The 72,089-nt window shown below is 37.5% G+C and overlaps 2 protein-coding genes across 3 annotated transcripts; one reads left to right on the top strand and one right to left on the bottom strand.

The window, feature by feature from the left end:
• The first annotated feature begins 17,082 nt into the window (after positions 1–17,082).
• LOC103697090 (serine/threonine-protein phosphatase 6 regulatory subunit 3-like) lies at positions 17,083–43,518 on the top strand. Its single transcript, XM_026801122.2, has 19 exons — positions 17,083–17,567; positions 19,342–19,445; positions 24,176–24,262; positions 24,359–24,434; positions 25,701–25,775; positions 25,916–25,969; positions 30,836–30,895; positions 31,051–31,167; positions 32,731–32,825; positions 32,965–33,167; positions 35,027–35,124; positions 35,696–35,799; positions 35,879–36,044; positions 36,191–36,313; positions 36,849–36,931; positions 40,137–40,278; positions 41,791–41,820; positions 42,158–42,228; positions 42,309–43,518. Exons 1-19 carry the CDS (start codon positions 17,529–17,531, stop codon positions 42,991–42,993), a joined length of 2,412 nt encoding a protein of 803 aa, XP_026656923.2. The 5' UTR covers positions 17,083–17,528; the 3' UTR covers positions 42,994–43,518.
• Positions 43,519–44,784: 1,266 nt separating this feature from the next.
• Positions 44,785–50,938, bottom strand: LOC103697088. Of its 2 annotated transcripts, none has more exons than XM_008778869.4 (2): positions 50,792–50,938; positions 44,785–45,407 (listed from the first exon to the last, which is right to left on the bottom strand). In XM_008778869.4, the coding sequence occupies exon 2, from the start codon at positions 45,376–45,378 to the stop codon at positions 44,998–45,000; it is 381 nt and encodes a 126-aa protein (XP_008777091.1). In that variant the 5' UTR covers positions 45,379–45,407; positions 50,792–50,938; the 3' UTR covers positions 44,785–44,997. The 2 variants fall into 2 exon arrangements, with proteins under 2 accessions (XP_008777091.1, XP_008777092.1); XM_008778870.4 differs by having other exon boundaries at positions 44,785–45,403; positions 50,792–50,936.
• Between the last annotated feature and the right edge of the window lie 21,151 nt (positions 50,939–72,089).

Below are 72,089 nucleotides of genomic sequence, written 5' to 3'. Positions count from 1 at the left end.
AAATCAATGAACTAGAAGAGAATATCACTAGGATGGATCAATCACTCCTAATCCTCTTCTAAGTACACTAAATCTCTCTTCACTCAAGGGTTTTGTAAGATATCAGCTAATTGATCATCAGTGCAAACAAAATTGAAGTGTCACATCACCATTCAATACATGATCTCTTATGAAGTGATGTCTTATCTCAATATGTTTAGTTCTTGAATGCTGAATTGGATTTTTAGTTAGATTAATGGCACTTGTATTATCACAATTAATGGGAATTTTATCCTGTTTAATGCCATAATCTTCCAATTGCTGTTTGATCCACATGATTTGAGCACAACAACTCCCGGCTGCAACATATTCAGCTTCAGCAGTAGATAATGCAACCGAGTTTTGTTTCTTGCTAAACCATGAGATTAAGTTTTTTCCTAGGAATTTGACATGACCCGCTGGTGCTTTTTCTATCAAGTTTACATCCAGCAAAGTCTGAATCTGTGTATCCTATTAAGTTCAGACTAGATTCTTTAGAATACCATTAGACCTATATTTTTTGTTCCAATTAGGTATTTAAAGATTCTCTTGACTGCAATTAGATGAGATTCCTTAGGATTAGACTGATATCTAGCACACATGCCAAACACTAAACATGATATCAGGTCTACTTGCAGTAAGATACAATAAAGATCCTATCATACCTCTATATAACTTCTGATCTACAGATTTACCTGATTCATCTTGGTCTAATTTGCATGATGAGCTCATGGGGGTGCTGATTGACTTGTTTCCCTCCATATCAAACTTCTTAAGCATCTTCCTTGATGTATTTGGCTTGATTGATTGAAGATGCCTTCTTCAGATTGGTTTGATTTGAAGCCCGAGGAAATAGTTCAGCTCTCCCATCATGCTCATCTCAAAACTCACTCTGCATCAAGTCAGCAAATTCTTCGCAGAGACGATTGTTAGTAGCACCGAAAATAATATCATCAACGTTAAATCTGCACTAATAACATATCTTTGTTTCCTTCTTCAAAAATAGTGTTGTATCTACATTCTCCTAGAGAATTCATGATCTAGTAGAAAATTTGCTAAGTCTTTCATTACCATGCTCTAGGTGCTTGTTTCAACCCATAAAGTGCTTTGTTCAATTTATATACATGATTAGGGTATTGATGATTTTCAAAACCAGGAGGTTGTTCTACATATACCTCCTCATTAATATACCCATTTAAAAAATGCCACTTTTTACATCCATTTGAAATAATTTGAAGTCCTTAGAGCATGCAAATGCTAGTAAAAGTCTAATTGCCTCAAGTCTAGCTACAGGAGCAAAGGTTTCATCAAAATCTATACCTTCTTCTTGATTATAACCCTTTGCTACTAGTCTAGCCTTATTCCTTATTACAATTCCATTTTCATCAAGTTTATTTTTATAAATCCATTTGGTTCCTATGATTGAATATTCAGAAGGTCTTTCAACTAGATTCCATACCTTGTTTCTAGTAAATTGGTTTTAATTCTTCTGCATTGCATTTATCCAATTTACATCTTTTTTCAGCTTCTTCTATGTGTTTGGGCTCAAAATGTGAGACGAAAGCTAGATGATTGTTTAAGTTTCTAAGAGATGCTCTAGTCCTAACAGGTGAGATGGATTCATCTTAGAATTAATTCTTAGGATGCCCATGAGCAAACCTCCAAGCCTTAGTCAGCCCATGATCCATAATAGCCTCTTGGCTTGATGATGTCACCTCCAATTAATTTTTGATTATTCATCTTGTAATGTCATCTCATCTATCTTTCTTCAAGAATTTCAGCATCATCATCAAGATTAACTCTCCTACTAGAAGAGGTATCACTAGAATCATCAAAAAACAACATGTATGGCATTCTTCTATAACTAAGGTTCTTTTATTAAAGACTCTATAGGCTTTACTAGTTGGTAGAGTACCCCAAGAATATACCCTCATCAGATTTAGAGTCAAATTTTCCTAGATTATCTTTCCCATTATATGAACAAAACACCTACATCCAAAGACATGAAAATAATTTACCTTTGTTTTCTGTTTTTCCAAAGTTCAATAAGGTGTTTTCTTTATAATGGGTCTCAATAAACTCTATTTAATATATGACAAGAAGTATTGATGGCTTCTCCCCAAAAGTACTTAGGGAGGTTACTTTCACACAACATAGTTCTAGCCATTTCCTCTAGTGTTCTATTTTTCCTCTCCACAACTCCATTTTGTTGTGGTGTCTAGGTGCAGAAAAATTATGTGTTATCCCCTTTTTTACTACAAAACTCATCAAATAAATGATTTTCAAATTCCGGTACCATGGTCACTTCTAATAGCTATACTGAAGTATCTCTAGCATTTGTTACTTTCTTATGAAATTCTTAAAGACTGAAAATGCTGATCTTTATGAGCTAAGAACATGACCCAAGTGTATCTAGAAAAATCATTCTACAATTAACTAGACCAAATTTATTTCCACCTAGACTTGTGGTTCTAGTTGGTCCAAATAGATCCATGTGTAGTAATTCTAGAGGTCTAGAGGTAGAGGACACACTTTATGGATTTAAAGGGAGTTCCTTAAATTGTTTGTCATATTGACAAGCTTCACATATTTATTCTTTTCAAACTTTAGTTTTGGCCAAACCTATCACGGAATCTCTTTAACTAGTTTAGATATTGTGTCCATGCTTGCATGACCTAACTTACGGTGCCATAACCAACTAGCATCATTATCCTTTAGTTTCATTAACAACTAAACATGGGTTATGTTTGGCAAGATCCTCAAAGTCTACAACATACACATTCCCACGTCTTATTCCTTTAAACACTAAACTAATTGTCATTTGAGTTTGTTATTATGCATAGTGATGGTTTGAACATAACTTCATAACCTCTATCACACAATTGACTAATGCTTAGTAGATTATGCTTAAGACCATCAACATACTCGAACATTATCAATAAAAGTTGAAGGAGTAATTTGTACCCTTACCTATACCAATGATGTGACCTTGGTTATTGTCTCCAAAAGTCACAGCCACCTCCCTTCTTAGCTTCAAGGGTGAAGAATTATCCTTGTCACCCGTCATGTGTCTTGAGCAGCCACTGTCCAAGTACCAACAATTTTTGTCGACGTTTGGCTGCAAGACACTCCTACACAAGCAAATCATATAGTTTTAGGTACCCAAGTTTTCTTGGGTCCTTCATGGTTAGTAGTGTTGGTTCCTTTTGGAACCCAAATTCTTTTAATTTTCTTTTAGTTTTTCCTTTTCTATAATCACATACATTTGCTTTATGTCCTAAAGTTCCACAACAAAAACAGGTTATTTTCTTAGTTTTTACTTTTCCCTGCTTTAACAAAGAAGTTACTAAGAAGTTTTTGCTTATTTTTAGGTTTATACCCTAAACCCGCTCTATTGAATACAGCTCGTTGACTATTAAGTATCATATTTAATTTTTCAGAACTATATGTAAATTTTTCAACCAAAGGTTTGTATTTTTCAAGTTCTTTAGTTAGTGTTTGTTTTTCCGTTTTTAGAATGTTCAAGTCTTTTGTAAGATTCTCGTTTAAGATTTGTTTATTGTTTTTAAGTTCTGAAATTTCCTTAGTTAGTTTTTCATTATCTTTACTCAAGGTATTAGTTTTTGAATTAAGAGTTGGTTGCTTGTCTTAAGTTCTAAATTTTCTTTGGTGATAAAGTCCTTATCCTTAACTAATTTATCGTATTTATGTAGGTAAGATTGATTAGCTAGCTTTAGCTCTTTATTCTTAAGATTTATAGCCTATATTCAATCATTAATTCATTAAATGCATCATACAGTTCATCAAAGGTTAAAATCTAGATGCGTTTCGGATGTTACCTCATTTTCATTGGCCATAAAGCAGAAAATTGGCCTTTTCTTCTTGTTCCTCATCCGATGATGATGATGATGCGTCGGAGTCCGATAGGATTGAGACAAGGGCTTTCTTCTTCTTGTACTTGCTCTCCTTCTTCAGTAAAGACACTCAGCTCTGATGTGCCCCGGCTTCTTGCACTCATAACATCCAATCCCCTCATTTTTCCTTTCCTTACCTTTATCCTTGCGATAGGAATTTGAGGGGCCTCTCCTTTGATGAAAGGACTTCTTTTGGTTGATGAATTTTCTGAACTTGCGCACGAGAAGAGCCTCATCATCATCTCCCTCATGATCTTCTTCTTCACTGCTGCTACTGCAAGACAAGTCTTTGTTAGATGATGTAGATTTGAGAGCTATTACCTTTTTCTTATGGGAAGACTCTTCTTCGCTGTGTTGCTTCATTGTTAGCTCGTGCGTCATTAGGATCCAAGAAGCTCTTCAAGTGGAAGCTTGTTCAAGTCCTTGGCTTCTTGGATTGCCGTCACCTTGGCTTCCCATGACCTTGGTAGACAGCGAAGAATCTTCCTGACAAGCTCACTGTTAGTATAATTTTTGCCAAGGCTTTTTAGGCCATTGACAATATCAGTAAACCTAATGAACATGCAAGTGATTGTTTCATTAGAATCCATCTTAAATAACTCGTACTTATGAACTAATATATTTATTTTGGATTCTTTGACTTGATTCGTGCCCTCATGGGTCACTTCAAGTCTATCCCAAATCTCTTTGCAGAATTGCAAGTAGAGACTCTATTGAATTCATTCCTATCTAGTGCACAGTAGAGCACATTCATTGCTTTGGCATTGAGTTGTGCCTTCCTAAAGTCATTGTCATCCCAATCCTTTTCAAGTTTGGGTACAGTGACACCTTCTACATATATGGATGGAATGTATGGTCCATTTAGTATAATGGTCCACATCTCATAGTCTTGAGCTTGGATAAATATTCTCATCCTAGCCTTCCAATATGAGTAGTCGGATCCATTAAAGAATGGGGGTCTTTGGGTGGACTGACCCTCAATGTGGGAAGATCCAAATGGGGTTGTCATTTTGATCTTTTACTCTTAGGGTAGAAGAGTTTAGGCTCTGATACCACTTGTTGCCCAGATAGACAACCCAAGAGGGGGGGTGAATTGGGTTTTAAAATAATTTTGCAATTAAAACGTTTGTGGATGACTAATTAATACTTTTGCAAGATGATTAATTAGTTGCTATGTGCTGTGAGTGAAATGAGAGTAAGAGAGAGAGACACAAGCAATCACAAACACAATGTTTTTATAGTGGTTCGGAGCTAACCCTTGCTCCTACGTCCACTCCCCAAGTCTCACTTGGGAATTCACTATAACCCCTAGGATTACAGCCGGTTGTTTTCCAAGCTCACAACCTAACTTGTTGTTTTACGAGGTAACAACGAACTCGGTCGGTTTTCCCAGGCTCACCGACTAGAACCACCCCGATTGTTTTTTCGGGATCACAATCGAACTCTTACACGTTGGTTTTACCTTCGGCTCACCAACCAACCTCCACCCTTGATTCAATCCCCCGATTTGAATCAAGTGACAAGAAAACAGTTTATAAAGAATACAGAAATAGCTTCTTAAAAAGCAAATATAAACAATATAACTAAAGAGGAGTTAGAAGCCCTCAAACAGATTTTTGATTTGAGGAATGAGGCTTCTCGAACTCTCCAATCTCCTCGTGAGTGGGAAGAAGATTTGCTGTCAGATGAGTAGCCTTGAATGCGAGGAAGACGTTGGGAGTATAGACTTCAATGCACTTCTTCCTTCTTTCTCTTGTATTTTCTCTAGAGAGGCTTTGGTAGGTGAAAATCACTTTCGCTTTGAATGGAGTCTCTAGTTCTTGTCTTGCTACAGTCCTCTGTGGCTATTTAAGCCATCCCCCACGGAAACTAGCCGTTAGACTCACTTTTCTAGCCGTTCTGCACACTCTGCACTTCCTGACAAAGTTTCCGTTGGGGTCGGAGTCGACTCGCGCGATCTGGAGTCGACTCGGCTGTAACAGGAGTCGACTCATGCTTTTCTGGAGTCGGTTCGGCAACTGTTCCGAATTTGAATTAAAGTGAGCTTCTCGACTGGGAGTCGACTCGACTTAACCCGGAGTCGACTCGCCAAAAACTGGAGCTGACTTGGCATTCTTGGAGTCGGCTCATCCCATGGAATCCATAGAGCTATTCTTCAACTTGGCCCACTCGAGTCGACTCGGAATTTCTGGGAGTCGACTCGGCGCTCAGAGCCCGAACTTTCGATCTTCTGTCTTTTGGCTCGTCCAGTCTTGGAGTCGACTCGAACTGTTCCGGAGTCGACTCGGCTCTCAGTTTCCGAAATACAGCCTTCTGTCTTTTTGGTGTAGCGCTGCCTTGGAGTCGACTCGAGCTGTCTTGGAGTCGACTCGGCTCTCAGAGACAACAATTTGGTCTTCTGTCTTTTTGGGGTCGCGCTGTCTCGGAATCGACTCGCGCATTGCGGGAGTCGACTCGGATCCCAGTGTCCGAAAACTGCTCTCTGACTTTTGCCTTGTATAACACTGAGAGTCGACTCTTGTTTTCTTTGGAGTCGACCTGCCAGCCATCGGAGTCGACTCGCGTTCCTCAGGAGTCGACTCGGCTCTCAGGGTCGAAACTTGCTCTCTGACTTTTCTGTCTGTAACTCCCTGGAGTCGACTCATACTACTCCGGAGTCGACTCGGTAAGCAGCGGAGTCGACTCGCGCACTTCAGGAGTCGACTCGCTGACAGGTTTTGAATTGTGTCTTTCTGTTCATCTGTCTGTTCTCAGTCGGAGTCGACTCGTAATGTTCTGGAGTCGACTCGAGCCCGTGCCAGTGCTTCTGATACGCTTGGAGTCGACTCTAATATCCCGGAGTCGACTCGAGTCTCAGACTTTGGTTCAAACTGACTTCTTAACTTATCCAAAATATCTTGAACCAAATCTTGAAACACTTAGACAAGATTTTCACTGAAACACTCGATTGAATTCATTAGTAAACAAAAGATATACTCAAATACTTTGAGCTCATCAAAATCAAATAGGGTTATAATCAATCACTCCACAATAGTCATCTACTTAAATGATTTTTTGTTAAAAGCTATCATCATTGCTTGTCATATATATGGTTTCTATTAGATCTATTTTTGATGAAAACTCCATTTGATCTTCTGAAAAATAGAAAATGATCTATTGCATATCTTTCATATTTTTCAGTAGTATATGTTATGCTTGATATGGTCTTTTGAAAATAATGCCAAATCTGATAAAGATATTTCTATCTTTGGATATCATTCATCAAGCAATGCATATAGAACATTCAATGAAAAGATTCGAGTTGTAGAAATATCAATTCATTTTATTCTTTATGAGACTAATGTTTTTAAAAAAAAAAGAAGATTCGAGTTGTAGAAATATCAATTCATTTTATTCTTTATGAGACTAATGATTTATTATCAAGATACTAAAATTAAATTATATATGTATATGGTTAATCTTTTACATATAACAATCTGAAAACTTGTTAATAATTAGAACCAAATTGAGTTTTTCAGAAATGCACTTAGTGAAGAAAAATTGATGACTACTAAAAGACTAAATCAAGAAAAGATGAAATAGATCTTAATGAAACTCTTGCATGATTAGAAGTAAAGATCACCATTATCATTTGCTTGCTTTATGAGCTTTATATTTTGTCAAATGAATGTGTAGAATGCACTCCTATGTGGTTATTTCATTAAAAAAGGATCTATGTAAAATAACCACCTTATTTGAAAACACTCATTACAAATATGATAAAGCAATATATGATTTGGAACAAGCATCAAAAGCATGATATAAAAGCTTGAGTAACTTTTTGATAAAAAGTAATAAATCTATACATTAAAAAGAAGAATTTGTGTATCTTGCTTGCTCTAAGCATACATTGATGGCATCCTTTTTGGTTCTACTAATGAAGATTTATATGGAGATTTTACTAAGCTCATGCAAAGTGAGTTTGAAATATGTATAATGAATGAATTAACATTTTTTCTTGAACTCCAAATTAAGACAAACAAGAAAAGGGATCTTCATTGACCAAAGTTAGTCCACAAGAAAACTCTTATAGAAGATTGGCATGAAGAAGGTATGTCTATGACCCCATCTTGTAGAATTTGAAAAGGATGAGCAAAGTAGATCTATTGTTTTAAAGCTGTATTGAAGCATGATAGAATAAGTATTTTATCATACAGCTAGTAGACCAGATTGTATGCTCATTATGTGCCCTTGTGCAAGACTTCAATCTAACTTTAATGAATCATATTTTATTGATAACAAATAAATCATAATCTGAATTTTGATAGAAACAACTGTTTAAGATAAGTTGATTAAAACTTAGCTAGCGTGTCTTATTGATAATTATCTTAAGCAAATAGAATCTAAGCTAAATTGATTCTGAAAATAAGAAATTGATTTGACCTTGATGAATTTTCCTATTGCTTCACATGCTTGTCCTTGAACCATCTTGGTTAATAAAACTATCTCTTTAGTTCAAGTGACATGTGTTTGCTTATATTTAGGCAATCTCTTGAGTAAAGTGACTCAACATTCAATTGTTGTCATATCTTATGATTGAGTCACCTAGTTAAGAAATATGCTATATGAATGTTTTGTATCTTGAAGAAACTAATGACTTTCCTTCAAGAAAGAAAAGAATTTTGTTAATAACGCAGGATCCTTGAGCAAGAAAATGAGAGATTTCAACTTGAAGGATATCTCCACGTAAGATACAATAAACATTCACATGCAAACAAGAGAGAGGACCTTCTTCAGCCAAAAGTTCATACATAAGAAATCTAGTAGGTATTTGACTTGAAGAATGCAGAATGAATCGGTAATTTTAGATACCTCTCTCATAAATTAGCTAAGCAAAGTCAATAACTTAAATCTTATTGTAGCATGATTAAAATCTTTAAATATTAATTTCTAGATATCATGTCTATATATGCATTAATTGACTTATGCTTTTAGAAATTGTTTCATGGTTTGCTCAAACTAAAATATTTCTTTGCCTATATCATAACCATGAAATACACAAGTATATGCTTAAAATTTTGATTTAAAATAACTTGTGAGAAGTTATGAATCCCTAAGCACAATGAAAATGTTGTTTGCATGATATACATCTATATGATACATAAGATTATTTCTTTATTCTGCTCTTTCATATAAATTACTTGAGAATAACAAAAAGAGAGAGAGATAAAGAAAAAAAATGGATATTATTCAAGAGAAGTAAAATCTAAGTGAAGGCAAATACTCCAATCTTAAGGAAAAGCAAAACAAGCATAATATATTCGGCACATTTGTGAGACTTGTGTGAGCATTCTTTTGAAAGGGATAAAATTCGTAATTTATTACACTTAAACAGGGAGAGTTTGAAGTGAACATTTTAACCTTTCTATATTGCTCATCATAGGGATGGTGCCAATGGAGAGGCTAGTGGTAGTACCCGGCACTATTTGACCCAACTATTCGGTGTAGGGTATATTAGGGACGGCACAAGAGGGAGGCTAGTGGTAGTACCTCGTGCTCCTTCCAACTCCACCGGATAGGGAGCAAATAGAGTATAAAGCATAAGAAAGTAAAAATGAAAGATAAAGTAAATGAAAGTATATAAGAAGAATCAAGTCAAATTTTTAATCACTTGAAAACATACTTTAAGGATGAAATCAGTGCAAGATTATATTTAAATAGGAGGAGTTTATTTGAAAAGAATTGATTTTGATCATTAACATGCTTGTTCTTAATATTTTAATGCATGACTTAACACATAATATATTTTGCATGTGGCATGATGTTTTGAATTATGGGTTCTCAATATTTTGTAATGCTCCATACTTGGATAATTTGATTGAATGTTTGAAATACTATATGAAGTTATTTTATGGTATTATTGAAAAAAAATTTTAGATTTGTCGTTCACAATCATCTTTGAAATCTGAAAGTTGAATAAATTTGTAAAAAGGAGAAGAGAAGTATATCTCTATTTAGGCAAAATGAATTGATTTTGTTTTATCTTTCAACTTGCCTAACTTTGGTATATAATGTTCTAATTCATACCAAAACTCAACATAAATACAAATATTCTAAATATGCTCTTATATGTTTGAAATATGTGTTTTCAATCGTAATGATTTAAGATGAGCTACAATGTGGAAGATACATATCTCAAATTATGATTTTGAAAGCCTCTATTGAAAATCTTTATGAAATTTAGAATCTGATTTTGTATAAAAGCTTAAACTCAATATGATTTCTAAATAAAAACTACAGTTTAAGAAAAATAGAATAATTCTGATGCCTTGATTGTTTGCCCCGATACGCATCTGAAACATATCATTTCTTATCTTTAAAGTGTACTAATATTGGTCTAAATGATGTGTCTTTCGATGATCTTGATTGCAAACAAATATTTTTAAATATATTATTTTATTTTGATATTGAAAAGATTTATTGTGCTTCATGTATACATTGCTGAAAAACTATGATTAAGAAATTGAGTTCTATAAATATATGTACCTCAATGATCATCTATATGTTTTTCTCTCCTACATTCTTAAAGACTTCCATCAAAATATATATATAGAGTGAATGATCTTAAAGCTAGAAATATTTCAGCTCACTCAAATGATTCTTAAAAGAAAGAAAATGTAAATGCTTTTGAAAGAAATTGAGCTTCAAATGAATCATTTTCTGATTAATATTTCTATACATTTTCTCTAAGATTAAGAGAAAGCATAACTTGTTCTTGAAGGATTAGAAAGAGTAATTGCTACAAATTTTGAATAATTCTAGATCACTCTACATTCTCGATATCGTAGAATTTCAGTTCTATTCACGCTTGTCATCAAAATCTGAAATTCAACAAAGAAAAGAATGATTAAAGAAGAATGCATCTTTTGAGGGGGAGCTTTAGATATTCAATCTAAATGCAAAAGGTTACATCCATTTGATGAATATCTTGAATGTTTTATGGATTGATTTTGATAAACCTCCTTGTGTTGCCATTATTTGTCTTAATTCTATAAAGTTCGTCTTATCTCAAACATTAAGCTTTATAGAAATATGCTCTCATTAGTGTAAGCTGTGCTGAAACTTATAGAAAAATATATTTTCGAGATTGACAATTTTATTGAACATTATCTTTAAATTCTAAACTCTTAAATGGAACGATCAATTAAGGAGGAGAAAGAAAATTTCAGAAGAAAAGATCATATGGAACCTAATCGCATAAATCCATAACTAAAGGAGAGAGAAAGAATACTAAATGAAAAGTGATCCTAATACTCTCCAATATGTATCATCTGAAATTTAATCTGAAAATCTTTACAATACACCAAGAGGCTTGTTATTTGGTTAGTATATCTTATGCATCACTCATGAACCAAATTGCAATTCAAATAGTTGATCTTAAGAGCCTCTAATTTATTGAAAAAGGGGAAGAATAATGATTTTCTTGAGTATCTCTTAGAAAACCTATTTTTGGAATTCACTAATGAGTTCTTATTGGCTTGTTCTTTAGAACTTCAATTTCGTGCCAATCCATTATTATGTGTACCAAAATGTGATTCTTTTTAAAGGAATAAAGTCTTTAAAAGAGCTTTAAAAGAACCTTCAAAGCTTTGAATTTTATGTATGCTCTAAGATATATCATAAATTGCATGAATTCATGTTTTGGTATTTATGCCACAATATTTTTACATCATAAAAGAACTTTGCAATCATACTTAATATATTGCTCTTATACTCTAAAAATTAGTTAAATTACTCTCATGTTGCTAAAATACTTAATATATTGGGCAAAAGATCTTGAATGAACAAGCTTTCATACTTATTATTGAAGAGAGGTTAGATTTCTATTCGTGCTTTCTTTGAATATCATTCGTGTTGACTCTGATCTATGCTCATTAGTCTTATTCTAACATTATTACCTTGAGTTATATGATTCATATTCTTGCAATAATTTGATATGCATTAACTGAAAATTAGAGTACAATAAGGAAAAGACATAATTAAGTATTATTATCTTTGTGCTTTATGTTACACTATCTTGCAACCTTTTTGATGTTGTCAAAAAGGGGGAGAAATATCTGAGTATATGCTCATAATGCTTTATGTGTTGATTATGTTAAGTTGATTAAATCTAAAGCATTATCATGAAGTATATTTTAAAGATATATATTTTCTACTTCATGCAACTTAGCTATGCATTACTTCTAGAACACAATATATTTTATATCGCATATACTCCAAGTTTTGTCATCATCAAAAAGAGGGAGACTGATGACCCAAAGATTGATTTAAAGATTGATTTTGATGATCACAAAACCTTGAAGTATAAATACTAATGTGTGTGTTGCAAGAAGAAAGATAATTTGTATTGCAAGGAACATAGCAAGTTGGATAAATACAAGAAGGCCTCAAAAGCTCTCAAGAAGAGTTGGAAGAAAGCTACACTTCATTGGCCCAAGTTTCAAGTTCAAAGGATTCAAATTGGAGGAGCAAATTCAAAGAAAGATTCAAAAGAATAGACCCCGAGTCGACTCCTGGAAGTTCAGAGTCGACTCTGGCACTCTAGAGTTTCAAGGAACAGTGCTCGAGTCGACTCCGGGACTATGCGAGTCGACTCCGACTGAGAACAGACAAAAAGACAGAGAGTTGATTTTCAGCGCTACAGTGCTCGAGTCGACTCCAACTTCAGCGCTACAGTGCGGAGTCGACTTCCAGCTACAGTGCCGACAGACTACTATTCACAAGTGACTCATGTTTCAGCCGAGTCGACTCCTACTTCAGCTGAGTCGACTCCAGCACGCTGGGAGGCATAACGGTTAGTTTTTTCTTGATTCCAACGGCTCTATTTTTGTCTCTAACGGCTAGATTTTTGTTTCCACTTCCTCTAAAGCTATAAAATCAAGAGGAGAGCTAGGGAAGAAGGGATGGAAGTGGGAGAGAACATTTAGGGAAGAGATTTCAAAGAGATTACAAGGAAAATCTCCCAAAAGCACAAAAGGGCCATTCAAAGTAAAAGAGAGAGAAGAAGAGCATCCAAGTGAATCCCAAAGCTTTCTCTTCAACTGTGTGCTGCCTCAGTGATCTTCTACCTCGTGCTAAATCAGAAGAGGGTCAAGTAAAGAAGAAGCCGAGTTCCTTCATCTACAAATTTGTTTGAGGGCTTCTTCTCTTTACTCTACTTGTTTACATTGCTATATTTGCTTGTTTAAGAAGCGTGTATTTGTTTTAAATTCTTGTTCTAATATCTTGTAACTTGATTCAATCAAGGGATTGAATCAAGGGGTTAAGGTTTGTTGGTGAGCCAAAGGAAAAACCAACGTTGTAAGGTTGTGGTTGGTGAGCCTTTGGGAAAACCAACTGGGTTGATTGTGAATCCGGAAAACAATCGTTGTAAGGTTGTGGTTGGTGAGCCTTTGGAAAAACCAACTGGGTTGGATTGTGAGCCCGTGAAAACAATCGGTTGGTTCTAGTTGGTGAGCCTGTGAAAACCGACCGAGTTCGTTGTGATCTCGCAAAACAACAAGTTGGGTTGTGAGCTTGTAAAACAACCGACTGTAATCTGAGGGATTATAGTGAAATTCCCAAGAGGTCTTGGGGAGTGGATGTAGGTGCTGGGGTGCACCGAACCACTATACATCTTTGTGTTTGTGATGCCTTATCTCTTGTATTTCATGCCTTACATTCATGCTTGATTGTGTAACATCTCTAGCTTTGTTTTCTATAGAGTTACAAGTGATTGTTTAGAATTTGCTTAGCTTCCACTCCATTCTTACCATACACATAGATTAAAATTGATCATACAACTATAACTTAATTTTAGATCAATTGCACCCTAAAGCCATAGTATAATTGCTCTAGCTTAATTTTCCACTGCTTTACTTGTAATTGCCTAGAGCTTAAGTAAATAACATCTTATCATTCCGCTGCATTCTATTCAAAGTAAAAATTAGGGAACATAATTTTTAGAAAACCCAATTCACCCCCCCCCCCCCCCTCTTGGGTTGTCACCTTGGGCAACAGCCATGCTCTTTATACTCACCATCCCATTTATAACAAGATGGACTTTAGTAGGGAGCACCACTAAGGACTCAAATATATAATTCCTTGGATCTCCATAAGTATAGCAAGATGGTGGACTATGTGTGTCATGTGGCATGGTTCATGAGGACTCGCCTTTCTGGAGACCATGATGTGATTGTTGGCTAGCTTGTGGTCTCCTTCCAATGCTAGAATAGGCAAGTTGTAGTGTCTTAAAGGAGGAAGGGTAGCACATGTTATGGCACATACAAAGGTGGATCCCTTTCTTGCTATTTGATCTTATCGTAGCTTCTTCTTTACATGCAGTGCCTTGGCATAAGCATTATTCACATGCCACATGGTGTGATAAGTGATCTCATCATAGATCAAAACCCGTAAGCATTGAGATTATGGTCTACATATGTTCCTTCAACTTCATGCAAGCATGCCAAAGTAGAGAGTTTAAAAAATTTCATCATGTAATCAATGACCTTCCTTTCACCCTACCTAAGATTCATATTAGATCGATAAAGGGAGTTAGATTGATCTACCAGTAGAAAGTGGCACATAGTTGCTTCTCCATTTTTGCCCAAATGGTGATCTTTATATTTGTTACGCTTACTCGAGCACTAGATATTCTCCCACCATATATATATACATGCCCTCATAATTTGAAGGCCACAATCTCCACTTTCTTATTATCAAAGATGTCTATAGCTTCAAAAAATCTTTTGATGGTGGTGATATAGATGAGAAAGTTTGCATATTTCAGCCTCCTATAAAACTCAGATAGGTTGCTTTGATATGGAAGAGCCTTTCATGATCTTATGAGACTCTTTCATCAAGCAAAGGAAATTAAACTGAGCTTGATTTAAAGCATGATACTAGAAAGGATTGATAAAAGGTGCTAGAAAGAAGCATATGATGGTACATTATTCTCCTAATTCAAGATGGCGATTATGTCCAACCGCACGATCACGTTCCTCCTGTAGGTTTGCTATATATTCTTACAACTATTGGATCTTACATCTACTGGATCAATATCTGGTACTGAGATGTTGTGAGTATTTTAGTGAACCATAGCTTCAATATTAATGCAGAATACAACAAGCAAATCATGCTCACTCTAATATCAAAATAGTGCACATGGTGAACTTTCTCCTTAAGCAAGAAAATCTATCCAATAATGTAAAAGTAAGATAGGTGGAAGAAACAAAAAAAAAATCCAGGACTCGTTTGGTTTGCGGGAAGAAATTTTCTACTGCAATATTTTTCTGAAAAGCTGATGCCTGAAAAAATGGTTTTTGCATGTTGGGTTAACTGCAAAAAAGTAGCACATTTCAGGGTGGCTTATATTTGATTGAGCTTTTTTTTTTGAGAAAGTTATATAAAATATATATTATGCATTTAATAAAGAGAAATATCTTACCCCATTATATCTAAAAGCTTAAGGATACATTTGAAAAAAAATTATCCCAATTTTTTGTTGGTGGAAAAGTGGCTTTTTTATATCCTATATGGATTTTTTTTCTCCATAAAATATAAAAATTTTATTTTCATAGGAAAGCTACTTTTTCATCTCTCTTCTTTGAAAACTCCAATCAAACATGAGGCATTTATCTATTTTTTCATTGACCACATTTTTTCCCCTCCTCTTTCTGTGAACCAAACGTAAGGAATAATAGATGATAGGACTATAAATTTCAATCAATTCAAGATGCTTTTTACTAATGGCTAGGCACTTCTATTTGTAATTGATCCCTGAATCTTTTTATAAGTACGACCACATTTGTTTCGCCATTAAAAAAAAATAAGAATATTTCTATAATATGCATCATGACAAGATTTATGACTCATCTTGACATCGATTGACTAAATAAAATCTTTGACTTATCTTAACATTGCTTAATTGTATAAGATCTCTAAGATTATTTTCTTATATGTAGCAGCCTTTTAGAACTGGCTTTGGCTTGAATCTCTTTGTTCCTTTGGTTAGTGTTTGATATATATTAGTTTAAAATACATATCAGGCAAATCCATAACATATATTTTTGCTACTAGTTATTCCTTGGTGGTTTAATTCTCAATCTTTAGATTTTAAAATTTATTTTATGCTTCCTTTTTATAGGTTTTATTTAATTTTACTTTACAATTTAGACTATTACTTTGGTTAACAATTTAGATTATCACTTTGTTAGTTTAGGTTATTACTTTGCAGCTTTGTCTTGCGCCTTCGAGCTATCAAATTGGTGACCCATCTCGAATCGGTGCTACTTGTATCCATTGTCCACCCACATAGTGGTGCAACGACGGGTACCTAGTATGGGCGAAAGAGGAGTTGTTGATGTGCTTGATGAAAATGATGATGGAGTGGTGGAGATTGATAGATATAATTACCACCGTGGAGGGGGTGGCATGGTGAAAATGGGCTGCTTGAAAGGGGGGTGATGAGAAAAGAACCAAGGCACTTGAGGCTTGTTTAGGAAATTTAGCAGGACTGAGCCAGATTTTCTATAGGAATCAGGCCTATTAATCTGTCCAGTCTATTTTCTTCTAAAGGCTCGTCCTAGTTTTAGCCTAAATGCCATCTATAAATTTATTATACTACAAGATGAAGAAGAAATATCTTTATCCTCTCATATAATTTAGGTTTGAAAGGGATTAAGTTCATATGAGTGTAGCTTAAATCGATTGTATAATTTATGGTTCTATAGAAAATTCAGTCTGTTGAATTTTCCAAACAAGTTCGAGGGATTTTCATCCTAAAAGTCTATTCTATACGTCAACTAACGGATTACGTTATTCGGCGTAACGGCGTTTAACATTAGATTTTTCAAGCTTATATATATACAGCCTTTTCTGGATCACTTTGCAAATATCGACAAGACAAATTTCTGTTTTTTTATTGGATGTCTTCGAATAGACGACAAGAAGAGTTTCAAGCCGTAAATGGTGCATAATAAAAGTTGTGATTTGCAATAAAAGCCCTTAAATGTATTGACTCATAGCTATCCATTTCCAGCCAGCCCCGATAGAATCCATTAAACAAATAAAAATGAAACTAAAACCAACGTAAGCCAAGTATTTAAGCTCCCTACATACCACAAGTATAGTAATAATTCCCCCATTAAAAGTCCCTTTTTCCTCCCAAAACACTCCATCCCGCGATTGAAGGGTTTGCTCGCGCCCCCCCACCCCCCTTCTCCTCCCATTCCCGGTCTCTTCTCTTTTCCTTCCCCGTTTTTCCAAACCCTCTTGATAGAAGCCTTCGATCCCTTCCCCGCTCGTCTCAATCTTTCTTTTGCTTCCCCTTCTTCGCTTCTCGAGGGCGTTTTCTTGCCGCTGGTTGATCCGATCCTCAATTTGATCTCTGGGAGCGGGGAGATTGGAGGCACTGGAGGAGGAATTCTAGGATTTTGTTTAGGTTTCTTGGTTCATTCCTGGAGTTTTAGGGCATTCCTTGGGCAATCCGGAATCCGGTTTCCGGCGCTTGGAACCCTAGATCTGAGGTTTAGGGAATCGAGGAAGCAATTGGGATCTGTTTCATTTGGGCCTGTCAAGATGTTCTGGCGCATGACCGGATTGTCCACGGCCTCTCCCGTAAGTTTGAAAGCCCTTCATGCGTTTTCTTTTAATTTAGTTTCCTACCCCTGGGGATTGGATATGAGGGTGTAATTGGGGAATCCGCGGGAAAGTTTAGGGTTTTCCTGTATTTACGAACGCTCCGAGTTTAGAGAGTAAGTATTTGGATTGGGTTTATGTTATTCTGTGTGATTATTATTGATTTAGAGTTGCAGCCTGGATTTTTTTTTTTGTGTTTTGAAGGCAGCCATATTTCCTTTAGTGTCGAAAACATTAATAAATCTTTTTTTTTTTTGGGTGAATCAGCGGATCATACAATGAACTGAATTAGCTGTTTTAAATGTTATTGTGAAGCTTAGGAGGAGTCGCCTTTTCTTTCTTTCACTTTGAACAATTTGAATTCTAGAAAGCAGGGCAATTGAAAGAAGAAAAGCTGTCATGGATGGAGTCCTATAGTTCCCTATTTGAGGCAAGAGTTAATAGAATGACCAGGCAGTTTATTTAGAATGCTTGTATTTCTGCCTGTGAAAATATGCTGCCGCACATTGCTGCATGGGTGATTTGTCTTCTTATCTAGGTTCTTGCATAATGCTCTCTTGACAGCATGGTCTTTGTCTATTGCTGAATAGATGTAATACATTTGGCTTTGATATACTCTGGGAATCCATATCATTGCTTGCAATCTTTTATTCCTTCAATGTATGTATTTGTTGCCTTTTGTTCCCCATTGGGTTCCCATTGGAAGTCATGGTCATGATGGCAATAGTGATAAATGATCCAATGAACACAACATTGTCCACTCTTCTGTTGCGGTGAATGAATGGATTTCAATGTAACTAATTCAATGGTTGCTTGTGGTTTTTATTGGTGTGGTACCAGCACTATTCATCGTAGTCTTGATGTTATTCTACTTTCTTCTTCATTAAACAGTATTTATATTTTTCATCTCTTGGTTGTCCCATTGAAATGATTATATTGCATTTTTGTATTGCAGAAAATAGAAACTTAACTCTGTGTTAATTTTGGAAACAGCTGCACATAGACTTCAAACTGCCAACCTTTTGAAAGAATTAATGGTTCTGAGAGTAGAACTTATAGTTGCTTTCATTTTTGGGCGTCCTTCTTTGAGAATACCATCAAACTACTGTCTATATACGTTCAATCATATGCGAATGCATCATTTTTTAACGGTTCATATACAATTCTCACATGGACTTTGTATCTACAAGTATTAAAGCATGTGAGAACTGACTGAGTGACCCTCACCATATATTAAAGTTATCTTTCAAGCCTGAAGGTTGGGTTGGTTGGTTAAGTTTGTAATTTGGAATTATTCTTATGGATGTCAGCCACATCAAGATTTAGGCTTAACATCTTATTGTTTATGGCTGTCTGTTGTGTGGAGCCTTCTGTTCCATGATAAGGTCTCATTTTGTTGGGAAGTGTGATGAGTTTGTGTTGTTTTAACTTTCACTATTTCTTTGAGTTTGATATCCACAATTATAACCCATATGCTTTTCACATCTATATAGTTTGTTGTTTTATCATCTTTACCATGTATATTTATCAGGAGGTATGCCTTTTTTCAAGATCCTATGTTAAAACCTTTATGCTATCTTTCAAAGTATGTTCTTTCAGATCATCTATTAATGCAAGGATTTTTATCTATTCTGGTGTCATCATGAAATTTTTTTACTGTTTTTATTGTTGTAGGTGATATTATTTTCAACAATCTATTAGTAATGCAACTGTGCTGTTTTTTTTTTGATCCATTTTTGTTTTTATTACTCAGGTGGATACTATTTTAGACAAGGAAAGCTTTACTTTGGAAGAGCTTCTTGATGAGGATGAAATAATTCAAGAATGCAAAGCTCTGAATACCCGTCTTATTAATTTGTAATGAGCTTTTCCTTTCTGACTTTACCTTCTGATAGTTTGTTTCTTCATTTGCTTCCAGTTTTTAGGTGAGGCCTTATTAATATCTAGGTATATTAGATGTTTATCTTTGATATTCTGCTTGCTTCTTTTTCATTCTTTTTGCCATATGAACTGATAATGTATTTTTAACATTGAAAAGAGAACTTATCCATGTATCCTATGAAAGAATGATCAAGCAACAGATTTAGTAATGTTACATCTGCTCAATTATGAGCACCACCAAAATACTGGATACAATAGAAACTACTGGACTATAAGGGAGGACTGTTTTTGAATGTGATCCATTCAAGGTGAATGAATGTGTGTGAAAACACCAGCTCAAAGAAAGAAATAAACAATTCAAGAACTAAATGTTTGTCAAAGATCAAACTTTCCTTGACTCAAGAACTTGAGATGGAAGAATCCAACAAATTGTGAAGCATTTAGAATGCCTTATTTGATATGGAGATTGTGTATGCTCATCTTGAAACCCTTTGCTGGGACAACAATACTAAGTGTTTCTTTAAAAATGCAAAACAAAAGGCAAACTTCATCTATAGCATGGGAAGATCTATATGTACCAGACGTCTTTCAGAGGTAAAATTGAAAGCCAAAAACCAGCCGGTATATGTTTAAGCTTGATAAGAATACTTATACTCTCCTTGTAACTGTTCAACATCTTTTCTTTTCCTCCACATAGTTCATGGATGTCTACTTAAGATAATCTTTTAGTCTTATCTCCTATTCGTCAAGCAAGGGGCAATGGCACCCATCTCCGAGGTAGCATTAGTCATGAATCCTGAAATGTTGAGAATACTGGAAAAGGGTCCTATGGTATGCAAACATTATTACAGGAATGACAATATTGGAACTATAAAAAAGGTTCATGCGTGGCAGTTGAATTTACAAAGATGTCTGATATACCTAATTGGGATGTTTGGGAAATGTAAAGTACAATAAACTTGCTTCACAATTATTCTTAGCTTATATGTATGTATATATAATAGTCGTATAATATAAAAATATCGTATAGATATTGAGAATTAGTAAAATTTAAAAAGTTTAGTAAGCATGGCAGTATCATTTCTTTTGACAAGAACATCTTTTCTTTTTTTGCAGTTTTTTAAGTTTCTAGCCTTATATCACTGATTATTGTTCCATAGTTTTTAGAAAATATAGACATTTATGCATACACACATATTGGTTAGTTATGGCCCTTTAAGGGGAATTTGTTATATGTTATTTTCAGGTATGATGTTTGAAATTCTTTTTCATCTCCCTTGTAGAAGAGGCTGGGTTTCATCTCATCATCTTTCTTGATGATTTACTTGATCAAAGATCTACCCTCCTTTTCTTCTCTTTCAGTCTGATCTAAAATTGGATTTGTAATTGTAAGGTTTTAATCTTTGTGTCTATTTTACCTTAATTGGTACTGGAAGTGAAGATCATCGAGTTAAGAATTAGAAGTAGAATGCAACCAAATGCTTTGACAATATGATGATCAATTGGAATACCTTGTTTGCACTTTTGCTGACTCGAGAAATGGATTGATTCTCTATTGGTGTTGTTCAATGTATTTACGGCCTTTACAACGGTGAAGGGTGTGCCATGATGATAAACAATTAAAGTTGATAAAGTTGTATATTATTTATCCAAATTTATGAGGGTTGAAGTTCTGACATGCCTGAGCATTCTAAATTTTAAGTTATATCAGTTAAACTTCTGCTGCAACAACTTGTTGCTTGGGGTTTATTATAAATAATATAGATCATTGAGTAATCCTCCATTAAGAATTTGCAAGGGCATACCCTAATGTGACATGACTTTGATGTGAAATTGATGCTCAAGTTCCCCAACATGCTTAGTCATAACTTTAAAGATGCCATGTTAACCTCCAACTTGCTTAGTCACAACTTTAAGGATGCCATGTTAATCTCATCAGGTCTTAAATCCAACATGAAAATGTGAAGTTAGAATTGATGTGTCCTTGCAAAAATATCCATGCAGTGGGAGTGATTTTTTTTTTTTCATTCTAGAGTTATGTATAGCTAATAATAGTACTTTCATTATTTATCTAAATAATATTTTTTTTGAGTTTTCTTTTGTGAATGTGTCTAAATTTAGCAAAAAAATATTGGTAAATTTTCTTTTTCTTTCTTGTTAATTAAAAATCTATGTAGTTCTGAACAGAAATTAGACAATATGAATTATCTATCTTAAATTGGAAAACCAATTGCTTTTCCATTTGAGCAGTGCGAAGCAAATAACCAATTGGTTTTCCATTTGAGCTGTGTGGAGCTTACTAGGTTCCTCAAGGCTTCCTACTAATTGCTCTTATAAAAGATTTGAAGATGGAATCATGAAAAGAATATCTCCAAAGATCACCACTTATTCCTTTTTCATATTTGATCCTAGTTCTTATTAAAATCTTATAGAAAAATCTAAATCTAATACCCTGGCCAATATTAGATCACCCTACCTACTTTCTTAGCCAAAACTTGTTACCTCTGCCACCCCTTTTAGCTTTGGAGCCCCAACAAAACCATTGAGTCTAAGTTGGCTATACATTTCTGCAATACAACACTATATGACCAAGCAATACATATGACTTGATTTGCAAATCGCAGAATTTTATTTTATTTGAGATATGTTTCTTGGTCATAGCAGTGGAGAAGTTCACCTTAATGGTTGCCCAAATACCTGTATATTCCAAAGAGGAAGAAGGCTGTAAACTGTTTGCTTCTGGCATGTGAGGATTCTAGAAGGATATAAATTTATTTTGGGATGGCATGGATAATTAACCTGTGTTGAGTTATTCATGTAGATATTTGGTTCAGGAACAGGTAACTGAGTAGGAACAATCCTGTTCGGTGTGCTTTAGTATTTGTATGAAGCAATCAGTTTCTTGCTGAAATTTGCAAGTCAGATCTGAAATACCTCAATCTTTACAGTTAGAGCTTCATTCTTAAGGAAAATAGGATTTAGGAAGGGTTATCTAGGCTTTAGGAAGCCTGTGTTATACAAAAGATTCATGTTTAAAGGTGGAAGAAAAGGTGGATACTGGTCTATGCTGGTATTTGTTGCAGCAAAGAAAATATTAGTTTGAGGTTTAAATATAGAGGAATCATATACGTTACAGAGGTGATGTTTGTATTTGGTGATTTTAGGATTGATGATCCAAGAGGATGCATTGACTTGCACCATCAAGGTAGACCAAGAAATATTTTAGTTTCAAAATAATCGATGTATATTAATTAGAGAGGGTCGACCCTCTATTAAAAAAAACAGGGAGAGCCAGTTACCCACTTATAGCTTCCCAAGGAGCTCCTACATTTAAAAGAAAGTAAAATTTCTGCTTTGGTCATTTAACGTCACCAAATAACTAATGGGACCTCACCTCTGTCTCTATTCCTTTGTCTTCTCCCTTCTTGTTCATCTTCTCCTTGTCTTTCATATGATATGTCTTCACCTTTTTCTGATTTTCATCAATCTGACTTATGTTTTTTTAATTTGTTTTCACCATACCTTTTTTTTTAAAAGGAATGGTAAGGCAGTCTAGTCCTTTATACTAATTATCTTTTCCTAATTAAAATAATCTTTATAATTCAGCATGATCCATGGGTCAATCAACATTTTTGGTTGCTTAAATGAAGAAAAGAACATATAATCTGGAGAAAATATCGAAATTCAGATAATTTTCATTTTTAATGATGTTTAGACAACAACATTGAAAATCCAATATTTATCAAATATGTGAAATAGTTATACAATACATTATAAAATTTTGATGAACTAAGGATTGAAACTAGGTAGCTCTAGACTCTTGGTGGAAGGCTTAATGAGATCTTCCTACCTGACATCCCAAATGAACCTTTTTTTTAAAATATTTTACCATGACTGGCAGGCAGTATCTGAGATGATAAATACATTATTAAATGAGATTGACATAAGTTTGCAATTAGTAAACTATTGTTTGGTAGTTGAATTAACTGTTAATTTTTTTCCTATTTAATTTATCCTTTTAACACACTTTCAAATAGCTTGTGGAGCTTTTAGTATGCTAAATTCAAGAAAAAAATATGGAAAATGAAATTATTGAATGTTAGAAATGTTCTAGGAGATATAGTACACCCTAGGGCCCCCTTCTGAAATGGAAAAAAGATGGATAAAAGGAGAAGAATAAGAGAACAAAGGATGATAGGGACTTATGGTCAGGACACTTGAGACTTTGTATGTGTTGAAAGAATAAAATTCTTGCCATTTGCGGAAGTGGGAACTATATTTTTGTAAGCATCTGATTTAGGTCACTCTCTTTGGCAGATGCTACCAAAATTTGAGAAAATGGATAAAAATTTTAAGTGGGGCAGGCTTAAGAATTTTTAAGGTAGAGTTAATAAAATAGTCCTTGACTCTGTCACCAAGTTCAAATTTTTAATGAATTTTTATGTTAATTGGAAGATGAATAAGCAAAGCTATGCGAATGATATACATATATACATACATATATGTATATATATCTGCATATATATATATATATATGTGTGTGTGTGTATGTATATATTTATGTGTTTTTGTATGTATATAGAAACACACATATCTATTATGAATATTTCAAGAAATTTGTGACCATTAAATCGATATGTCCACTTTTCAATTGAATATAGTTTGCTGTACTTTTACTTATCCTTTGATCATTTTTGCATGTGTAGTTTGCGAGATAGGACTCAAGTGGAGCAATTGCTTCACTATATTGTAGAGGAAGCTCCTGAGGATGCTGAAAAGAAACAGGCTTTCAAGTAAATTACAATAAATTGGCACATGAATTTGCTGTAGTGTCACCTTTCTATGTGTTATTTATTTATTTTTGACTTTTGTTTCATGGTGTTGTATAGGTTTCCTTTTATTGCATGTGAGATATTTACTTGCGAGGTTGACATTATATTGAGAACCTTGGTAGAGGATGAGGAGGTAAGTTCATCTATCATATACTCTCCAGTTTCTGTGTGTGTATATATGCATATATATGCATATATTCATACACACACACACAGATACACACACACACACACACATAGATACACACACACACACACACACACACACATATGCATGCATACATACGTACATACATACGTACATATATATATATATATGTATAGATATATGTATATATGTATATGTATGTATAGATATATGTATAGATGTATATGTATAGATATATGTATATATGTATATGTATAGATATATGTATATATGTATATGTATAGATATATGTATATATGTATTTGTATAGATATATGTATATATACGTAGACACGTACGTATACGTAGACACGTATACGTACATATATACATACATATATATATATGTGTGTGTATATACACATATACTTATGTATATACACACATATATATACGTATGCACATATGCACATGCACATACATATGCACACACGCACATACATATGAACACATGCACATGCATATGCACACAGGCACATATATATGCATATGCATATATACATATGTATAAATGCATACACTAGAGTCTACAGTACCGAAACTGGCATTCATGCTGGTAGGCCGACAGTACGGTATGGTGCGGTACCATGCCGTCCCATCTTGGTAAAACTAGAGGGGGAGAGGGGGAAGGGGAGAGAGGAAAAGAGAGAGTGAGAGAGGGAGAGGGAGGGGGGAGAGAGAGAGTGATGTCGGGAGAGGGAAAGAGAGGCTGCTCGAAAGCTCTCCTCTCCTCTTTCGGTCGTCCGTAAGCCCCACAAGACGGAGCCCTGTTTCAAATGAAACAAAGGCTCAGAGAGGGAGGGGGAGAGAGAGGGAGATAGGGGCTCCACCCAGCGGCCCTTGCGGACAAGCAAAGGAGGAGAGGAGGGCTTCCGAGTCCCTTCTCTCTCCCTCTTCCGGCATCTTGTTCTCTTTCTCTTCCTCTCCCTCCCTCTCTCCCCCCTCTCTCTTTTCCTCTCTTTTTTGCTCCCTTTCCCTCTTCCTCGATTTCATTGCTAGAACTGTCCTGGTCCGTCGCCGGTACAGCTCGGTACATCCTGAACTGGGCGGTTCAAGGTGGTTTTGCCTTCCTTGATATGTACATATATTCCTCATACCTATATTTTTCTTTGTTAAAAAATCAGTCCTGCACAGTTTCAGTTTGTGTTAAGCATGGTTGGTTTTTCTTTTTAATTTACTTATGTTGCCTCTGTGTTTTTTGTTGTTTTGCAGCTGATGAATTTGTTGTTCTCTTTCCTGAAACCGGATCACCCGCATAGTACATTATTGGCTGGTTACTTCAGTAAGGTATTCTTCTATCTTATTTGTTGTATGTTATGGATTAAGTACATTAAGGAAGGAAATAAAATTTTGAAAATATAAGAGATCTTACACTGTTCTAAAGTTTCCTATAATCTCTATGCAAACTTTTCTTTCACACCTGCCAGGTTGTCATATGTCTGATGCTGCGGAAGACAGCTCCTCTTATCAGTTATGTTCAGGTGATTCATCCAAAAAAAGGACTTCTTCAATTTGTTTATTTAAATTGTTTTGTATTTGAATTCTCTTTATGAATAACTAAGGTTTTTTTTTGGTCACGAGACCTGTGAATAAAAATGTTTAACCAGATTTTATCACAGCCAAAACCTGAAAATAAATGAATGCAAGGAAACATTATAAAACTCACGAGAACAATGTCAAACTGCATTTATCATTTTTCTGTAATATGGGCCTCTGTCACCTTGCAGCTGAAACCATCTCCAATCGCCTAAAGCAAACTATCCATATGAAAACCAAACATGTGCGTGCACTTAGTTGTCTAGCACTATTATCAAAAAAAAAGTTGTGTAGCACTCAATCATGGAGTTGCTGTCTTTCTTCCTGTTATCTTTCTTGATTCAGTATGCTGGTGTATGTTGTAAAGAATCAGTTCGCCTTTGGCATAAAGGCCTCTGTGGGGCATGTCTTACTGTCAACATAAGTCTTTTTTTTTCTTTTTAATCAATCAGTACCTTCTTATGGGAACTTGCTTGGGATGTTTCCACTCGTGAATTGAGAACAAGATGGTGTATACAGATGAAAAGGTTCATACTGACAAATATGATTCTATGTGCTGTCTTATCCTGGTGATGATGTGTGAAAAATGGCTTCAATCAAGCAATTAAATAGGTGCGTTACTTTGTTTGCTGGCAAATTTATAAACATGGTGATCATACTGATGATGGTTGTGTGCAATCCAGTCGACTCACATAAAGTACGATGCTCATCTTGGGATTTTAATGGCCGCGTAATTGAGCAGAAATGGTGCTTATGAAGACTATCATTTGACAATCCACTTAGAATTTCAGTCATTAGTCAAAAATTATGTCCAGAGAAAACAGATAAGCTCAAGGATCTTGTTGTCCAGCACATTCTTTGATATGCAAAGCAGTATAGCATGGGCATGATTTGAATAATTTGAACTCTTCGATTTTCTTGCTTCAATCAATCTGTTGTTGCTTTTTGTTTACCTTCTTTAGCTAAGTCTCTCTGCTCATATTTGGGGATCTCTTGCTGAAAGGGACATTTAAAGATATCATTTTCTGCAGTAATGGTACTTTTTCATGGATCAGAATCTGGGAGACTCTGGTACTTGTTGAATGGTATGAAAAACTTGGCAAAGAGCTCAATTTTGAGTAAAAACATTGGTTAATGGGAAGTACTATTAGTTAGTATTATACAAAATCAAGAAACTGTCCCTTACCTCTTTTATATATGAGGCATAAGAACAAGAAAAGGAACTTTGCAATAATTTCGTTGGGATGCTGGAGGTAATTCATGAGAAGAGAGATCTCCTGAGAATCTTTAGTTCGAGACATGATCTATGTGCCAATAGATAAACTCATACTATTGTCAAGATGAACAGGAATTTGAGTGGTTGTGACAATATTCAGTATTTTTTTAGTTTATTCATAGAAACTCACATAAGTTTTTCTCATATTTGTTTCAGTTTTAGTAAATTTACAGCTAGCACAACTTGCTATATAAAGACCTCGAGACCCTCAACTATAGGATGATATGGCATCTCTTGTACCAGGAATTAGGGTGTGCAAAGTATCTTGATCATATATATTAGAGGTTTGCTAGTTAAGCACCCATGAAATGCCTTAAACTCATGGAAAGTTGCATGCCTTTAAATTTCCTCGCACTTATTTCCATGAAAGAAAAAAAAGATGCTCCTTTAGCAACTACTTCCTCATGACTTATAGTTGTATCCAATGGATTCTTATTGTATAGGAGTGATACAAGGCTAGAAGTCTGGATGATTGTTCATAAAGCTTAAGATTATGTGGATCAGGGGCAACTCGTATCTGTTATGAAGAGAATTGAGTCTTAGGTTGAGGCGGATATGGTTAAATCCTGCATTGCTTTTATTTTTTCGACTTCATACTCATTATGGTATTTATAAAGGATTTTTTTAGTGAGCATCTCTTCTAACTTTTCTTTTTTACCTAAATTAGGAGGTTATTAGTGTAGAAGAGGTTCTGTCAAAGAGCTTTCAAAGATTTCCTTTCATGGTTTCTTGAATGGCCAAGGTGTGGAAAACCCTACTGCCATTTGTGCTAGTGCTGTTTCATGATGTTCATTTGAACAATTGAAGGAACTGTGAATCTGACTGGGTTGTTATGAGTGGGTGAATGGGGTTAAGAGAAACATGTTTTTTTCTGTCCTTTTGGAATCAATATTGGTAAATGTTTTGATGGAGTACTTGATTTTCTGTTGTGATGTAGGAGCTTCTGTGAAAGTATTATGGGCATCTCCTGGTTTTTTGATGATGTAGGAAGTTAGATTAAGGACTTACTGATTGAAAAATCAAATAGTAGATTCATTGGCAAGGTGCAATAGAAACTTCTATCTATATATGGAGGTACCTTTCATTACTCAATTTTTTTTTCCAACTATATAATATTCAATGTTCTTTTGGTCCTTGTTTGTGTATAGATTTGACATTGTTCCCATCAACAGAAAACTAAGGGGAAGACTAGAGGGAAATGCTGGATATAGCCTAGTTATATGAAACCAGCTCTAGGTTTAAGTGAGGCTGGTCTTATAATACACTTGGTAATATTTCTCACTTTGGGCACGAGTTGTTTTGACTTGAGGGGAGGATAGATAGAGCTCTTTGGAAACATGTAGCCGAGCTAAGTTGTACAAGGAAAGGAGAACCTAGAGGGTGGACATGTTTCTTTGGTTTTGAAGTTTGCTTTTGACTATTGGATCTCTTCCAAATTATGGTGAAAGGTGGCTATGGCTGTCTGGGATAAGACTTACCAGTTTTGGAGAGTCTTTATACCATGAACCTTTCCTCATGGAGGTACCCTTTTTTTTCGGTGCATATGGAGGTACCTTCTTAAAGTTACGCTGTTAAAGTTGTTCTCATCTCACTAGTCAGTTGCTTTGGTTGGTAAGTACCTTGATTTCAGAGGGCTGGACTGACCATGCGGAATCTGGGATATACATATAGGACATTTGCTCGATTGTTTTATTTGGAGTCATCCATATTAAATTGAGCTTGGTTAGCAATTTCTTGGTGCAAATTTATATGGAGTTCTTTCCCCTGTTAGTTAAGATTCTTTAGGACATGAAAAATTGTGGGTTTTGTCCATAATCTTTGTGATGTTAAGTTTGAGAAGCAACGGACATCTAGTTCTTCTAGGTTCATGAGTTCAAACTATATGAAACTTATCAACACATTCTGTTACCACTAATTGTGCTTTTATTATTACCTTCCACATGCATAACCTGGCTTGCTTTCAGATGTGGGAAAATAAAGGGTAATCTAGAATAGGAATTGCTGTTGATGTATGGCCTAATTCTTTTTCTTGGCTTCAGTAGTTTTAGAAATATATAATTCACTGATGGACTTTCATTAGTCTAAACAAAATTTATTTGTTATTTATTTTTCAGTAGAAAAAGTTTATAGGAAATGGGCTACATGGTGTGGGTAGCCCTTGTCCAAATACTTGTAACCTCTCAAACACTTGGTGAAGGCGGCATTTGTGCCCAAGTATCTTTGTGCAACCACTAAGAGGCTTTACCAGATTGACTAATGGGTGATGTTTATGGTTTTTTCTGAGGTTTCAACTGTTGTTCTATGCCTGCTAGCATGCATCATGGTAGGCCAATATTGGCACCGGCATGGCATCTATTAATTCTTTTTAAAGATAGTTTTAACTAAAAGGGGGTATTGAGTCCTTTTATATTCTTTATTTCAGTGCAGAATAGTCATGCCTGTACGGCATGGCACAGCATGTGCCATGCTAGTCGCTATGCCATGCTAGTCGGTGGCTGGCATGCCCGCCGGCACTAGGATTAAAATCATAGGTTCTTTCTGTCTTTCACCTTGTTTAGCTCTTGTTTTTCAGCCCTTATTTTTTGACTTTTGGTTCTACTTCTATGTTCTTTTTTATTTTAACCGAACCTCATTATATTCTTGATATAGCAGTAGAAATTAAAGACATGAAAATATAGGGAGCAAGTGTACCCTTGCCTTGTTAAATACAAGGCATTGTCTTGCCCAAGGTTCGCCGTTTCGGTACCAGACTCCATACAGGTAGGCATCTTATTATAGTGTTGGTATGCGGTATGGTATGAGACGGTAAGGCGTACCGAGTGTTGGCACGGTACGAGACTGCGTACCGGTTCGGTACTGGTATGATACGGTACATCTGATATGGCACGGTACTGACCGGTACGGCAAACCTAACTCTTACCTTTTTTGATATTATGATTTCACTTTGTTGCTTCTGTTCCAAGTTTTTGGCTACATGAGGTAGAGTAATAAGTTCTTACTTGTAATCTTATGACTGTAAGATTAGGTGGAACTAAGCCCACAATGTAGTTAAATAGGAAGTCCAAGACTAATGAAATAAATTGGGTCTAAAAGGGAGGGAGGGAGCAATGTTCTTTCTTGCTTGCTCTGCATAATAATTTTAAAAGGGGCCTTCTGTAGATTGCTGTTTCATGTATTGAAACCAGTGGATATCTTGGTGCAGTACTTACCATCGTGTGATGGGGAATGCAATATTACAAAATGTTAATCTCTTCATTGTTTGTAGTGTTAGAATCTCCACTAGGAAATTATGAGAAATACCTATCGACATTGGTGACAGCCTTGCATTGGGGCAAAGCAAACAGCAGAAGTTGTATGGCTGCCCCTTATCCTGCATTTTTTCTTTATTTGTATTTTTGTAAGTTTTACTCTCTTATCTGCATTAAGACTTACTATTTTGAAAAATTTTGTACAGTTTTGCGATAATTATTTTTGTTAATATATCTCATAAATATGCATTGCATTGTAATGACATTTTGTCCTGATGATTATCTAGGGCCATCAGGAGATAATCTGCCAACTTGTTGATCTCATTGGCATCACGTCTATCATGGAGGTCAGCCATGCAGAAGTTGTGAATATCTATTTAACCGACTGCGTCACATCTAATTAATATACAAATCTTTAGCCATTCTCATTATGCTCCAACCATTTCTTAGTTTTTTATACAAATAATCAAGAGTTCAATTCTTCTATTGATTTTTTGAGCAGGTACTGATTCGGTTGATTGGCGCCGATGAAAATATGTATTCCAACTATGTGGATACAATGCGATGGCTAGAAGATACTGATGTTCTTGAGATGATAGTGGATAAGTTTGGCTCATCGGTAGGTGTTTTGGTGGCATGATTTTGTATATTCGGTCTTGTGTTGTATATTGTTTTGGTGGTGTCAATCTATAAACACCCCCCCCACACCCCCACAAAAAAAAAGAAAAAAAAAAGAAAAAAAAAGAAAAAAGGAAAAATGACACAGTTGTAGACAAGAAAATAGAGACTAAATGCTCATTGGTCAAACATTTAAAGCTGTATTATGTTAGTATATCTACTAGAGCAGACACATGAACAAACTGTCAAATTTTTTTGAGATAAAGAAACCAGGTTTTAGAATTTGATGGTAGTCATTAAAATTTATCATGCATGATCTATACAAATGCCGGAAAGTAGTTTATTTTTTCAAGAATCCATAGCCCAGAATGTTAAAATTCTACATGGAGACAACAATGTTCTTCAGTGGATTTTTTTTTTTTGTAGTTTTAGTGATTTATGGTTAGATTTCATGTCTTAATAAGGGAGGAATATGTCAGATTTTTTATCTTTTAGAATGTGAATTCTTCAAGTCAGGCAAATGGATGAATAATAAGAGACATGATTTTTTTTTTAAATTAATTTTTTGAGTGAGCATGCTAGTTATCGTAGGTGGGAATTGGAAGAGCAGTTTCGCCATTTAGACATCAGATTCCTTCAAAGAGTTAATTTACATACAGTGACTTAAGGACCTGTGGATTTTCACTAGTTGTCCTCGCATGTTTACTTCTAGCTGCATGTGTCATCAGAATATGCTTGGCAAATAGAACACTTTATAGCATTGGTTATAGGTTCTTAATACTGCTCATGCCAGACACTTTTATACAATTAATTATTTATATGCGGGTTTTGTTCTTTGATGGGAGCCATAAATCATGTATTATTCTTCTCCTTTTCCTTTATTAATCTTTTTTGTCATATAATAATTCACTGTTTAACTATGATAATTGCATGCGATAACAATAACTACAAGCCTTTTCCCATCAACATGCGTTTAGCTTTGTCATACAACTCTAAAGGAAGTCTTCAAGGAGGAAATGAACAAGATTGTATAGTTGGCTGTGATTCTGGTGTCTATCGTCTCATATGTTATGCCACCAATCCTTGTTTAAGTTAGCGATCCTATCACAGGAGGGGAAAAGAAAAGGAGAGTTAAAATCTTACATGTTACCGTAACTTTATTCTAGGTTTTTCAGTATAAGGGGTTTGACACCTCTCACGTTGTTGCTGGATCATTGTCAAGCATTGCTAAAGTTTAAGAGAAATTCATACGTCTCATTCTAAAATTGAGCTTTCCTTTAACTAGCGGATACTTTCTTATGTACAAGTTTTAGAGTATCTGTTGGCTTGCATATTTGGGCATAGGTGTTCTTATGTTGCCATTGAACATGACTTTATATTTCTTAGACATTGTAATTGAAGTATGTCTGTTGAAGTCATAAAGCTATGCATAATTTTGATGTTTTATATTCAGTTTTATTTAACTTTTTGCATTAAGTGAAACAAAACTTATTTTCTTGATTGCTATAAATTTCTATACCAATCACCTCATTTGTTTGTATTTTATCTTGCCTTACTGGAACAGGACTCTGCTGAAGTGCATGCCAATGCATCAGAGATCCTTTGTGCCATAACTCGATATGCCCCACCAGGTCTTGCTGCTAAGATTTGCAGTCCAAGGTGACTTTTTCTTAGGATTTCTAGTTGTCTAATGTTAGTTTTTCATAAATCATCATATTGATGAGTTTGAACCTATTATTTTTTATATTTAACCCTTAATTACTTTTACCGATGACAACACTTTGATGTTAAAATGCAGTTTCGTGGGAAGATTATTTCGTCATGCACTGGAAGATTCGAGACCTAAATCTGTGCTGGTGCACTCATTGTCTGTATGTATATCTTTGTTAGATCCTAAAAGACTACTATCATCTTCCTATCAATCATTTCGGAGCCAGCTGAGTCATGGTACAATGGTTGCTGCTAGTCCTGAGACAGTTGATGGCATGCTGGAGAGCTTAGGTAGGTGGCTGCTTCCATTGGTGGAATGCCGTAATTTGAAATTATAGACATTTATTTAGGAGCATTCTAGTTTTATTATCACAAAACAGTAACAGTTTCTGTTTGAAGTTACAGAATCTCAAGATGCTCGAGTTTAATTGTTGTGATAACAACTGTTAATTATTGTCCAAATTTTTTGTGGCCAGTTTAAGTTTCCCATTTAGACATCGAATATTTCGGACTTTGTGGCTCATTTCATCCGTTTTTAATAGTTATGTAGGTTTCATGTTTATTTCCTCGCAACCTTCATGTTGTTCTCTTTGATCCTTTAATCCATTTTAATGTGGTACAACTGTATGGGGTCATGAAATCAGACCGTATTGCAGTTTTGCTATTGTACAATTTAGGGCGATGTCCGATTATTCGGCTAATTGGTTTGAGAGTAGTTGACACAATTTAGTGCAATTCAATCTGATAAACTATCCAGTATGTGATCTGACTATTTCATTGAGAGTTGCTTTTACAACAGATAAGTTGAAAATACATACTGTCTTCAAGAATGCATGTAATCAAGAAATTATTTAGTGTGTCCTCAATTTAGAAATTGTGTTGGTGATGAGTTCACATTATTGGACTGCAATAAATTCTCATCCATCAAGCCAACCCAAGTAGATGGTTTTAATGCTTGCTGGTTAAGGTTTATGCCATCTAAAATGTGGTTTAGGAAGACCAATGTCGAGTGAAATTAACAAACTTGTGGATCAGATCAATATTTATATGCTAGTCCTGCTTCATAGAATGTACTTAATTCAGTCCACCACCTTGCTTAAATTACTAAACTCAATGGCTTCAAGTCAGACCTTAACAAGCCTTTCTGAACCCTAGAATGATTACATTTAATAGTTCTATGTATATTTGTTAAGAACTTTATTATTTTGAATACATTTTGTGATTTACTTTAAGGTGTTGGTTTTGGATTTGAATTGATGTGAATCTGATACTGATAAATGACTTGCCTGGTTTATTACCTATCGTCTATCACAGCTTCATAATATTATTTTTGTATCAACTGGGTCCAACTGTTATCACTTTATTCTTTAGGCTGAGTTGGCTGGATAACATTTTTTTTTTTTAAGTCAAGACACTGCATTATGGTTGTGGGCTGTGCTTCCTGTTGGTAAACCTTAAGTTTTTGGCATGGTATTATTTTCTTCATTCAAATTTTCTTTCCAAGGAATTTTTTTCCTTTTTTGTGCTTTCCATGCTTTTACATTTACAGTAGAGCACCAAAACATCAATTTCATTAGAGTCCTGCTGTATAATATTACGAACACATGTTTTACATGTATTTGTGTCTTTATTTTGAATATGTTCTGTGTTGTTGCTCCATCCAATAATAGTGATCTTTTCTTATGATCATGGTGGACATTGTTAATTTCCTCCCACTTGAAAATATGTGAAACTATTGAACATGACACCATATACTTATTAATTTTCTTGTTACTTTTTGAGCCTCATGTAATTGGAAACTTGTTTGAAACTTAACATTAAAATATGCATAGACATCGTAATCGATAATCTAGTTAAAAATTCATGCTGCATATTCCTACACATTATTTCTTCCTGCATCATTATCTCCAATTAGAAATTTGCATTCTGACAGCTATATTTATATCACAATTTCAGGGCTCTGTCAAATACCAACTTTGATTGTTAGCTATATCATTAGTCCTACTGTTATTACCCTTTTAGGTGCCATTATAACCTAATATGGCAATTTCCCACAGTCAGCCATAATTACTGATGATATTTATCAGCCTTCAGTATCTTCTTTTCTAAAGTTTATAGTGTATTAAACACGATTGTTCATCATATTGCAGGTGATTTGCTGAAGTTGTTGGATGTTTCTTCTTCTGAAAGCATATTGCCTACCACATATGGGAACCTACAGCCTCCCCTTGGAAAGCATCGTTTGAAGGTCTCAACTAGTCAAAAAGTCTTGGACTGATTTTCTTGTCTTTCTTATATATGGTGTTGGATAATGTGTTTTAACTTTGCAATCCTTTCTAATAGTGCAGTTTAGACACAGGCATGTGTATCCAACATGGATACAAGATACTGTTCATTTCTAAAATGAACTTGTTAGTTAAATAAATTTGAAAAGCTTAAATTATAGTTGTCTGTGTGAAATTAGCCACTCGACCGTGATATTTAATTAATCTCTTTTTACACATACATTTTCATTCCTAACGATGGAAAAATAGACCTAGGAAAAGCAACAGCAGCATACTCTTAGATACCTTGTGATATCAGCCTCTGCAAGTCTGTATATGGTGGATTACTTATGTTTTAGTCAGAAGTATGGATTACTATCTTAGGGTAGTTACTGCTATCAGTCAATAGTTGAAAGTATTTTAATGAAAACAGAAAACTGTTCGATAATTTTTTCCATCTAGAAAGCCTAACTGGCATTTCAGAATTTATAATGATAGACTATTGCATAGAATTTCTATGATATTATAACTCAAAATGGTTTTTTTATTTTTCAGATTGTGGAGTTCATCTCTGTTTTATTGACAATTGGTAGTGACTCTGCTGAAAAGGAACTGATCCGGCTAGGAGCCATAAAATGTGTTATAGATTTGTTTTTTGGGTAAGTTGTGTTGTTGAGAATACAAATTATCATGTTGAAATCTATGAAGCTCAGTGTTGACAAGTCATGATGAATTTAGGTACCCTTACAACAATTTTTTGCATCACCATGTGGAGAACATTGTAGTATCATGCTTAGAGAGCAAGAATACTCCACTAATTGAACATCTTCTCCACGACTGTGACATTGTTGGTAAAATCCTAGCAGCAGAAAAACAGCCTACATTGTCAATGGATTTGAGCAAGGTAACCATTTACTGCTAAGATGATTAGCTTTCTCTGTCATGTTTCAGCAACCCCAACCCTTTCGCTAATGTGTTTCCACAAATATACAATGTATATATGCTGAAAAACTTTGGTAAAACCATGTATGGTGGAATATTTCTTTGCAGCCAACAGTATCTGCACAGGGAAAATCACCTCCCAGGATAGGAAGTGTGGGCCACATGACACGCATAGCTAACAAGCTTTGTCAGTTCGGGAATGACAACAGCTTAATCCAGACATGCTTGCAGGTTGATCATTCTTACCTACTTGTCCTTGACAAATATTAAGTTATTATATCTTGCATGATAATTGATTAATTGTTAATTTTGCAAGTAATGTTGGCAAAATTGATGGACTGACATGTGAATTGGAAGTTTTAATTGTTATGGAGCAGTTTTGTTTCTTCAACAAACAGGCATTCCTGTCTTTCTTATGCTTTCTAATTCACATTTTCACTCTCTGTTTGATAGATTTTACATATTTAAAATGGTGATGGCATAGAAGTATTCTCTGTGAAACACTTTAAATTATTTTCAGGATATCTGAAGCACCTGTTATTTTCAATCAAATAATGTGATGATAGTCTATAGAGACTCTTGATACTGACTCTGCTCTTTCTAGTAACTCCATTATATGAATGTCATATTTCTTGTGCTCTCCTTCATTCATTTGCATTGTATTCTAAAGATTGTTATAGCATTCATAGAGACCAACACTAGTTTCTCTTAGCCTTTTACATGTTGTTGAAAAGATTTAATCTAACTAGCAGTGATTTGTTTACAGGAAAACAGTGAATGGGTTGAATGGCATACAAGTGTCTTGCCCAAAAGAAATGTGGTGGAAAATGTCTATCAGTGGGCTTGTGGGTAGGTCTCTTCATTTTTCTTCCTTTACTCGTACTTATTAATATCTCCTTTTATTTCCAGTGATTTTCCCACCTTTTCATCTTAGACCTTCATCTTAATGAATTTGAGATTATTAACAAAAAATTAAGAGAGAAACCAAGGAAACATAACCTCCTTGAGTGTCTTGAGGAAAGAAAACTTCAGAATATATGAAATTTGTATCACTTCGGAAGCAGTTTTGTGGCATTTTGAGGATGTATCATAGTCTTTTCTTTGCATGGGATTATAGATTGACTACATTATTTCTTTGTTTGATTATATACAATCTGCTATTAACCTTTGATTACATTGGGCTGATTGTTTCAAATTTGCAAATTATATCAAATCTAACCTACCATTGGATTTTTAGGCGGCCCTTGTTCTTGTAATTTGTGCTTTACAAATGAAGCACATTCCCATGCATAATTTAATCTTCTCTTCTCTTTAGTCTGCATTGTCTACAAGCATCCTGGATGGTGGTTGCATTTGTTTAAACCATATAATTGATCAGGTAAATATTCTGATTGGTTTCTCCCTTGTTTCTCAAGCTTAAACCATATAGCCAACTAGAGCTGGTCTTCTTCCTAGTTATAGGTCTCCAAGTGTTATGGCATTCTCTGCTTTGGTTGTCATTTTCTTTTGTGCTAAGAATATTTCACCACCTTTTAGAGGGTTTGGATGTTAGATTCAAACTCATGGAACAGGGTTCTTAAAACTTGATGTTGTATACACATGGTTTGATTTTTCAACTGAAATAAATCCATTTTGGTCGAGAGCGATCCAAATTTGGTTTTAGTTAGTTTTGGTGGTTTCAGCCGAAATTGATTGGTAGTTTTGTTCGAAACTAGGGTCGGCACCAGGCTGGGCTGGATTGGGCTTCCTTGCAGCCTGAGCCCTGCTTGAAAAGTTTTTTGGGGCCTCAAACTGGGCATAGGCTCAAAAAAACTTTTCCCAACTCTGACCCAAACCTGGCCCAAGCTCTAGCTGGAGCCTAGCTAGAAGCACAATTTGGCTATCTCAGATCTTAGCCTAATGTATAGAGAAGGCAAAAAATGAGAGAGAGAGAGAGAGAGAGAGAGTGTGTGTGTGTGTGAGAAGAGAGGAGAGATTGAGAAATTGGGAGAGAGGAGATTGAGAGAGAGGAAAGAGAGAATGGAGGGCATTGAGGAGGGAGAGGGGAGATAGATCTAGAGAGGAGGGAGAATTTGGGAGGGAGAGGGAGATTAGAGAGAGGAGAGATCAAGAGAGCAAGTGAGATTGTGAGAGTTCGAGAAAGAGACGCCAGAAAGGGAGAAAGAAGAGGGGACAGAGAAGAGAGAGATCAAGAAAGAGTGGATGCTGGGGCATGGGATGGAGAGAGGAGACGGATATGGGGTGAGGGGGGCTCCTTCGGTTGGGCCTAGTGGTGGGCTGTGGTTGGGCCTAGTATCAGGCTCAAGCTTTGTGCTGAGTTTAGATTGGGCCAAGAATAGACCCAAACCCTGCCCAAGGTTTTCTCGCGCTTGGATTCCAAGCCCAAGCTTGACAAAGCCAGCTTGGTCGTAGCCTATTTATAGCCCTAGTTGAAACTGATCAAACTATCATTTTTTATCTTTTTAAATAGGTATATTTGTTCAATATTTCTAATGTTATCTAAAACTTGTTAATATTATTACTATCACATTTATCTAAGGTTCTAATGATCTAATTTTTATTATTTTTGTCTAAGCTTTGTTATTATAATGGGCAAGATTCATTCTTGATGTTTGTTTTTACTTACTAGAATGTGTGCTCCTTTCATTCTTTTCCTCTCTAAATGAGTTTTCCTTTCTCTTCTTTTAGAATAAAATGATAGATCAATGAAATAGTGAAATAAAATGGGATTTTATTCGGATGGAACTTTTCTTGCTTAAATAGATTGTTGAAATGGATTATAATTAAATATGCTCAAATATTTTTTCTCTTGATTATATGAGTTATTAAAATAAAATAAAGCGAAATATGCTTAGGGAAAAGTTAATATGGACAAATTACAAATAAAATAGAAAAGTGTAGAAAAATTATAAAAATGAGAAAACATGTAGATGATTGTAAAAATTAGTGAAAAGTATAACATATTTAATGCATTAAGCTTTAAAATAGTGTGAAACTACTCAAACTATGATCCTAAATGAACTCAACACTATGGTAAAACTATATTTTTTTATATTTATACCTTTTGTCGATAATTATTTAAGCAAACTTCTTTTATGGCTATTCTTGTTAGGTCTTTTTGTATGTAGTGCATGGTTGCCTATATCATGTTCTATATCTTTAAAAACTACAAAAATGTGCAATAGAATTTAAAAGATACTTGTATTCATAAGCTGTAAACCAATTGATTCTATAAACAATTTACACTTGAATAAGCTGATTTTTATTTTAGTTGATTTGTTCCTATGCTTGCACCATATGACTTGAACAAAGTTCAGGCTTACCAGTGTATGATACATAAGATTTTATAAATTAGCACTGATGTCAAGAAATTAAGTTTATGAAATAGCAAATTGTATATTTGGAATGCAACAAATGTGCAGTACAAGATTCTTTTAACAGTTCCAAGGCCAAAGCAATACATATGTGCATGCATAAATATAGATGTGATAGACATGCACACACGTATGAATGTGTGGCTTACCCGCACCTTCTCCTATTTCCTTCAGCAAGAGCTAGGCTGGCTCCTTTCATTAGTGTAGTTTTCCATCCATCAATCTGTTTCTTGTCTTCTTTTTCAAAAGGCAGAGCTAGCAGATTAAACTTAGCCTATTGGCAGCAGAATCAATAGGGGAGAGCAAGTGCCCATTTGCTATCTCAGCAAAACCAATTCAAGTCCTATTCAATGGGGATGTATGTCTAGCTTAAAATTCTCCAAGCTGAAAGTATGCATCAGAAAACATAACTTCCTTGAACCATGCTTGTTTGGATGAGCGTTAGAAAGGCATTCAAGTGCTAATTGAAGGTATGCTGACCTCTAGGCATAAATCATGCATTTAGATATCTGCCTTGGTGGCATGATTTTCCTGTATGCTTGGTGCTCTCTGTTCTGCTTACTAGTTTGGCTTGTTTTACTATAGGTTATTGTGTCAACTGCTACATCAACGCCCCTGTATATAAATTCTATTTTGATACTTTGTGAAGCTAGCGTTGCTCTTTTCATCATTTGTTGCAGGCGTCCGACATCACTACAGGACCGAGGTAGGGATAGTGATGATGAAGACTTCCGAGATAGGGACTATGATGTGGCAGCATTGGCAAGTAACTTAAGTCAGGCATTTAGATATGGGATCTACAGTAATGATGATATTGAAGAGGTAAACACCTGGATGCTTTGACAAATGACTTTCACTCTCCTGCACTCTGTCTGCCGTTATTTTTCATATTGAAATCAATTGAATTTAAATTGGTAACTATGTGAATCATCAGAGGCAGTGCTTTTGCTTAGATTTTGTGTCCCTAAATTTTGCTTGAACTAGTGTTATGCTTCAAGAGTCAGTAAAGATTTTTTTGTCAACAGTCGCCTTTTAAACATTAATTTGACATGGGATGGGATTAGTGTGAAATCTTGATCCTTTGCACTGGAAACTGAAAGTTAACAGTAACTTAAGGGAATGCTAATCATCATTGCTTGCTTCTTAGAACAATGGTCAAGGGACTTAACTTTTGGCAGTTGGAGCATACAAATGATAGCTTCTTTTTTCTGATCTGCTGCAAAAGCATCAGTGACAGATTCTCCTATGAAACTTCTAAAATAATTCTGTTTCCTTGAAAGATATTATTTTAGGGTATTGTCCTTTTTTTGATTTAGAAAATCTTTTATGTAAGTGGCTCGGAAAAGCTACCTTGTCATAACTTTGGTAGTTCTTACCTGTAATTTTAGCCCTTTTGCATTATTTCACTTTGTAAATTAAGGTCAGGTTCATTCTTTTATGCTTGCATTTAGTGAATGCATTGGATGTGATGTTTGAAATTCAAAATGGCAATCAGTATGAGCCTAAAATAGAACTTGTTCTAGTATGCAGTATGTAATGTCAACATGGTATTGCAGGTCTTCCTAGTGACCTAGTAGATGCTCTTTTTCTTGTCTGGCAATTTTGTTCATGAGGACCGAATTTTTTCCAAATAGTAAATGAGGTTGAAAATCAAGGTTTCTTGCATACTTTGTACTCACAACTACTCCTTAGCTATTCCTGAATTGTGCAAATACATTTGTTATATAAATCTTCCATTATTTCTTGTGAGGCTTTGCTAATTTTTTCCGTGGATTTTATTTGTTAGAAAATATTTACTTGATGTGCTGTTGATATTACCCATTTAGTTGTTTTTTTAGATTCTTTTGGAAAGATTATGTACTTGAACACATATTCTTGAGGCATGCACACTGTAAGGGTTGTTGTTTGGGGGGGGGGGGGGGGGGGGTTATGGATGATCTTTACACCTCTCTTGATTTGCGCATGTAGAATTTCTACGACATAGGTGTCCCCATTTAACAGTTTCCTGTGAAGTTGATTCTTTTGCCTATTAAAATAAGGCACTTGTTCTTTTTAATTTTTTAGGTACCTTATATGCTTGGTACTATTGAAGTTTGCAAATCCAGTTGGTATTTTCTTGGAGTTGGATACTGATTCTGTTGCTACAATCTTTATATTGGCTCCTTTTAGAATCTGTCTCCCTGTTATCATCCTGAATTAAGTCTAAAGTTTTTTCAGACACCAATTTAAGTCTAGTCAAATCATTCATTTATGTTCAATTCATTGGCTGAACTATTTTTGTATTTTGTTGTTCGTACCCAAAAAAATAATTAGTGTCATGGTTAATGGATGCAGGCGCAAGGCTCACTTGAACGAGATGATGAGGTATGGTCAAGGCTGTTATTCCCTTGCATTTTGCTTTGTGATTTGCTGTTGAAAGTTCATCCAGTAATCGATTTGGTCAAATGACGTGTCTTGGTTACGACTTTTGGGTTGTCTGATATAGAACGTTGACAAAAATTTTATTTTTATGAATGAATTATTCTATTGGTTTTCTAATTGCATGAGCATTTCAGTCTTGTTGTGTATTATCTATGCCAGCTTGTTAGACAACACAAAAGACTTGCCAATAAGATTTAACTTTGCATCTGCATCTTCCATTAAATGTTTCTTTTTGTATTGTAGAGAAAATAACTAAGATACTGACAAATGATGTTCGCAGGATGTTTATTTTGATGATGAATCTGCAGAGGTGGTTATTTCATCTCTTCGTCTAGGGGATGATCAGGATAGGTAATTCCTTCTCTAATGTGTGACTTTGATATAATTATACAGCTGATCACCAGGCTGACCAAAACAATGTCTGGCACCAGTTCACTCTTCACAAACTCAAACTGGTTTGCTTTTGAAGACGACAAAGCCGTTCATGATCGTTCAACTGGTTCCCTTGCTTCACCATCCCCTAATTCAGATGAGACAGCATCCAATATAGATGAGGCTGATGAGGTTGTTGTTGCTGAAATTAATGATCTGATTGACAACAAAACATCTTTACAAGTGTCTGAGTTAAGTGCCACTCCAGGGGAACCTGAAAGCGTGGTTTTGGCAAATGGTCCTGTCAAGGAGTCCAAAGAAGACTCTGGACAGTCGAGCATAAATGAAGGTGAGAAGCCACCGGGGTGGGTTGAATGGAGAGAGACTTCCGAGTCAGGTGACCTGCCTGATATCAATCGAACTTCAGGTGGTCTAAATGGTGGACTTGAACAAGGTGAAGACGAACATTCGGTTAATGAGGTAACCTCAGATGTAGGCAAATGTTTGTCATCATCAGGGGATGCAGAAATAGAAAGGCATGGTGATGATGCAGATGGATCACCTGGGTCAACTTGTGTGGTTGCTAAAAATTCGCCAGAATCTGGGAATGGTGATCTATGTGCCAATTCATCTGAATCATCTAAACCTGTAAATGGTGATATTAGTTCAGAGTTATCGACCAGGGAAGATGCAGTTGAGGATGCAGAACATGAAAAAATGGCTGTTGAGAATGCGGCGAACTGAAATTTAGCTGGGCATCTGCCATCCGCTATTCAGCTTGAGATCTTGACCAATGTGGCATTCGATGGCCTTGTCGGAGGATGATGGCCTAAAGGTTGCTCGCTGTAACACTAGAGCCTTGTACATCTTTGGAGAGGGCTTGTTGTATAAGGGCTGATATACTAATTTGGCATTCATCATTACTAACACTGTACAAAATGACAGCCCTCTCTAACCTCGGAAAGTATTAGCAAGATCTCCTGAAGCTTCCTCTATATTTTAATTTCTTTCCAATTTTTGAAATTGATTGGTGCCAATCACGTTGGCAGACGTTGGCAGACGTTGGCAGGTAGTTTATGTCTTATTTTGCTGTTTCTGTAGTCTCTGCTTCAAATGTGATGCATAAATGGTTAATTGCCTGTTCAGTTATTGATATAGACAGTGACTCTTGATTTCTCTAAGGTAGGCATTTGTTATTGTTTCCTTTTCCTCAAGTTCGGACAAAACAATTTTGGTTTCTGGTGTTAGTATTATATTCATTATTTTGCATTTGAATTATTTTGTCTGTTAAAAACCGTTTAGTTCCTGTTACTCCGCACGGTGCCCGATTGCATTGCACTTTAAAGGGTTTAAATTCTAGAATTGCTGCTGGTCGTATTGCGGGCCCAACTACGTTTTGGAAGATAATAATTTATTTTGTGGCTTGTTATTTTAATTTTGTACAGTTTAAGAGGATATCTGGTTACTTTTGTACTTTATTACAACATTGGTACACCCTGTTTTCTTTTTCTTTTTAATCCGGATTTGTAGATGAACCCTCAGGTTTAAGTCCAAATGGAGTAGTGGGGCAAGAGGTCCTGATTGATGTTTCGCTTGTTATTTTTGATGGAATTTTGTTTCTGTTTGGAGAGTGGCAAAATAATAGACGCAAACACCCCTTTGTATCGTTATCAACTCTCGCCTTTCCAAATTAAAATGACCCACCTTGTTCCGTCTTTTCAGCAATTTATTTTGGTTCGGTTAAGCTGGCCTGTTTCGATGTGGCCCAACATGGAGAAACATGTTTTGAAGATAATAACGGGCTCCATAAAATGCGGTGATTATTTGTTTTGGTATGGTTTGATGTTAAGCTTGCAAAGTCTGAGCTACATCTATCCCTAGCCGTTCTGTGGAATTCTAACGGCATCTTTTCAACGATCTTTTTACTCCCTGCACAAAATGGTAACATTGTCGGCATGGAGGCCAACTGCCAGTGTCCGGTATGGTTTCAACCTGAATCCAAACAAAACGTTAAAAAGAGTTCCAGGTTCCCTGGAGGTCAACCAGTATGGGTGGTTGACAAAGTTTGTGGAGCAGGCGGCACTAAAGGTATGGACAGCCTGTGGCTGCTGACCTCTCTCAACCTGGCGGTGGACAATCTCTCTTAAACGCCTCTAGGTTGTTTAATGATTAGCGAGGCTTATCAACATAAATTACGATTTGAACATAACTTGAGAGGTAAATTAGAACTACAGCTGATCCAGTGCTGCTGCGAAAGATGTAGCTATTTCTATCTTCGCAGTTCCTCAAACACTGTATTGCAGCTAAGTAAATTGATTTGAAACTCTGAAATAGACTATCGAGTCACATACTGGCTCCATGCAACATATGAAAGTAACCAGAAGCTTATGTCCATCACAAAAGCATGAATACATTGTTACCCATGGCGATTAGATGCCAACAAGGGGACTAACATTACCTACAAGATCTATCGGATTAAATTCAATACATGGTTACCCCTCCGTCCGTCGTCCGTGTCAAATCTGGCAAAAAAACTTATATTTAAATGGAACTTAAAGCATATTATTAAATCTCTCTTTCAACTACCAAAATGAATATTGATACAAAATTATTTGATGCCAAGCTTTGCCCGGATACCAAAAAGTATCATAGCCCAACAGACTGCATATAAAGCTATTCTAGTAATCTCATGAACCACAAGAACGATCATTACTAATTTGACAAGGAACAACAAATATCAGCTCTGCTTCATTTACTAAGCGATAAGAGAGACATGTGCTCCTCTATAGAGCAGTCAACGTGACACGAGGAACGGCAGGAAGAGGGGATCAAGATGAGTCCAAGGGATCGTTGTTCCATTGGAGATGGCAAGGATCGGCGAGTGCTGCGATACTCCACAGCATCCTGGAGGATGATATTGCCTTGTTTGTCAATACAGTGGAACAAACCCAGGAAGAATCGGCCGTCGTTGACCCCTATAAGCATCCGCCGAAAGAGCATCTTCCTTAGCTGTGCTACAAGTGGTGAGCTATTGCCACTGGAGCCCTCTGAAACCAATGGTGAGTCAGGGTGGGGATCTTGTGCATTTTGAGGAGTTGAGGCTGATGCTGATGCTGTCTCCATGTGCATGGATCGTTGGTTTTCTTAAAATGTTCTTCCTTCAATAAAAGCAGGCAACAGTCCAAATTACCGAGAGCCCTAATTTTGTGTGTTTCGATAAAAATACCATTTTATCCCTGCTAAATAACATTATTGAGCTATCACCATATCAGTCACTAGAGCAAGAGATCACAAAGGAACACCTATGACCCCTTGATTTGACCTACAGTATCGCACTTGACATGAACACAGGGATTGGTATGGCACTGGAACATGGCTCTGCGCGAAGATATTCTAAAATATTAAAAGGATCTGATGCTTAAACGTACACCTACACCAAGCACACAAATCCAAGTCCATGTAACATAGGGCGTTGTGTGACCATTTGTGAGAAGGACGCTTATGCTTTAGATCTGGAACTTAATTTCTACTAGTTATTCACAAAATGAAATGAAGATATTCAAATTTGCAGCAACAGAATTTCATTCCAATTTTCGTCTAACTGATTGATTTATATGACTTATCTGACAGACAGTATTACCAAGAAAATCTGGAACCAGATCACTGGTGCCACAAAACGGGTCTCTGTGGCATAGGGCATGAAGGGAGGGCAACCCAAGGAACTTACTGAACGCAAGAAAATGAGCCAGGCTGGAGAAACCATGAGTATGGGGGCATTTTCTATGATATGTTAAACAATTAAGAATCTGACATATTTAAGGGATCCAGAAGATAAAGAAAATCACATCTGGGAAATTGAAGGACAACCTTAAGGGAACCTTGAGGGAATAATTTAATGATTGAGGTATGAGATTATACTGTGTAAGGTATTGTATGTACAAATAGTCCCATGCTGGTAAGGAATTGGTGTCATATGGAACATGCATACCGCACAAAAGTTTGATAATACATACCAATATCACTGGGGATAAAAAAAAACAAAGAACACACATTGTTCATGCACACAAAATATCAGGCATAATCTTTAATTTTATAAAAAATCATTATCTCGGTGGAGCTAGAATTGATAAGCAGACCTGGAGCAACTAGAGAGACTCGCTCTCAATAGCTGAGCTTGAGCATTTCTTGATATCCTTTAATTTTGAAGACTACTTCCCTTTGGCTTTCTAAAACACTTTCCAGATCCTTGTCTAATTGCATCTAATTGGGTTCAAATTCAGTCAGCCCTCAGTTAAACCCCATAGCTCCATATCTAAAACGTTTTGCCTTCTCTAAAGATCTCTTTTCTCCTTGTGCTTCTTCAATCAAAGTCAATTGATTGAGCTTTTGAACCTCACCCGATAAGCCTTCTTAATTATGCTCCTTTCTCTAAAAATGAAATTAAGGCTATGGCCTTTTCCCTAGAAACTGATTAGGCCCCCAAGCTTGATGATTTTCTTGTGTTTTCTTCTTTTAGAGATGCTAGGAGCTTGTCAAAGCACAATTCTTGTAATTCAACAATTTTTTTGATAAGCAACTCAACTTTTCAAACTTAATTGTGCTTATATTGTGTTGATTCATGAGAGGGACCAAATTCTCCAGGACTTCAAGTCTCCAAGTCTATTCTAAAATGTTGTTAAGGTAACCTCCATGTCTTGCCAATCTATTAGCCCCTCTTATCCATGTGCCTTCATCCAGCCCTGTTGGCTTGCACTAAGAGTAAATTCATCTTGGTTAGTTTTCTCAGCACCCAGGACATCATCAGCCACTGTGAAAGACTTCATAAAGATGGTAATCTTTGCAAGCTTGACTATGGAAAAACCTTTGATTTCTTAAGTTGAGACTCCTCTTGGAGCTTCTTACCAAACATGGATTCTCTTCTCCCTGGGTTAGTTGGATCAAAAATATTATTAGCTCATAGAAGAAAGCAAATTTGGTCTAGGGAGATCCTAGGAATTGAACTGAATGCCATCGTGGCTTGAGGCACAAGGACCCCTTCCCCTTTCCTTTTTAATCGTCAGTTGATCTCTTGGCTAGTTTATTCAACCTTCTTGGCGATGATGAGGGGTTAATCAAGGGGCTGGAAGTCTTAAAACAGATGAGTGGCTTGACAAAACTTCAATATGTTGATGACATTCTTCTTTTCTTCAAAGCTGATGAGTCTCACCTAGGTTTTCCAAAGTTCAACTTTATTGTTTTGATATCATCTATGAGTTGACGATTGATCTCCAAATTTTTTCGGATCGCTTACTCCTTGATTAATCTTCTATGGATTGTCTGGCTAACATCACAAACTGTAAACTAGCCTCCCTTCCTGTCAAGCATTGAGGGCTGCCACTTTTTCAAACTTACCCCAAAAGACAGTGGCACTGGTTGGCGGTGATGGATAAGAGACTAACTAGTTGGAAAGGGAAGTTTAAGTGGCAACATCAAGATAGTTAACTTTCTCCTTTCTAACCTTCTGATGTGAATATCTATTTCCAAACTTCCATTTGCATGATTGATAACATTGATAAAACAAGGAGAGCCTTCTTCTGGAAGGGCACTCCTTTTGTTAGTCGCTTTTTGTGCGTGGTCAATTGAACGACTATCAACAAAGCTAAACTGAAGGGGGGTTTAGAAATCAAGAATCTTGAAGATATGAATAGGACCTTGTCAATAGTGTTGGGGATACTTCCATGATGTTAATGACACATGGCATTGGCCAATTTTGGGAGGATAATGGACGTGGCATGGGTTTAGGGTCAATGTTGTAGTCCCTTGGATTCTCCTCCAATCTAGTGGGACATTTGCAAAAACATCAAGTCCTTTAGGTATTGTCTTTCTCCTTCGGTAGCGGCTCCCACTTCAAAGTTTGGAAGGATACCTAGTGAGCTGATATCCCCTTTGCCTCCTCGTTACTCTCCTAGCTTTCTTGTTCGAAGCTTGAGATCTCGGCGGCTTATTAATGCAGCAAGAGAGCAAGTCTTTGGAAAGTTCAGGTGAGGTGACCAAAACGCAAAACTAAAGACTTTGAATGGACCCATTTGATGCACCCACATCAGGTAAGTCATAAATCTGATGGATTCAGATGGAAACTTGACTCTTCCTAAGTGTACTTAGTCATGTCATTCTATAGTTTGTTCAACAAAAAAGGGCTCCTCTGCCCCTTACATTTAACCTGTGGAAGTCGATTGCTGTTGAGAAATTCATTATTTTTATATGGCTGGCTTTTAAATATCACATTGAGACAAGCAGAGTCGTGGCCAATAAAGGGTGGTTGGATAGCTTTGCCTATCCTTGTGACTCTCGTAGTATCTACGAAACAAATCCTTATGAACTGCTCCTTCACCAGAAGTACTTGGCTACAACTCAAAGTTTTCCTTGAAGGTTAACAGTTGAGCTGCCACCATTGCTTCTTACGATGCTATGGAGAAAGAAAAGGGTGCTAGCTTCATGGCAAACTACATGGAATTAACCCCTTTAGTAACTTGTTGGAGACTATGAAGGAAGTGGAATTCCACAATCTTCTTGTAGAAGCCCCACCTAAGATCATTTTGGGAGGTTGCACTTAACATTTTAAAGAGCAAGCCACACTTTGTTGTAGCAAGAGGAAATCTAGTTTCCTTAAGGTCTAAAAGGAAATTGCCTCACTCTCCTTGTTTCTCTCTCTCACTTGCCATCCCCCAATATCACTCTCTCTTCCCCCCTCCCCTTTTCCTTTGGTGATCTTGTATCTTTTATTAATTTTTTCATGAAGTCAGTGGGTCTTTCCTCCCTTCCAGCCAAAAAAAATAAAATTGAACCTACAAAATTATCACCAATGTGTTGGTAAAATAAGCTCTTGAAGAAAGATTGAGTTAGTTATCAATGATGAGCAATATATATTTTTTAAAATAAATCTATCATTGATAATTTCATAATGGCATATAAATGAATAAGAAGAGAGTAAAACATGGCTTTGTCAATAAGGTTATATTACAAAAGGCATGTTGTTGCTGTTAAATAAAGCATCTATGATTATATGATAAAACGAATAGATTATAGTAGTAGACAGCTTAATGAATAATATTATTTAAATCAGTAACCACCAATTATATGGTTTTAGTTATGATATTCCCAACAATTTCCTAGATATTTTAGCTGCTAAGACAATGGTTCCCTTTTTATTTTCACCCTTATTCACTATGATATGCTGAAAACTAAAATTGGGAGAACTTACTAGGATTCGTTAGATTTGTTTAGTCATAGAACCTATCAACCACTAGAACTATGTACATAATAACCTATTGTTTTAAAAAAAGATAATTTGGAGAAACTAACTTGTTTATTTAATTGATTGTAAAAAACTCAAAATTATTAAAGGCTGAAGGCGCACCGAGGTGCCAAGGTTTCTTGAAGCCTAGGCACAAGACATAATGCAATTGGTGTGCCTTAGTGGATGCATTTTGTGCGTTTGTTTTATTTTTTTTATGTTCAAACATCATGGATTCATTATATGCCTACGTACTAACATGGATTCAAAAACTGTCATAACAGGATGTTATGACCGATATCACACCATTCAGACACAAAAAATGAATTTATGCACTTATCACAATTTTATTATTTATACAGAATTTACAAAATGAAATATCTTGTTGTCTTAGCTCAAATGGTAAAGCACACATTCCTTAGTAAAAGCATGCTACTATATGCAATAGTAGTAACACTAGTAGTACTTCTTCAATTTAAGATAATGGGAACAAAGCAAATTTCCTCTTTCTAAAGCATAATAAAACAAGCACTGCTTGGCGTACCCCATTGCGTAACTGGAATAAGTGCAAAACCAGGCTTTTGCGCACTATACATGGGGTGGGTGGTTTATGAAGGGCTCTATTGCTAATTTTACCACAACTGGTTCTCAAAAAACTGGGTCGGGTTACGCCAAGGGGTACACAACGCATATTCCTAACAGAAGATAACAGAGAATAAGAACAATTTGAGATAATATATAGAGAAATAACTGTTGACCGTTTCCTCTCTGACTACAACATAAAGCAAAGCAACATAAACTACTCTCTTTTACTAATATAAACCTAAGTCATGAAGCTTCCTCTTTCATTAATTACTACGATCAGGAAAATATAAAATGAGAGCATAAAATAACAAACAGAGAAAAATAATTATAAGAACACAATTCTAACAAAGATAAGTTACAATGAACACTTGAAGCATAGTGAAAGTACAACTAAATACTTTACCTAAATCCAAACATTTGAACAGAACAATCCAAATAGCTTTAACATAAAAAAGAAAAAAACTGTAAGAAATGCACGCTCTGCGAGAGGAATCTTTGCCTCTCTCAAAACGTATCCCTCGGGGTTTAACAGCATCAGAAAAGGGGAAGAAGAAGAAGAAGAAGAAGAAGAAGAAGAAACGGAGAGGGGGGCGAGAAAGAGAGAGAGAGAGAGAGAGAGAAGAGAGAGAGAGAGAGAGAGAGAGAGAGAGAGAGAGAGAGAGAGAGAGAGAGAGAGAGAGTTACCTCAATTGGCCTCGCCAGCCCCCATCAAGACTCGCCGGCCACCGTCGACCACGGTTCGAGAAGACCGGAGAGCGGAGAGGTAGCAAAAGAGGAGCGCTCCTTCTTGCCCTAGGTCCGTTCGGAACGAGAAATGGTGCTCGATGTGGCAGGGATTTAAGTTGGGTCCGAAAAAAATCTCCGAGAACCGGTTCCTGGGATGAACCGGCTTTGGCTGCGTGCCTGCGCCTAGAGGGAAAAAAACCCAATAAAAAAAAAGAAGAAGACTGAAAGCCATGCGTTGTAAAAAAAATTATTTTCAGAATTGTACGTAAATAGTTTTAGGTACCAAGGATTTTTTTGTTAAACAGTGTTTGTGATGGGGACATCAGAGCTGATCATCCTTCTGTTTAGTTTCATATTTTATTTGCATTTTATTTTCTTTTATTTCTGGGTTTGTTTACAATTTTATTATTGTTGGACTTTATTTATGTATTTTGGGCTTATTGGGAATTATTTTGTGTAAGGGGTTTTATTTTAATTGTTCTTATTTGGGCTTATTTATAGCGGATTTTTATGATGATTAGGGTTAATGAAGGATTAAGAATTTTTTCCCCCACGTCTCCCTCTTCTCTCTTCCTCCTTCTCCTTCTCCCTCTTTCTTCTTCTCCTTCCTCTGTCTCCTGATTTGTAGCGACAACAGTCATCCAAGATTGATTGATCTGTCACCGCTACCGCCTTCTCTCTCCCGGTCTGGCATCAACTTGGTATCAGTGCTTCTGGTTTTGCCCCTGTGCCAAAATCGTTCTCTTTTCTGGGCTGCCGTGGGTCGGAAAGAGACCCCTTCCCGTGCCTCTCTTTTCAGACCTCACTGGAAGGAACACCAAGACCCAAAAAAAAAAGGAACAGCCCCTGCGTGATTTGCCCTTCCCCGTCGCTGTGCTCTCTCCCTCCCCTATGCTTCCTTCTCGGCGCCGAGACCCATTCCCCGAACCACCTCACAACGCCGCCGCACCACTGATTTCTGCTGGAGAACGTCGTCCCACAGAAGTTCTACCTTGGTGTATGGCGGAGCAGCACCGGATTCCAGGATTCCGGTGGGCGCACAAGATCTACGCTGTACCCCGACCACGGGCCACGCGCAACTCCCGTTGCCAAAAAGAAGAGGAGCATCGCCGCCCTTCTTTCGGCCCTGTCTCTCGGACCCGCCGTAGCAACCACCGGCCACTGCACACAATAAGGGTCCACCCGCCGCCGTGATCGGCTGCCGCCTGTCGCCGCCGACCACAGCGCCGCGGCCACGAGCTTCGTCACAGTCCCCTTCGGCCATTCCGCGGCTGCCGCCGAGGAGACCGGCTCACCCTCCCGAATCGGTCGGGAGGTTGAAGACAAAGTCAAGTAACGGGTACGTGCTAAACCCGTTATCCACAACCCGATAACCCGGGTCTAAATATCCAAAAAAAAAAAGTGCACGTGATTTGCACGTGTTAGATCTCACGGGTATCGGAACGGGTTGCAATCGAAAACCCGAAGTCGATAACCCGAACCCGTAAAGGTTCAAAAAAAAAAAAGTAGCACGTGCCTTGCACGCGGAAAAAAAAAACCCTTACCTCTATTCATCTTCTACCTCTGTTCGCTCGCTTTCGCCGCCACCTGTGAAGCGCCGCTCCACCCTAGCCGCCGAGGCCGTCGCCCCTCCATCCTCTCCAGTTGAGCCACCGCTGGAAGACCGCTGCCGACACCATCCTCTGAGCACCACCCTTCGGCCGTGCCTCCCCCGAGCGCCTCCTTCGTGCACCTTCTTCCCGCAGCTAACCGCAGCGCTGTTCCTCCGTCGTTGTGTTGCGTCGCTGCCAAGCCGCCGCTGTCCGCATCCACCTCAAGGCCTCCGCCGTTGCTTTGGCTCCCCGAGCACCACCCTCCACCACCCGTTTTCCGTGCCGCCTCGCCGCCTGAGACGCCGCTGGTGCAAAAATAAAATTGCTCTCCCAAGTGCAGGAGAATCGCACAAGTAATATAACTCGGGAGTCCGAGGTCGATTCCTCAGGGAACGATCTATAGATTATTAGCGTAATTTTTAGATGTAATTTTCAGTTGATTTTCAAAATTTAAAAGCAGAGGATTAATAGATAATTAAACAAAGTTCAAGAATATAGAGAAGGCTAGGGATCCGGAATCCTCCTTAACAATATTACTTTCAATAAATAAACTCGGCGATTCTTGATTAAAGATTAATAAGATAGAGTAGTTCTAATCATGGAGTATACAATCTGAAAACATGAATTCAACATCTAAGTATTTATCGTGCCGGTTACGTCTACGACAAATCAAAAATCGAAACAATCCATGCATCAATATATATATAAACCATAAAAGATCTATCTAATAAATAAATATTCAAAAATTCAAAACATACCAATAGATATAAAACAATTAGAATAAAAGATTAGAGTATACTTGATGAAAGCAACATGACAAGGATTCATCCATCACCCTTTGCCAAAAGAGTTAGCAAGCCATTACTAACATCAACTCCCCTATTTTTTTTCTTTTTCTTTTCCGAAACAGGGCATACCCTGTTTCTTTTTTTTTTTCTTCTTCCCAAACGGCTGGAGCTCCTACTCTGTTTCCTTCCTTCAACCGCAGCAGCTCCCGCCTCCTCCGTTCTTCCTCCTCCCCCCTTCCTCCTTCGAATCGGAGCTCCCCCCTCCTATTTATTCAAGGAAACCTGGGATGCGGATTGTGCCAAGATGCTCACAAACGTTGGAATGGAGGAAGAACCGGGCGCTGATCTCGGCTGGGTGTTGATTGCGGCCGGATCACGGAGGAGGGGGTTGGTGGCTCCTTGATGGCGAGAAACGGGAGAGGATGATGCGGCGGGATCACTGGGAACCTCGGTCATGAACGGACGCTATGGAGGCTGCGTGAGATGCGTGGGAGAAGAGGATCGGACGCCATGGATGGGGCTAGGGCGCTGATCGCGGGATTGTCCTGGTGAAGATGAATCGATGGAGGAGGAGGACAGCTGCGGTTGGATCGCGATCTCTTCCGGACGGCCGCTGGGAAGCTTCACGGGTTGCAGGGAGATCTGATACGAGTACGGAAGCATGGGATGCTGCTGCCGGGACGATCGCGAGAATGGATGCTGGCTCACACGTGGAAAAGGAATGGCTGAAGAGCTGGCTGCGGGATGGAGGAAATGTGGACTCGGAAGCTTGGATGCGGGCGTTGATCGCGGGTGAGGTGGAATCTGGGAGGTGATCGCGGCTGCTGTGGAGGAGCGTTGATCGGGTTGTGAGGCTGAGAAGGAGGAGAACGCGGACGAGATGAGTGCCGGAGGTGATCGCGGACGCGGACGACGTGCAGATGCTGGGAATCCGGAAGATCGCTAGGGATGAAGCTTGGACTCGTGGACGGTTTGGGATGCTTCACGATCGCGCGAGCTGGAGTTTGGGAGAGGCAGACGTGGACGAAATGAGTTGGACACGAACATGATGCAGGGAGGCGCGGATGGATCGTGATGACGGATCCGCTGCTGTGAGCTCACGGGCTTTTGGGTCCTCTCGGATAATGAAACAAAGCCCTTGGCGAATCCATTATGCGGTGCCTCCGAATGACTGCCAAGTATTGCTCGAGTGCAAGTGTAATTGATCATATTAATTATGCTCCAGCATGATCAGGTTCGGGGTTATGTATCATCCAAATTTGTACCAAATTCGCATCTTAACTCTGATTTACGATCAACTGCATCCACCAAAAATATAATATTAATGTAGCACTTTTATTATTATTTATTAGCAACAATACCAATTTAAGTGATGTGTAGATCGCACTTTTGTGCTCTCATCAGCCGCCCACCTGCGGCCAAGCACCTCCATCACGCAGCCGCCGTCCCGTTGTTATTCCCCTTCCAGAACCCATCTATCCTGATGAGAGCACAAAAGTGCGACCTAAATGTCACTAAAATTAGTGTTATTGCTAACCGATAATAATAAATTCACTAGATTAATATTATATTTGGGTTTGACACAGATTATCATAAATTAGAGATAAAATGCACATTGAGTACAAATTTGACTTCAGAAGGATCCCTTTCCAGATCCGACCCGGTTGAAGATCGGGTCAGGTCCGAGTCGGGTTCGGGTCCGAATCGGGTCCAATTTTTCTGTGCTTTTGGGAAAGAATTTTGGGCAAATCTAATTTGGCCATATCATAACTATGAGGTGCTGGGTGACCCATGACTTGAAAGACTTGCAATTGACCTCCAGTCAGAACAGATGACTCATGACGAACTAAGTCCATCCGTCTACAAGCCAAATTTCATATCATACTATTTTTTTATCTATACGACTAATTGAACGGAACTTGGTGTCTCCCAAGAGGGCAAAGAAAATCCTAGCGATCCAGCCTCCTCCAGTGATCCCGCAACGTTCCAGCTTCATTCCACTGCAGCCTCCCATTCCACTGCAGCCTTCTTGAGTGGAAGAGTTTTTGGCTCTGATACCACTTGTTGCCCAGATAGACAACCCAAGAGAGGGGGGGGGGGTGAATTGGGTTTTTAAAATAATTTGGCTAATTAAAACGTTAAGGATGATTAATTAAATCTAGAGCAAGTTATTTAATTAAACCTAAGTGCTGTGAGTAATGAGTGAGGAAGAGGAAAAGAGCCAATCAAACACAAACACAAGGTTTATAGTGGTTCGGAGCTAACCCTTGCTCCTACGTCCACTCCCCAAGTCTCACTTGGGTATTTCACTATAACCCCCTTGGATTACAGCCGGTTGTTTTGCAAGCTCACAACCAAACTTGTTGTTTTACGAGCTCACAACGAACTCGGTCGGTTTTCCCAGGCTCACCGACTAGAACCAACCCCGATTATTTTCCCGAGCTCACAATAAAACCCTTACACACGTTGGTTTTAACTTGGCTCACCAACCAACCTTGATCCCCTTGATTCAATCCCCCGATTGAATCAAGTACATACAAGAAATAGAAGAAAACAGAAAATAGCTTCTCAATAAGCAGATTTAAACAATATAAACGTAAAGGAGTTTAGAAGCCCTCAAATGCTTTTAAATTGGTGAAGAGGTATGGCTTCTGGAACTCCGGTCTCCTCTTGAGGGAGTGGCCGACTTGAATGCAGGAGGAGGAAGCTTTGAATGCTGGGAAGAAGTTGTTGAAGCAGTAAATGCAGTTCTCCCCTTTTTCTCGTTGAAGAGCACTTGGAGAGCTTGGAAACTTGAATGCTTGGAGTGGAATATCTATTCTCTGCCTTGCTACAGTCTTCTGTGGCTATTTAAGCCAACCCCCACGGAAACTAGCCGTTACTCTATTTTTTCTGGCCGTTCTGCACACTCTGCGCAGCCTGACAATGTGACCGTTGGTGGGTTGGAGTCGACTCGCGAGATCAGGAGTCGACTCGGCTGTAGCAGGAGTCGACTCGAGCTTTTCCGGAGTCGACTCGGCAACTGTTCCAAGTTTGAATTAAAGTTGCCGTCTTGACTGGGAGTCGACTCGTCTTGACCTGGAGTCGACTCGCCAACTTCTGAAGCTGACCTGGCAATTTTGGAGTCGGCTCATCCACTGAAGTCCGTGGATCCAAATTTGAATTTTGTCCTCTCGAGTCGACTCGACTGTCCTGGGAGTCGACTCGAATCTCAGAGCCCGAACTCCCGATTCTCTGTCTTTTGGCTCATCCAGTCTTGGGGTCGACTCGAACTTCCTTGGAGTCGACTCGACTCTCAGTTTCCGAAAGTTGGTCTTCTGCCTTTTGACGTGAAGCTTGTCTTGGAGTCGACTCGAGCTGTCTGGGAGTCGACTCGAATCTCAGAAGCAGTAACATGGTCTTCTGTCTGTCGATGGTCGCACAGTCTCGGAGTCGACTCGCGTACTGCGGGAGTCGACTCGAATCTCAGAGTCCATAAAACGCTCTCTGACTTTTTCTTTGTGCACCGCTGGGAGTCGACTCGCGTTCCACTGGAGTCAACTCGAATCTCAGACCCGAAAACTGCTCTTCTGTCCTTCTGTCTGTTTTCAGTCGGAGTCGGCTCGTACTGATCTGGAGTCGACTCGAGCTCGTGCCAGTGACCTTGATACGCTTGGAGTCGACTCGTGAAACTCGGGAGTCGACTCGAGTCTCAGACATTGGTTCATGCAGACTTCTTAACTTATCCAAAATACTATGAACCAAGTCTAGAGACACTTAGACAGGATTTTCACTGAAACACTTAATTGAATTCATTAGTAATCACAAGATATACTCAAATGCTTTGAGCTCATCAAAATCAAACGGGATTTTAATCAATCACTTCACAATCTCCATGAAGAGTCCAAGGGAGGGTAACCATCCTCCGGAAAGTCAAACAGTTCGTCATTTAGCTTACATGAATTCATGTTTTCACTTATGTTTACCTTGAGGTTGATTACTAGTTTGCGCAGCAAACAATGCAATACAAGTTCAATTCATTTGCTAGGATCATACAAGCTCAAAGCATTCCTTAAGAAATTGAATCTTTCTTTACAAAGGGGCTTTGTAAAGATATCAGCTAATTGATTTTCAGTACATACATATTCAATCATCACATCATTTTTCAGAACATGATCCCTAATAAAATGATGCCTAATCTCTATATGCTTTGACTTAGAGTGTTGGACAGGATTTTTTGTTAAGTTAATTGCACTTGTATTATCACACTTAATTGGTATATTATCCATTTTGATACCGAAGTCTTCAAGTTGTTGCTTAATCCAAAGAACTTGGGCACAACAGCTTCCAGCTGCAATGTACTCAGCCTCAGCCGTGGACAAGGCAACTGAATTTTGTTTCTTGCTAAACCAAGAAACCAAATTAGCACCCAAGAATTGACATGTGCCACTTGTGCTTTTTCTGTCGAGTTTGCACCCGGCAAAATCAGCATCGGAATAAGCAATTAAATTTATGTCAGATTGTTTAGAATACCATAAGCCTACATTAGATGTCCCTACTAGATATCTAAAAATTCTCTTAACAGCTTGCAAGTGTGATTCCTTAGGACATGCTTGGTATCTAGCACACATACAAACACTAAATAATATATCTGGTCTACTAGTAGTAAGGTAAAGTAAAGAGCCTATCATACCTCTGTATAATTTGCAGTCTATACTTTTACCTTTTTCATCTTTGTCAAGCTTGCAACTTGAGCCCATGGGTGTGCTGATTTCTTTTGCATCCTTCATCTTGAATTTCTCCAACATTTTTTTGATATACTTGGTCTGACTGATGAAGATGCCTTCCTCTGATTGTTTTATTTGCAGCCCAAGGAAGAAATTGGGCTCACCCATCATGCTCATTTCAAATTCTCCCTGCATAAGCTTGGCAAACTCTTGACAAAGACTATCATTAGTAGCACCAAAAATTATATCATCCACATAAATTTGTACAAGCAATAAGTCATTTCCTTTTTTTTTAATAAAGAGGGTTTTGTCTACATTTCCTCTCTTAAATTTGTTCTCAATTAGGAAATTACTTAATCTTTCATACCATGCCCTAGGAGCTTGCTTAAGTCCATACAATGCTTTATGCAATTTATACACATAATCTGGATGTAAGTGATTTTCAAAACCTGGAGGTTGTCCTACATAAACTTCCTCCATTATATAGCCATTTAAGAATGCACTTTTTACATCCATTTGATAGAGTTTAAAATCCATGAAGCATGCATATGCTAAAAGCAGTCTAATAGCCTCTAACCTAGCAACAGGAGCAAAAGTTTCATCAAAATCTATTCCTTCCTCCTGATTATATCCTTTGGCCACTAGCCTAGCTTTGTTTCTTATTACTATCCCATCTTCATCTAGTTTATTTCTATATACCCATTTGGTGCCTATAATTGAAACATTAGGGGGTCTTTTCATTAGAGTCCAAACTTCATTTCTTTCGAATTGGTTTAATTCCTCTTGCATAGCATTCATCCAATTATCATCTTTTTCAGCTTCTTCTAGTGATTTAGGCTCTATTTGTGAAACGAAAGCAAGATAATTACTAGTGTTTCTTAAAGAGGATCTAGTTCTTATATCTTGTGACGGATCACCAAGGATTAGATCCTTTGGATGACCATGTGCATACCTCCATTCTTTAGGAAGATCTTGATTTCTTGATGGAGGTTGATCTTCTTCATCTCGCTGATTTGTATCTTCTTTGATCTCATCCTCATGTTGTTTGTCTTGAGTGGAGAGTTCCTTCATTTGGTCTTCAAGTATACCTACATCACCATCTTCTTCTTTTCTAGAAGAATCTCCATTAGTTTCATCAAAAACAACATGAATGGATTCTTCAACAACGAGAGTTCTCTTGTTGAAGACCCTGTATGCTCTACTAGATGAGGAGTAACCTAAGAAGATCCCCTCATCTGATTTAGCACTAAATTTACTGAGATTGTCCTTTCCATTGTTCAAAATAAAGCATCGACAACCGAAAACATGAAAATAACTTATATTTGGTTTCTTACCTTTTATCAACTCATACGGTGTTTTCTTTAAGATGGATCTAACTAAAGCACGATTTAAGATATAACATGAAGTATTTATTGCTTCAGCCCAAAAATACTTTGGTAGATCCGATTCGCACAACATGGTACGAGCCATATCTGCTAGTGTGCGATTCTTCCTTTCTACCACCCCATTTTGTTGGGGTGTCCTAGGTGCCGAGAAGTTGTGATTGATACCATTTTCTTCACAAAATTTTTCAAAATACTGATTTTCAAACTCGGTACCATGATCACTCCTAATTGCTTTTAGTTTAAGATTGAGTTCATTTGAAACCCTATTATGAAACTTGATAAAAGCGGGAAAGGACTCATCTTTGTGTGCAAGAAATGAAACCCATGTAAAACGTGAAAAATCATCAACAATTACAAGACCAAATTTCTTACCCCCTAGACTAGCAGTTCTAGTGGGTCCAAACAAATCCATGTGAATTAGTTCTAAGGGTTTTGATGTTGAAACTATGTTCTTAGTCTTGAAAGAACTTCTTGTTTGTTTCCCTAATTGACATGCAGCACAGATTTTATTCTTTTCAAAGTCTATTTTTGGTAGACCTTTGACTAGATCCTTTGTAATTAATTTTGAGATTAAATCCATGCTAGCATGCCCTAACCTACGATGCCATAACCAACTAGTCTCATTGACTTTGGGATTCATGGCTACAAGACATTGGCCATCCTTCATGGTGAGATCATCAAGATCTACCATGTAAACATTTCCATGCCTATGTCCTGTGAGTATGATCTCATTGTCAAATGGACTACTAATTATGCATAGTGATGATTCAAATGATACTTTAAAGCCCTTGTCACAAAATTGACTTATACTTAACAAATTATGTTTTAGTCCATTAACTAACAATACATTATCAATAAATGAGGAGGGTGATATGGAGATTTTACCAACACCAATAATTCGGCCTTTAGCATTGTCTCCAAATGTGACTACTCCTCCTTCTTTTGATTCCAAGGTGACGAAGAGACTCTTGTCACCGGTCATATGCCTTGAGCAACCACTATCAAGATACCACATTCTCTTTTTATTCCCGGCTGCAAGGCATACCTGCAAAATGATCATGTGAAGCTCTTAGGTACCCAAGTTTTCTTGGGTCCTTCGTGGTTAGTGTAGTTGGTTTCCCTTAGGCACCCATACTTTAGTTATGCTTTTAGCTTTTACAAATGTATTCTTGTTAGTTTGGATTTTTTTTTTGAATACAAGAGTTGGCTTTATGTCCATTCTTTCCACAAAGAAAGCATGTTGGTTTTTCAGTTTTTACGTCTTTTGCTTTTACAAAGAAATTCTTTAGATACTTTTGTTGCTCATTAGTTTTATATCCTAATCCGGCTTTATTAAAAACAGCTCTTTGATTTGAAAGAATAAGATTTAATTTTTCAGAGCTTTGTGTAAATTTTTCAACAATTGGTTTGTATTTATGTACCTCATTCTTAAGATTCAAATTTTCTTTGACTAGTTCTTCCTTATCCTTTTTAAGAGATTCAACATTTTGTGCAAGTGAGGTATTATTATCGAGTAGGGATTTTACTTTTAGATTTAATTCCTTAATTAGTGTTTTTGCCTTTTCATTTTCAATGCTCAGTTTTGAATTTTTGATTTCTAGGTTAGTAGTGTCAATATTTTTTATGCTCTCCTTTTCAATTAATAAGTTTTCAATATTTTCCTTTAGTTTTTGATTGGAGGCTTTTAATTCTTTATTCTTTGCTCCTAACATACTACAATCACCCATAAGTTCTTGAAAAGCCTCATATAATTCTTCTAAAGTAAAATTCATGGTTGGGTTTTGACATACCTCGTCGTCTTCGAACGCCATGAAGCATAGATTGGCGGTCTCTTCCTTCTCTTCCTCGGAGGATGATGTGTCACTATCATCCCATGTTGCCTTCAATGCCTTCTTCTTCTTCTTTACAAAATACTTCTTTTGTTGAGGGCATTCGGAACGAATATGTCCCGGTCTCTTGCAATCATAGCATACGATTGGGTCTTTTTCTTTTTCCTTTTCTTTTTCCCAATTATTTCTCCCTCCAAATTTCTTTCTTGGGAAGGGTTTCTTTCTTCTCATGAATTTTTTAAACTTCCTTACTATTAAACCCAAGTCCTCATCTTGACTTTCTTCTTCACTCTCACTGCTCTCTTCTTCACATACACTTGAGGTAGCCTTGAGTGCAATTGTCTTTTTCTTTGGCAACTCTTCTTCATGCTGCTTCATCGTGAGCTCATGCGTCATCAATGAGCCCAAGAGTTGTTCTAGCCCCAAAGTGTTGAGGTCTTTGGCTTCTACAATCGCCGTGACCTTTGCTTCCCATGCTTTTGGCAGTGACCTGAGAATTTTACTCACAAGTTCGGAGTTAGTGTAAGATTTGCCCAAGCTTTTTAGGCCATTAATAATTTCGGTAAAACGTGTAAACATGCATGTGATGGTTTCATTAGGTTCCATCTTAAACAATTCATATTTGTGAACTAGAATGTTCACTTTGGACTCTTTGACTTGATTTGTACCCTCGTGGGTAACTTCAAGCCTATCCCATATTTCCTTAGCGGAACTACATGTAGAGACTCTATTGAACTCATTTACATCTAAAGAACAAAATAGTGAGTTCATGGCTCTAGAATTGAGTTGAGCCATCCTATCATCATTCTCATCCCAATCCTCCTCAGGTTTGGGAACTCGAATGCCATTAACCACATGTGATGGTTCTTGTGGTCCCTTGACTATAACCCTCCACAAGGCATAGTCTTGTGCTTGAATGAAGATTCTCATTCTAGTCTTCCAATAGGTATAATTTGTCCCATTGAAGAGTGGAGGTCTATTGGTTGCTTGCCCCTCGGCAGGAACATTGTTAAAGGGTGTTGCCATCTAGATCTTTGGCTAAGACGGTTAGGTCTTTCAAGAAATACACAGAGCACCCGCTCTGATACCACTTGTTGCCCAGAGATGGTCACCCAAGAGGGGGGTGAATTGGGTGTTTTAAAAACTTTTGACTAATTAAAAAATAAAACACACGAATATATGCACTAAAGTAAAGAAGGAAGAATGAGAAAGGTCAATCGCAAACACAAGGTTTTATAGTGGTTCGGAGCTTCCACTGCTCCTACATCCACTCCCCAAATCACCTTTGGGAATTTCCACTATAATCCATGATTACAGTACGGTAGTTTTGCGAGTTCACTACCCAACTCGTTGTTTTACACCGGGCTCACAACAAACCCAAAACCCCCAATTTTACTTAGGCTTGGGACGCCTTTTCCTTGTTCCAAGTCCCTTGACTGGAACAAGCACCACAATGAAAGAGTTTACAAAAGAAAATAAAAGCTCTAAAAAGCAAATATAACAATTATGAACAATTGAACCCGGAAGAATCGTTTTGCCGTTGGAAGCGTGGGAGATATTGATTCTTCCGATGTGGAGCGCGTAGGATTGAGTGTGAGCTTTGAATCCCAAGTGCACGAGAGTGGTTGAGCTTGAAATCACTTGGGAAGCTTGAAAACACTTGATTTCTTCACTTGAATGCACTCACTCCCTTGAACTTTTCTTTCTTACTTCTCTCTTGAATGATCTAGCTTTGGGTTGGTGAAGAGTTGTTGAGAAGCACTTAAGAGGTCCCTTTTATAGCCCAAAAAGCAAATATAGCCGTTAGAGACAAAGAAAGAAGGATTTGAAATTCAAACCAAACCTGAAAAGCTGTCAGTCGCGTTCCAGTCGCTCCGGGGACGTCTCCGCTTCAACGGGAGACGTCTCGGCTACAAGATTTTACTTTTTCCATTGTCTGGGGTCGACTCGGCACTTTCAGGGGACGTCTCGGCTTGTTTGCACTTTTTGAATGGGGACGACTCCGCTGATCTGGGGACGACTCCGCTTCTTTATCTCCGAAGAACATGTCCTCTGGAATTTCCTGAGAGAGTCGACTCCGCTCCTTCAGGGGACGTCTCGGGTTGTCTGCACTTTATGCATGGGGACGACTCCGCTATCTCAGGGTCGACTCCGCTTCCTTATTACCCAAAAAACTATTCTCTGGAAAACCCTGAGAGAGCCGTCTCCGCTATCTTGGGGACGACTCGGGAAGTCTCCTTTTTACTTGCGGGGACGACTCGGCTTACTGTGGGGACGTCTCGCGCATATCTCTTGAAAACTGCCTTTCTGCCGCCACTGAGAGAGTCGACTCCGCTACTGAGAGAGTCGACTCCGCTAACGCGGGGACGACTCGGCAGGTGTCGGGGACGTCTCCAAGTGTGCCGGTTCTTCCTGTTTGTGCCAGAGACGTCTCTGAAACTATCCGGAGACGTCTCGGCTGTCCCTGATCTGTTTTCTTTAACTCAAAATATTCTTCAATAAATTCATAAAAATTATGGAAACTTGCCTAGACATTTCTTAACAATATTCTTAATAAAACACATGAATTTCTCAATTAAATTGTTAAGATATAATGGAATTTTACTCTAGTGTTTTGTATTCATCAAAATCTATTAGGGGGTCAACACATTTATCAAAAATAAAATTAAATGGTGATGATCATGGATCCAGGATGGGGTCATTTTACAAGCACATGCACGTCAATTGGTTTGATCGTCTTCAACTCTTGACTCGATCTTGATCCTCTAGGTCCAATTGTGATCAACTCCTTGATCCATCTTCAATCAACCCTTGATCTCGATCCGCGCATGTTGAGCTTGTTGATGTACATATCGATCAACCATCGACGTGCATCACACATCACAGATTACATCCCAGATTGCTTTAAAAATTAAATAAAAATAAAAATAAAATTACAACCCTTTTCATGAGACACGCAGGTCTCTAATATATGAATTTAAGATGCACACAGGCATCTGAAAATTAAAATTACATGCATCACAGAACATCGCAGAATATTTCAGCACATTCAAAGGCTCCATCCATGATCATCACCATACGCATCACATGCATAAAAATTATTTTTCAGATCTGATATTTAACTGATTATTTCATCTCATGACTTGCTGATCATGCTAGATTTGACTGTAAATATTTGTAATCACATTATCAAAGCTTTAGAATCATTAATCTAAGCATCTAAAAATTAGTATGCAGAAAAATCAGCAAGCTGAAAATTCTGCATACATAAATTTCAGCAAGCATAATCCCTTAAATTTCAGATCTAAAATGCCTTGAAAAATTTAATTCTAATCTTAATCTACATAACAATGGCTCTGATACCACTGTTAGCATCCCACATATGCCATGAAAATTTCGAAATAATTTTCAAATTGCAGCGGAAAATCATATGCGGGATCCGTTCATCGCATGAACGTATTTTAAAAACCTTTCGTTTGTAGATAGATTAGAATTAAATTATTTTAAACTATTTTAAAATTATTAAGAAGATCAGATCTTCACCTTGTGTGGGTAGATGGTCTCCGCAAATCTGATTTACGTGGATTTGTAGAAGGTTCGTTGGAAGCCGCACACACGTCCGGCCTCTACAGGTATCCACACGAGGTAGTGAGTCGATCGAAGCCTTTGGATCTCCCCGGGGTGCTAGCTCCCTTGCAGAGAAGGCTAATGATGGCTGATATCCTCTCCTTTGAATCAACCTTTGATTGCCTTGAGAGAAAGAAGAAGAAGGAGAGATCTAGGAAGAGGAAACAAAGCTCTTTGCAGCCTTTTCTTTTTCTCCTGCGCTGGACCCAAGAAAGAGGAAGAAGAAGGCCACGCCACCCTTTCTTTTTCTCCCTTTTCTCTTGCAGCTGAAAGGAGGAAGAAGATGGGAGGTTGCTGCCGTGATCCCTCAAAAAGAACCATAGAGAAGAGGGGCCGTACCCCTCCTCCTTTTCATTTCGTTTGGGATAAGGATGAGCTCCTATTTTTAAGGAGCTCATCTTATCCTTATAATTAGGCAGCAGGGGGCTTCCTCCTTTTTCCTTCCACGTACTTCCCAAAGGGAGGGGCGTGGGCCCCTCCCTCTAGTCCATTTAAATCTGCCACTTAATCAAATTAATGGGTGATTTAATTTGGGTCTAGTGCATGAGTCCAATCCTAGTCAAAATAGGACTTGTATGAACCCATTTCAATTTCCTCCTTATCCTAATCTAATTAGGATTTAATTGAACCATGACTCTATTGAACTCTTCAATCCTAATCCAATTAGGAGTCATAAAATTAATTAGATTAAATTTAAAATTAATTAGGACTTAAGAAAATCTTAATCTAATCAGGACTTGTTCAATTTTCAGCCCTAAGACAATTAGAACTTTAGAAATCCTATTCCAAATAGGATTCTAATTTAATTTGAAATCCTAATCCAATTAGGACTTCATAAATCCCACTCCAAGTAGGACTCATGATCAAGTCCAATTAATTAAATCCAATTAATTAAATTAAATTACAATCCGATTGCAATTAATCCTTCTTCTAACCACTAACTCTTAGCGGGTTTTCATTTATCAATCTAATTGATTATTTGTGATTCCTAATCACATTCAACCATCGGATCGGTCATTACCTCTAATGTGTGTGACCCCATAGGTTCTATTCTGACTGGTAGTGAGATATATTGCGATCTCTATCACAATATCATTGAAAACTCCTTTCAATGGGTTGAAACAATTTTAACTCAACTCATCAGGGTTTATCGACCATCAAGATGATCCCTGTGAGTCTCACCATCCACCAGTGACACCTAGCAGTATGTAGTGGCCACCCAGCAGAATAGAATGATGAACCTCTAGGTGCAGTTATCGTATGATACAGTCCTTCTATCGTGGATCCCTACAGACCGGAGGTCATGGATAACTCGTCAAATCCCGTCATCTGTCATATGTCTAGATTTATTCGACTTGAGTTCGATAGTGGAAAACTCTTTGTCCACTGTATATTATTGCCCTGGCCAAGGTCTTAGAACTCTGTCTAATAAATCACATAGGATCACTCCTCTTCTATCAAGATCGATAGATTCCATGTAAGTGCATACCCTACTCCTACAGTGAACCTACTGCAGCCAATCTAAACAACAAGGACCCATATGACTAGAGACCATGTATATGTGCAGTCAAACTACAATAACCTCACTGTGAGTAGCCGAAGCACCGCAGGTCAAAGGACCAGTCACACTACTGCAACATCAAGTAAGTCACTGACGAGTGGATAGACATCCAAGTGACTTCTTGTCTTGGTCACGCTCAGTACCCTTGTTCTCTAACAAGCACCTGCACTCTCACTTCAGTGTCCCTACACTGTGGACTCGAGTCTCGTCCATCCATAAGGAAAGCGATCTGTGCACTGATCGGATCGATCACCGTCCTCGTGATGATCCATTGATCAGGAGCATTTAGAAATTAATCACCAATGATACATGGCTCAAATTCTCAACTCTTGAGAATATGTATCATCATCTTATTAATTTCTTGGATGATTCATAGACACATAAACAATATGAATGAAAAGATGCCCATTTATTATTCAATAATAACAAAGTCAAGTACAAATTTATGTCCCAGAATAAATAATGTGTCTGCCAGATTGGCTTCTAGGGCATACATCTAACACAAAGTTCTAAAGAAAATCAGTTCGAATGCTTATGTTGTAGATCTTCCTGAAGACTATGGGATTAGTGCGACATTTAATATTGAAGATTTCGTCCCGTATAAAAAGTCAACAGTCATTCCTTCTGACCCTTTTGTGGAGTGATTGAGTATTCCTTAATTGATTTTGATGAGCTCAAAGCATTTGAGTATGTCTTATGTTGTTCTAATGAATTTAATCTAGTATTTTAGGTAAATCTTTATGAATTTCTGTCTAAGTGCCTTGAGCTTTGGTTCAGAGTATTTTGGTTAAGTATTGAACTCTATTTGAACCAAAGTCTGCATCACGAGTCAAATCCTGAACTTTACGAGTCGACTCCGGGACACTTGAAGTTTCTGGCACAAGCTTGAGTCAACTCCGGAACTCTCCGAGTCGACTCCGACTGAGAACAAACAGAAAGACAAAACGATGAATTTTAGACCCTGTTAGCGAGTCGACTCCAAAAGGTTGCGAGTCGACTTCGATGCTTGGCGAGTTGACTCCAGATGGTCCCGAGTCGACTCCATGGAAAAGCTGACAAAAAGACAGAACGTTAGTTTTTGTGACCCTGTTAGCGAGCCGACTCACGAAGATTTTAAGTCATCTCCCACATCAGCCGAGTCGACTCCCAGAGGAAAGCAGTCTGAATGGCAGAGATTCAGTTTCGGAGATCCTGTAAACGAGTCGACTTCAAGTGTTCCAGAGTCGACCCCCAAGTTAGCCGAGTCGACTCCAACAAGGCCCGAGTCGACTCCGAGGCAGATCAGTTCAAAAGACAGAGAATCAATTTTCCGGTCTCTGAGAACGAGACGTCTCCCAAAGATCTCGAGTCGCCTCTCAAGACAGCCGAGTCGACTCCAAGTAAACCCAAGTCGACTCGAGGAAGAAAAATAGAAAGTTGGATTTCTGGAACCCTGAGAACGAGCCGACCCCTAAGTGCCCGAGTCGTCTCCAACTGTTGGCGAGTCGACTCCAGTTTGGTCCGAGTCAACCGCAGGACGAGGCATGCACTTTAATTCAAATCTGAAACAGTGGGCAAGTCGTCTCCAGTAAAGCGCGAGTCGACTCCAGTAACAGACGAGTCGACTCCAGATCGCGTGACTCGACTTTGATCCCAACGGATACATTGTCAGATTGTGCAGACGGGTCAGAACGGCTCCAAATCACTCTTTAACGGCTATTTTTCGAAGGGAATCACTTAAATAACTAGAGTGAACAGTTGTAGACAACAAGAGAGTTATTCCATTAGAGCATTAAAGGTTTTCAACCACCAAGAGCTTCCGTAGAGTGAATCCAAGCAAAAGAAGGAAGAAGTGCATTCAACTCAAACCAAAAAGAATTTCTTCGCATTCAAAGCTCTACCTACTGTCTTACATCCTTCGGCTCATTCAAGAGGAGACTCAGAGATCGAGGAGCCCCCACTTTCTTATCTCAAATCTGTTTGAGGGCTTCTAACTCAATCTTGTTTATATTGTTTCATATTTGCTTTTTAGAAGCTTTCCTTGTGAACTTTAAACTCTTGTGTTTGTACTTGATTCAATCAGGGGATTGAATCAAGGGTTGTAAGGTTTGTTGGTGAGCTAAAGATAAAACCAACGGTGTAAGATTGTGGTTGGTGAACCGGAAAAAACCAACTGGGTTTGATTGTGAATCCGAAAAAATAATTGAGTGGTTCTAGTCGGTGAGTCTGTCAAAATCGACCGAGTTCGTTGTGACCTCGTGAAAACAACAAGTTAAGTTGTGAGCTTACAAAACAACCGGCTGTAATCCTAAGGATTATAGTGAACTTCCAAGTGCGGCTTGCGGAGTGGACGTAGGAGCAAGAGTTAGCTCCGAACCACTATAAACCTTTCTGTGTTTGTATTGGACCGTGTCTCTTTCTCTCTCTTCACTCATTGCATCTAGTGATCTAACTAATTCACTTGCAATAGATTTAGTTAATCACTCACCTTATTTTTAATTGGTCAATAATTAATTAAAACCCAATTCACCCCCCGTCTTGGGTTGTCTCCTTGGGCAACAAGTGGTATTAGAGTAGGTGCTCTCATATCGATGGGTGTTCCAATATTTAAAAAGAGTAAAAGATTAAGATGACAATACCATTTGGATCGTCCCTTAGTGAAGGGCAATCCACCAATAGGCCACCATTTTTCAATGGTACAAATTATACCTATTAGAAGGCTAGGATGAGAATCTTCATCCAAACCCAAGACTATGATGTATGGAGCATCATAGTAAATGGACCACACATTCCAATACACACGATAGATAATGTGTCCATTCCTAAGTTTGAAAAAGATTGGGATGAATTTGATAGAAGAAAAGTACAACTTAATGCTAAGGCAATGAACGTACTATATTGTGCCTTAGATCCAAATGAATTCAGTAGAATCTCTACTTGTATTTCTGCAAAAGAGATATGGGATAGACTTGAAGTGACCCACGAGGGCACAAATCAAGTCAAAAAATCCAAAATCAACATGCTAGTTCATAAATATGAGCTATTTTAAATGGAATCTAATGAAACTATTACTTGCATGTTCACCAAATTTACTGATATTGTCAACGGCCTAAAAAGCCTTGGCAAAAGTTATACTAATAGTGATCTTGTCAGGAAGATTCTTCACTGTCTACCAAGATCATGGGAAGCCAAGATCACGACAATCCAAGAAGCAAAAGACTTGAACACACTGCCACTTGAGGAGTTTCTTGGATCTCTAATGACGCATGAGCTCATGATAAAACAACACAGCGAAGAAGAATCCTGCCATAAGAAAAGGTAATTGCCCTCAAGTCTACTTCTTCTAAGAAAGATCTTTCTTGCAGTAGTAGTAGTGAAGAAGAGGACAATGGGGAGGATGAAGAAGAGGCACTTCTTGTGAAAAAATTCAGAAAGTTTATCAATAGAAAGAAAACCTTCCACAAGAAAAGATTTCCTTCAAGCTCCTTCCACAAGGACAAGGGTAAGGAGAAGGAAAGTGAGGGAATCGGGTGCTATGAGTGCAAGAAGCCGGGTCATTTCAGAGCCGACTGCCCCACATTGAAAAAGAAGGGCAGATTCAAGAAGAAGAAAGCCCTCTTCACTACTTGGACAGAATCCGACAACTCATCATCAGAAGAAGAACAAGAAGAGAAGGCCAAATATGTCTTATGGCCAATGAGGTTGAGGTAAGTATTGAAAATCATTTAGATTTTACCTTTGAAGAATTGTATGATGCTTTTAATGAACTAATGGATAAATATAGGACAATAACCTTTAAAAACAAAGAATTGAAGCTAACTAATCAATCTTACAGTCATAAAACTGATAAATTGATTAAGGATAAGGACTCTATTATCAGAAAAAATTTAAAACTTAAAACAAGCAACCAATTGCTAACTCAAAAAACTGATACCTTAATTAAAGATAAAGAAAGACTAACTAAGAAAATTTCTGAACTTAAAAATATTAATCATACTTTAAAAGATAATTCAATTAATAATGTTAAATCATTGAATGAAGAAAACTTGAAATTAACTAAAGAACTTGAAAAATATAAACCTATTGTTGAGAAGTTTACCTATAGCTCTGAAAAACTAGAAATGATTCTTAATAGTCAAAGAGCTGTGTCTAATAGAGCCGGGTTAGGGTATAAGCCTAAGAACAAATAGAAATTTCTTAAAAACTTCTTTGTAAAAGCCGGTGAAAGTAAAGCTAAAGATGTAATCTGTTTTTGTTGTAATAGAATAGGACATAAAGCTAATGTATGCAACTATAGAAAAACAGAAGCTAAAAGAAAGATTAAAAAGGTTTGGGTTCCAAAAGGAACTAACATAGCTAACCTAGAAGGATCCAAGAAAACTTAGGTACCTAAGTGTTGCCCAGTAGATACAACCCAAGAGGGGGGGGTGAATTGGGTCTTTTAAAACTTTTAAGCTACTTCTAGCACTTTTTGATTAATTATGCTAAGTTGTATATATGCGCAGTGAAAGTTAAACTTAGCGACAGTTTGATGTATAGAATGTGACTTGATTGAGTATGCTTGCAACTAAAGAATTCGCGGATAATAGTTAAGCAAGCAATTTATCTAAGTGAGTAAGTGTGTGAGTTAGATAATGACAAAAAGCATTACAAACACAGCAAACATATAGTGGTTCGGTGCACCCCAGCACCTACATCCACTCCCCAAGACTTCTTGAGAATTTCACTATAATCCTACAGATTACAGTCGGTTGTTTTACAAGCTCACAACCCAACTTGTTGTTTTACGAGGTCACAACGAACTCGGTCGGTTTTCCCAGGCTCACCGACTAGAACCACTCCGATTGTTTTCCCGGGATCACAATCAAACCCTTACACGTTGGTTTTACCCTCGGCTCACCAACAAACCTAAAACCCCGTTGGTTTTCCCTTTGGCTCACCAACAAACCTTAACCCGTTGGTTTTCCCTTTGGCTCACCAACAAACCTTTACCCATTGGTTTTCCCTTTGGCTCACCAACAAACCTTTACCCCTTGATTCAATCCCGTGATTGAATCAAGTTACAAGATATTAAAACAAAGTTTAAGATAAATCAAAGCTTCTTAAACAAGCAAATATAACACTATAAGCAAATAGAGTAAAGTGAAGTCCTCAAACGAGTTTGGAAGATGAAGGAGCTCGACTTCTTCTTTACTTGACCCTCTTCTGATTTGGCACGAAGTGGAGGATCACCGAGGCAGCACACGGATGGAGAGGAAGCTTTGGGATTTACTTGGATGCTCTTCTTCCCTCTATTTCACTTTGAATGGCCCTTTTGTGCTTTTGGGAGATTTTCCTTGTAATCTGTTTGGAATCTCTTTCCTAAAAGTTCTCTCCCACTTCCATAAGTTCTCCCCTAGCTCTCTTCTTGTTTTTATAGCTTTAGATGGCGTGGAAACAAGAATATAGCCGTTAGAGACAAAAATAGAGCCGTTGGACACAGTCTGCACTTCCTGACAATATTACCGTTGGGATCGGAGTCGACTCGCGCGATCAGGAGTCGACTCGCTTGTTGCAGGAGTCGGCTCGTGCTTTACTGGAGACGACTCGGCCACTGTTCCAAATTTGAATTAAAGTGCATGCCTTGACTGGGAGTCGACTCGACTTAACCCGGAGTCGACTCGCCAACATCTGGAGCTGACTTGGCATTTTCGGAGTCGGCTCATCCACTGAAGTCCGTGGATCCAATTTTGAATTTGATCCACTCGAGTCGACTCGACTGTCCTGGGAGTCGACTCGAATCTCAGAGC

The sequence above is a fragment of the Phoenix dactylifera genome, chromosome 12, assembly GCF_009389715.1.
Source record: "Phoenix dactylifera cultivar Barhee BC4 chromosome 12, palm_55x_up_171113_PBpolish2nd_filt_p, whole genome shotgun sequence".
Lineage (NCBI taxonomy): Eukaryota > Viridiplantae > Streptophyta > Magnoliopsida > Arecales > Arecaceae > Phoenix > Phoenix dactylifera.
The sequence above is the reverse complement of the archived record's forward strand: the minus strand, read 5'-3'. Positions and strand labels throughout refer to the sequence as shown.

Excerpts from the sequence above, each read along its gene's own strand:
- LOC103697090 (XM_026801122.2), top strand. The coding sequence starts at position 17,529 with ATGTTCTGGCGCATGACCGGATTGTCCACGGCCTCTCCC. Across the intron at positions 25,776-25,915 it reads TGGCTGGTTACTTCAGTAAG|GTTGTCATATGTCTGATGCT; the intron begins GTATTCTTCTAT and ends CACACCTGCCAG. Across the intron at positions 36,045-36,190 it reads TGTCAATGGATTTGAGCAAG|CCAACAGTATCTGCACAGGG; the intron begins GTAACCATTTAC and ends ATTTCTTTGCAG.
- LOC103697088 (XM_008778869.4), bottom strand. The coding sequence starts at position 45,378 with ATGCACATGGAGACAGCATCAGCATCAGCCTCAACTCCTCAAAATGCA.